A 72,089-nucleotide genomic window follows, 5' to 3' on the forward strand; every position below is an offset into this window, starting at 1 on the left:
TTCCCTATGTAAACACACGTTTGGGAAGATAGTATGGGAGTTTTTTTTTAAACTATTTTAATCACAAAAGACAAAATAAATTATTTTAATCACAACAAATAAAACATCACATCTAATCTATAATTATTACACTCTTCTCTTACAAAAAAAAAAATCAAAAAACTAAAAAATCCGTCACAAACTAATCTTTTTAGCTCAAATTAAAATAGTCAAAAAAACTAACCTACTTCTCAAACAAAACCTTATTTATATATATGTATGTATATATATTCAAATGATAAACAAATTCGAGGGCTACGAATATGTCTTTGATCACAAATGTCGAATATGTCTTTGATCACAAATGTTAAGTCGTACAGGGGTTGTCGAGCGGCCAAAGGTGGAGGCTGAGGGAAAGACAGAAGCTCGAAGCGTTCGATGAACGCACCGAAGTCTTCTCTCTAAGTTCTCTAACTTTCTTGCTCTTAGTCTCCGCTGCCGAGTCTCGGCGAGTATTAGAACTCCGACGACGCCGACGCCGATATTGATCCGCACATTGGGGTTCGAGATATGAAGCTTTAGGCCAAGTTTGGCATAACCTAAATAATACAAAAAGCTAAAAAGTCACTATCCTATTTAAGTCACATCATCTTATTTAAATCGCATCACCTCTCTAACACATCACATCAAACCCAACCCATATAAGCCAATAAGTCAAAAAGTATATTTTTTTAAAACATTCCAAACCAACCCTTACTGTGACTGAATTCCTTTGACATGATCGAGCTGATCAGAGACATATATGAGGCAAGGGGCTATAAAACCCTAACCCTAGCTCAGATCTGAGGTAAGGAGGCCGGAGGTGGCGGAGAAAGCGATGAGGAAGAGAGAGAGATGAGGGGACGATGACGGAAGTGATTGTGAGTGACGCTGACATTGACGACGGCTACAGCTGCGATAATGGAGACAACAGGGACGGCTGAGATTGGCAGAGGAGGGGGAGAGAGAGAGAGAGAGAGAGAGAGAGAGATCTGTTGAGTTATTTTTTAGCAGAGAAAGAGAGATAATAGGAGTGAAATGAGAGATGAATTTAGGTGGTGTTTGGCAAGTTAGGTTGCGGCTAAAATAATCACATCAGACAAAATAAGTTATTTTAGTCATAATAAATAAAATATTATATTCAATTCATAATTATTATACTCTTCTCTCACAAGAAAAGTCAAAAAATTCAAAAAGTCAAAAAAAAATTTTCAAACCAAGCTTTTTAGCCTAAGTTAAAATAGTCAAAAAAGTCAAAAAATTAAAAAATCAACTTACTTTCCAAACGGAGGCTTAGGGTGAGAGAAGAGAGGTGGTAGGGGGTATTTTGGTCATTTTGTGATAATTTGTCCTTATCGACCTAATAAATTAATTAATAGACGTTTGGGTGAGAAAAATTTAAGATTAGATTTTTTACCCAAGCATTCAAAAAAATTATTTTGCTTGGTTTTATTTTTTTAAAAACACTTTTTATAAAATTTTATTTTTTTATTTTTTTTTATTTTTTGTTTTTATTGATTTTTTTTAATATTTTAATTAATTTTTTTTTTATAATTTTTTAGACATACTTAACATAAATATATCTAAAAAGTAAAAAGTTTGTGAAATTTTTTTTTCAAAAATTCACTAAATACAAAAAACACAAAAAAATACCAGAATTCAGTATATTTTTTATATTTTTATGTATTTATTAATTTTTTAAAATATTTTTTCACAAGTTTTTTATTTTTTAGATACATCTAAGTAAGGTGCATCTCAAAAAGTGAAAACAAATGTTTAAAATTTTAAAAATATTCATTCAAAACAAAAAAAAAATACGAAAATCAAAAAACTCAGTTTTCAAAAAATTTAATCCAAAAAACTCAAACGAAACACTATTATTTTCAGCTTTTTGAAAACATTTTTCAAAAGATTTTACTTTCTTATTTTTCGTATTTTTTTATTTTTACTAAATTTTTTAATATTTTAAGCTTTTTATTTTTTATTTTTAGACACACTTAACAAAAATATATTTAAAAAGTATAATTTTTGTGAATTTTTTTTTAAAAATTTACTAAATACCAAAATATAAAAAAAATATAAGAATTCAATATATTTTTCATGTTTTTGTGTATCAATATATTTTTCATGTTTTTGTGTATCTATTAATTCAAATTATCTACACCTCCCTTGAGATTTAACTAAATTATGGATTCTCCACTGAGGTTTCAGAAATTACATCTTGCCCCCGGAGGTTTATATTTCCATAACAATTTAACCTCTGCCATTAACTAAACGTTAAGAATAGTTAGTTGATATCACCAAAACATAAATTGATGAATAATATTGCCATTGCTGAAATCCCTTTGATAAATCAACAAAATGACAAAAGAATTAAGTTAGATGGGGAGAAAAAAAATTAAATTTTTGAAACCATCTTTGATTTTTTATTTAGAAAAAAATTTCAAAATTTAAAATAAAAAATAAAAACTAATTATAATAAAAATAAACATGAAAAAATATATTTAATTTTAAAAATTATTTCTAATCACTCTAAAGATAAAATTATATAAAAATAATAACTATTTTTTATTTCTTAACCAAATTAATTTTTAATTTTTTTAAAAAAATTTAAAATAAATTTTTAAAAATCACACAAAGCAAATTCTAAGATTTTTTTGACAAGTCATTTTTTGTGTTTTTAACTTATTTAATTATTTGTTAAGTTCATAATATTTTCTTCATCTAACACTACAACATATAAGAGTTTTAGAGACCAACTTTTTTAATTTCTAAAAATGAAATTTTTGTTACAAAAGACATTTAAAGACTAATTTCTATCGTCACAAGGATACTAACTAAAAAGTCGCCCTACAAAGTAAAAAATAAAGGTTTTTAGCGATAAAATTTTGAAAATGTCAATAATAAATAGGTTTTTAGGGAAAAAATAATTTGGTTTCAAAATAATTTATTTTTTGAGACAAAAAATTTGATACCAAAAATATAATAATTAATCACTAATTTTCAATTTTCGTTGCTAAAAATATAATAACGACACTTTTCGCAACAAAAATATTTGGTCCCCTAAAAATAATTTTGTTTCTAAATTTTTGTCTCTAAAACTTTAATTTTTTGTAGTGTGATAAATGTTTTTCCATTTTAATTTTGCATTTCATAACTTATTTAAAAATGATAATTTAGCTAAACCTCATGAGGGAATCTGTAATTTAGCTAAACCTCATAGGGGTGTAGGTAATTTGCCTTTATTTGTCAGAATGGTATTTTTGTCAATTTATGATATCTGTTAACGATGTTAATTGCGATGGGGTGGAATGTAATTTTTGAAATCTCAGGGGAGAATCTATAATTTTGTTAAACCTCAAGGGAAGTGTAGGTAATTTGCCCTTAATTTTTTAAAATATTTTTTCACAAATATTTTATTTTTTAGATACATTTAAGTAATGTGAATTTTAAAAAGTAAAAAAATGCATAAAAATTTAAAAATATTTGCTAAAAATAAAAAACTCAGTTTTTAAAAAACTGAATTCAAAAAACTGAAATCAGACATACTGATTGTTTTTTGGATAAATCAAAAAAAAATTATATATAATCAATTTGTTGGTTATTTTTGGGGATTCCAACTTTTTAAGAAGATATACAATTATTATACTAAAATTTAAATTTCAAAATATTTTTTTACTAATGTCTTTATCTTTTCAAAATTTTCATATATTTATAATTACTCAAAAAGAATAGTTTTGAAAAATCAAGGGTTTGTTTTTGTTTGTTTTTGGGAGAGTAGTTTTTTAAAATTGTTTTGGGAGAGAGAGTTTAGAAATTTTTTTGGTTTGTTTGATTGTATATTTTAAAAGTAATTTTGGAGTTTGGGAATTTGTAATGATTTGATGTTTGTTATAATTGAGTAGATATGTGTGGAGAAAAAGTAATTGAAAATGAGAAAGAAGAGAGAAAAAATGATTGATTGATAGGTAAGAGAGAGAAAATGATTTTGAAAATTGTTTTTGAAAATTTACTGACCAAACAAATTTTGTAAAAAAAATTTTCCAAAATTACTATAGAAATTCAAACCAAACATATCCCAAATATTTTTTACCTTGACTTTTCAAATGAGACTATCATTTTGGGGCATCCCAAAATGGGATAAAGGACTAACAAAATAGGACTGATAGAATATTTTTTCGTTAATAAATGTGATAAATCGAATAAATTTTAATTTTTTTAAATGTAAGACACATTAAATATGTAATAAAGTAAATGAATTGGATTATTGAAATATAACTCGTAAATCTCATTCAAATTTTGAACGGAAGGATCCTCCGTCCCCCATTAAAAAACAGGAGATTTACTGGTTAGCGTAGTTTTTAAAAAAAAATTCAAATCAATAATAAAAGTTTATAGATATTAATAATTAAATATATAATTTTTTCACGTAAATATTTTGTCGAAAAAGTCAGTTACGTGTAATTTTCTCTTTAAAAAATTGAGCAATAATGTTGTGAGTAATTATGGCGTGTAATAGCATTTCCCCATCCGCATGGCGACAGATATTTATTTCCGGGTCAAAACCATATACAACACAGAAAACAACTAATAAGAAGAAGAAACTAAACACACAGTCGCAGAGAGAGAGAGAGAGAGAGAGAGAGAGAGTATGTAGAGCGAGAGAAATAGATTAGAGAGAGAGACAGTGAGAGAGGTCGTTGTTCATGGCGAGTGGGTGGGTCAAGTCTTTACAATGCAAATCAAGAGCATTAGATGACGTCGTCCATCACCACCAACACCACCACCACCACCACCACTTCATACCTGCCTCTGCAAGTTGCGGAAAAAGTGTCCAAAATCTCAACGATGTCATTCAAACTGTAAGATTAGTTTGAGAGAGTGAGAGAAGCTATAGAGTGAGAGAGAGACTCTGAAATGTTTGTATTATGTTGTGTAATTTACAAAGGGATGAAGGCTCTCTTTATAGAGAGAGAAAGGGGCATTGGATACCACACTTATCACCACTATACAATTAATAATATAATGAAGTCTGCTATGCTAAAGCTATTCTAACACCGAAAGCAAACACTATATTTATACAATATTCTAACAGCCGAAAGCAAACACTATATGTATACAATATTCTAACAGCCCCCCGCAAACTCAAGGAGGGAAAGCATCAACCAAGTTGAGTTTGGAAACAAGATCATTGAAGCGGCCAGGAGGATGAGCCTTAGTGAAGATATCAGCGGGTTGATCGACTGAAGCAATAGGAAGAAGATGAACAGTTCCACAGGTGACATGCTGGCGAATAAAATGACAATCAATCTCAATATGTTTGGTGCGATCATGAAAAACATCATTGTGAGCAATCTGAATGGCACTCTGATTGTCACAGTAGAGAGGCGTAGGAGCAGATGAAGAAACACCCATATCAGCAAGGAGCCAGCGAAGCCAGAGAAGTTCTTGAGTAGTATCCGCAAGAGCTCGGTATTCAGCTTCGGTGCTAGAGCGGGCAGTGAGGGATTGTTTTTTGCTACGCCAAGCAAGAAGAGAATCCCCTAAGAAGAAACAGAAGCCCGTGGTGGAGCGTCGATCCGTAGGATCCCCAGCCCAATCAGCATCAGAGAAGGCACGTAGGTCAAGAGAGGAAGAAGCCGAGAAGTGAAGACCATGGAACATAGTGCCTTTGAGGTAGCGAAGGATACGGAGTAGAGCAGTATAGTGGGGAGTGCGAGGAGCCGACATGTACTGACTGACAATGTGAACAGCATAGGCAATGTCAGGACGAGTGACTGTGAGATAGACAAGACTGCCGACGAGCTGGCGATAAAGAGTAGCATCAGAGAGAAGAGTCCCATCGAGAGGAGTGAGACGAATCTGGGGATCAACCGGAGTAGAGGCAGTTTTGCAATCAGTAAGACCAGCTCGAGCCAGAAGATCGGATGCATATTTGGCCTGGGACAAATAGGAACCAGTAGAATCATGAGAGACTTCAAGGCCTAAGAAGTAGTTAAGAGTACCAAGGTCCTTCATCTCAAACTGTTGGTGGAGAAATTGTTTGAGGTGGAGAATACCAGCTTGATCATCACCAGTGATAATCATATCATCCACATACAGAAGAAGAAGAGTAGTACCATGAGAAGTAGTCCGTATAAAAAGAGCAGAGTCATAGGAGCTAGAGGTGAATCCGAAGTCATGAATGGTAGAACTGAACTTAGCAAACCAAGCACGAGGCGCTTGCTTGAGACCATAGAGAGCACGCTGTAGTTTGCAAACCTGATGAGGTTGAAAAGTGGACCCAGGTGGGGGTTGCATGTAGACCTCTTCAAGAAGATGACCATTGAGGAAAGCATTTTTGACATCCATCTGAAAGAGCCCCCAGTGGCGAGCAGTAGCAACAGCAAGTAAACTGCGAACAGAGGTAAGCCGAGCAACAGGAGAGAATGTCTCCTCATAATCAATGCCATATTCTTGGTTGAAACCCTTGGCAACAAGACGAGCTTTGTAGCGTTCAATAGAGCCATCAGAATGTGTTTTGATTTTGTAAACCCATTTGCAGCCAATCGCAGTCTTGCCAGGAGGAAGATCAACAAGATCCCAAGTATGAGCTTTGTCCAAGGCATGGAGTTCATCAGTCATAGCTTGCTGCCAAAGAGGATTAGTACAAGCCTCACGATAGGAGGTAGGTTCATAAGTAGAGAAGGCAGCAGATCCAACAATATAATCACGAAGATGAATAGGAGGTTGAGTTACCCGGTGGGGTCGACCCGTAGGAGGATCGGTGGGAGGAAGAGTCGGTGGAGAAGGAGGTGTGGCAACCAGAGGTAGACCTTCAGGTAGAGCAGGCTGGACAGGATCAGGGGTGAGCAAGGGCGTCTCGATGGAGGAGGAACCTGTATCAAATTCAGCAGAGAAAAGATCGATGGAAGGATTAGTAAACAGTGCAGTAGTGGAAAGTCCGGGTAAGTGAAAGGAGGATAGCGAGGAAAACATTTGGTGTTCCCAGAAAACGACATGGCGGGAGATACGAAGACGTTTAGAGAGAGGATCCCAACAGCGAAAACCTTTATGTTCAATTCCATACCCAAGAAAGCAACAAAGACGAGAGCGAGGTTCAAGCTTGGTGTGTTCATGGGATTGAAGTAAAACAAAACAAGCAGAGCCAAAAACCCGGAGATTGGCGTAAGGAGGGGGAGTGCCATGCAGACGTTCAAAGGGAGTTTGATTATGGATGACAGGGGTAGGAGCACAGTTGATAGTGTAAACAGCAGTGAGAGCAGCTTCTCCCCAAAAGTTTTCAGGACAGGAAGAAGAGAGAAGGAGAGCGCGAGTAGTGTCAAGAATATGCCTATGTTTCCTTTCAGCGCGGCCATTTTGCTGGGACGTGCCAGCACAAGAACGATGAGGCAGTGTACCATGATGCTGAAGAAAGGAAAGGAAATCTGAATCCCGATATTCCATAGCATTGTCAGAGCGAAAAATTTTGATGGTTTTGGAGAATTGGGTGTGAACCATTTGTGCAAATTGATAATAAATGTGTTTAAGTTCAGACCTATTTTTCATGAGAAAAAGCCAAGTAAACCGGGAAAAATCATCAATAAAAACAACAAAATAGCGGGATCCCCCCATAGTAGTAGTAGGGGAGGGCCCCCAAATATCCGAATGTATAAGATCAAAAGGGGCAAGAGAAACAGAAGTACTCTTATTAAATGATAAAGCAGGTTGTTTGGCAAGTTGACAGGGTATACAATCGAAATTATCGGGAATTACATGACCCAACTGTCCACTAGAAACCAAAGACCTTAAACGAGTAACAGAAATATGCCCTAAGCGACAATGCCAAAGATGAAAGGGAGATAATAAGGAAGTAGATGTAGGAGCAGCAATCTGAGGAGAGGCAGGAACATGAAGGTGAATGAGTTCATAGAGACGTCCACGCTTACGGCCGATCCCAATAGTCTGCCCTGTCTGAGGGTCCTGTACCAAACAATCAGTAGCAGAAAAGGTGACAGTTAGACCAAGTTCACATAATTGACCAATGGAAATAAGGTTTAAGGTAAGAGCAGGGATATGATAAACGTGAGGTAGAGATAAAGAAGAGGTGGAAACAGTACCAACATGACGAACAGACATGAGGGAACCATCAGCAGTATGTATTGAGGGAATATGAGGAGATGAAGATAAGGAAGAAAAGATAGTAGAACTGGAGGTCATATGATTACAACAGGCAGAGTCAAAATACCAAGAAGAGTTACCTGGGATGACAGACAAAGCAGTAGGAGGAGGTGTACCAGATGAGGAGAGAAGTTGTTTGAGCATGGCCTCTACATCCGTTGGAGAAAAGTGAGGGGTAGATGGAGCAGGTGACTCAGAGAACCCTACAGAGGGGGCAGTGTCAGGGTGATGAGACTGATTCCCGGAAGCAGCAGCAGCAGTGTGATAAGACTGATTCCCGGAAGCAGAAGTAGCAGTGTGATGAGACTGGTTGCCGGAACGATGAAAACTTCCCCGGGAAGAGCCACCGCGAGAGGAGTGGCTATTGGAGGATGAGCGAGACGGATTGCGAAAACAATCCTGTTGCAGATGACCAGGACCAAGTTTGTTGCAGTAGCGGCAGGATCTGACGGGGCAATTGACCAGGAGATGGGTTGAAGGAAGGCCCCGATTCTGACAATAGAGGCAAGCAGTTGTCCGCTGGGTAAATGATGGCCGGGACGGAGGAGTGGCAAGAACAGAGTCCACATGATGAGTTTGAAGAGTACCTAGACGAGTCTCCTCTGATAGCAACTCAGAAATGGCTTGTTCAAGAGTGGGCAAGGGATGGCGATGAAGCAGAGAGGCACGTACGGGCTCAAAAGAGGGGGTAAGAGCCATGAGAAATTGCACCAACCTCTGCTGGTTGCGATGGTTAGTAAATAAAACTGCATCTTCGGGGTCATGCCAGGTTGGTTCTGAAAGAGCAAGCTGATCCCAAACAGAGTATATTTGAGAAAGGAAGTCATTAATGGACTGAGTGGATTCTTGACGCATGCGGTGAAGTTGGTTCTGAAGTTGATATTGATGGGCAAGACCAGTAGTCTGGTATCGTTCTTTCAAAAAATCCCAGATGTCTTTCGCAGGAGTAGTTACAGAGTCAAGCTGAAACCGGCCAAATTGAAGACTGATAGAGGTAACAGAGGTATTACGAAACCAGGTAATGATTTGGTAATTCTTACTGTCCCATTCCTCAAGTCGGTCTTCATATGTAGCAGTAAGAACAGGAGTTTCAGTAGTGGCACTGTCTTTGACTGGTTTAGTCACATCCCCGGTGACAATTCGCCAGAGCTTCTTGCCTTTAAGAAAGGAAGACATGGCTTGGGCCCACAGAACATAGTTTGAACCATTCAGAATAACGGAAATGGGATGGGAGGTGTCAAGACGATCCATAATACTAGTTAAGTAGGATTAAAGCAACAGGAAGAGACCTGTAGGAGCAAAATTTGGTAAAACAGAGTGTACCAGTGAGTCCGGAAGGTCGAAAATAGCCAGAAAAGGCTGCTGGACAGAGATGATGTCAGCGATGATGTCAGCGGCGCACGTTAGAGGAGTGCAGGGAGGAGCACGTTAGCAGAAAGGCGGCGGCGCACGGTAGCGAAACAGGCGCAGGCGCGGCGCACAATAGCCGTTTTGGCGCACGCGGGTGCAATGTAGTGAAGCGGCGCACGAAAGGCGCACGATAGCAGGCGCGGCGTACGGGAGTGGCAGGGCTGACGTCAGCCGCGGTTGTGTGGGCGCGTGGAGGCGCGTGGCGGAGGTGAGTGGCAACAGATGGCGCGTGCGGGCGCGTGTGAGAGTGGTGGCGGAGCTGGTGACGCGCCGAAGGTAAAGGCGGCGCGTGTGGGCGCGTGGAGGGTGTTCTGAGAACGGGCTAGGTGCCGTTGGAATCGTGAGAAAATTCCGAGCGTTTTGATGTATGCCACTGTGTACGGGACTAAACACAAAAATTGAAAATTGCCAGAAATGTAACACTGGGCTCTGATACCATGTAAGATTAGTTTGAGAGAGTGAGAGAAGCTATAGAGTGAGAGAGAGACTCTGAAATGTTTGTATTATGTTGTGTAATTTACAAAGGGATGAAGGCTCTCTTTATAGAGAGAGAAAGGGGCATTGGATACCACACTTATCACCACTATACAATTAATAATATAATGAAGTCTGCTATGCTAAAGCTATTCTAACACCGAAAGCAAACACTATATTTATACAATATTCTAACAGCCGAAAGCAAACACTATATGTATACAATATTCTAACACAAACCACCAAACACAAGCCTAGGAACAATCCCAAACCACCACCACCGGCGACACCACCCAGTTCAAAGAAACCTGAATCCGGTTCAAACCGTATTCGACCCAGCACGTCCACCCGCCATTCACGTGCCCCGGACCCATTATTCCCGTCTCTCACCAAGCTCCCGGAGGGCCACCCTTCTCGCAACGTCGTCGAGATAATCTTCCACACCAGCTGGTCCCCCAAATCCTTCTCGGGTCGGATCGAGATGGTCTTCAAGGTCCAGAACAAACCCAGAACCGTGACCCGATTCGAGGAATACAGAGAGACGGTGAAGTCCAGGGCTGCTTCCTCCGGCGGCGGCTGCGAAAGCCACAATCGGTGTGTTGCGGATGGGAATGAGGTGATGAGGTTCCACTGCCTGGGTCCCACCTCCGGATCTCCGGGATACGAGTGCGGCGGCGCGTGGGCTTTCCACGGCGCAAAGGCGGCGATATGTACGTTCTCCGGGAGCGGCGGAGCCCACGAGAGAGCCGGCGGCGGTTCGGGGCGGAGGGCCATGTTGGTATGCCGGGTCATCGCAGGTCGGGTGTGTAAGCAGAGCGGGTTTAACTCGGTGTTGGAGGGCCGAGTGGGGTTTAATTCAGTGAGTGGGGAGAATGACGAGTTGCTAGTGTTTGATTCACGTGCGGTATTGCCTTGCTTTCTTATCATCTATAAATTGTAGAAATTCATTGACAATAGTAAGAACCTTCTTGCATTTATCATGTCCAATTTTATTTTATTTTTTATTTTGAATGTGTGTGATTACAGAAAACTTGGGATGATGAATGTTACTGTACATTTTTTAAAAATAAATATTTTGATATTATTTATTTATATAAATATGGTTTTTTACACTGTAATATTACCATTTACCACTACATATGAGATTCCTAAGTTCAAATTCAATAAAATTTCAACCTAATTTTACAATATCATCGGCCAAACTCCAATGAAAAGTGTCTGTTTAGTTGAGTTTTTGTTTTCAATTTTTATTTCTTGATAAGCATGCAAAAATTATTGACGAATCTCCGTTTTATGAAATATTTTCTTTTTAAAACTCACCTTTTAGTTGTTTTCGAATTTTTAAATATTAATTTCGCACAACATGAAAATGATGAATATTTTTGAACTATCCATCTTTTTTTTTTTCTTTTTTTTTTTTTTTGGTAAAATTCAAAGAAAAAGACTGTTCCAATTTGATCACAAGTTTGTGGATTAAAAATTCATGGCATTTTTATAATGAACAATGCAAGACCATCTAAACATAAAAAAATAATATGTTGAAATTAATTGTCTTTAATAAGAACAGCTGTAAAAATCAAGAGGCAAAGATGTTCTGATTAAAACATCAAATCTTAATTGATAATGTTTTATTTTATGTTATTGCAATTTGAAAAGTTTGTGTGCAGATTTCAGATTAGATTAGATTGGTTTATATTTAATTTTGTAATTTGGAGTGTTTTATTTAATTAAGGTTCAGTGCTAACATAAATTTTTTTTTACAGAATCGCGAAAAGTTTAACATTTTAACTTTGAAAGTTTATTAGAGTTTTTAGTTTAAAGTCCCTGATATTAAGATTTTATAAAGTAAAAAGACATGCATTTTTCATAATCGTTGAGGTCTCTCAATATTTTCACAGAGACAGAGAAATTTCTCTGCTAAAATTTCTCTAATAATATCATTGAGAGATCTTAATTAATAAGAAAAAAATATAATAGACTTCTCCTATTACCCAAAGTTGCTGAGAGATATTTCAAGTTTATAAACTTCATCACTGATCAATAATATTTTTTTTTCTTCTAAACCTACAGAGCATGTTTGTTTTGAGGGATAAGAGGGTGGGATTGGACTATTAGTCCCACCGGACTAATAGTCCATTGTTTGTTTGAAAATTTTTGCTCTAGACTAATAGTCCCCCGGACTATTAGTCCCACAAACATGGGACTATTCTATCCCATGGGGGGGTGTGGGATAGAAACCATGGGATTGGTATCCCACGGGATTATTTTGTGAAATATCTATTTTACCCTCCATGCTATTACTTAGTGAACAATTAGAAAATGGTAAAATAGTCTTTTGAATATTTATAAATTATTTTTTTAGTGTTGTTAATTTAAAACTATATATTAAATAAAAAATTTAAATTATAAATTATAAATTAAATTTAATTAAAAATAATAAATTATAAATTATGGCCTTATAAATTAAATTTTTTTAGTGTTGTTAAAAAATTAAATTTACATATTAAATAATTTTTTTTAGTATTGTTAATTTAAAATTATATATTAAATAAAAAATATAAATTATAAATTAAATTTATTTAAAAATAATAAATAATAAATTATAAATTATGGCCTTATAAATTAAATTTTTTTAGTGTTGTTGAAAATTTAATTTATATATTAAATAAAATTATTTTTTTATTGTCGTTATTTAAAATTATATATTAAATAAAAATATAAAATATAAAATATAAATTTAATTTAATTGAAAATAATAAATTAAAAATTGTGGCCTTATAAATTAAATTTTTTTAGTGTTGTTAAATTATAAATTATAGATTATAAGGGTAAAATAGTCTTTTGAACATTTATCCTTATCCAGTCCGTCTAACCAAACATTGGATTTACTAAAAATAGTCCAATCCAGACATCTAATCCCATGACTAAACAAACATAGGATACAAATCTAATCCAACCAAATAGTCCCGGGACAATGTATCCCGGGACTAACAGTCCGATGGATTACAATCCCCCCTTATCCAGTCCATCCAAACAAACACACCCATGTATTGTTATTTTTGAAGAAAAAAAATTTTCTTCTATTTTTGTTTATCTTAATAAGTATAAGGTGTTTGAAGTTGGCCAGGTCTTAGGGTGATTACAGAAAAAGGGAGTTGATAAATGTTATATACATTTTTTTTAATAAATATTTTGATATTGTTTTATTATATAAATATAAATATGAATTTTCAAATTGTAGGATTACCATTACATATGGGATTTCATAGTTTAAATAATAAAATTTCAACCAAATTTAAAATATTATGATTGGCCGAAGTCCAAGTATCTGTTTAGTAGAGTTTTTTTATTTTTATTTTTTGAAAACATATAAAAATTATTGATCATATTTTGAAATATTTTTAAAAAAATTTAATTTATTAATTCTGCTCAAAATGAGAATGATGAATATTTTTGAACTTTCCTATTATTTTTTTGTAAAATTCAAAGCAAGACTGTTCCAATTTGAGCACAAGCATGTGGACTAAAAACTCATGGCCTTTTTATCATGAACAAATGACCATCTAAACATAAAAGGATAATATGTGAAATTAATTCTTTTTAATAAGAACAGTTGTAAAAATCAAGAGGCAATGCTGTCTTGATTAAAACAGAATTTTTTTAATTGATAATGTCTTATTTTATGTTATTGCAATTTGAAAAAAAATGGTGTGCCATTTTCGGATTTGGTTAGATTAGCTAATATTTAATTTTGTGATTTGGAATGTTTAATTTAATTAAAGTTCAAAAGAACCCCCCCCCCCCAAAAAAAAAAAAAAAAACTTCTTATATTTTTGCTAATCTTAATTATACTGTGTTTTAAGTTGGCCAAACGATTCGGATCGCAATAGAATTTAAAATTTTGTAAGATTTTAGAGTAATTATGATTCTAATCACAAAATCGTGTAGAATCACAATATGATCTCGATATTTTATGACCATTTTAATGATAATATTAAAATCAATTTTATCAATTAATATTTATGACCATTTTAAAATCAATATTTGTGACAATTATAATCTTACTAGTGAGTACTATATAATAATTTATGTTCATATAAAAGATGCATTATATTAAATTTATTATTACTTTTTAAGAATTTTAAAATTATTTAACATATGTTATCATTATTGATAATTTTACACTATACATATTATATAGAAAGTAGAATATTACGGTTCTCGATCCATTTTCACAATATGATCTACGAGACCCTTCCGACAATGTTAACAACCTTGTCAAAACAAAAATTGGCTGCTTCCATATTTTTTTTTTCCTTTTTTTTGAACAGACTTCCATATGTTTGTTAATGGCACCAAACTTACAGCTAGTTGAACTTGACCTGTCTTTATCATTCACATGGACCTCTTTTTTCCTCACAAATTATTTTCTTTATTAAAAAATAAAATAAAATAATTTTATTAACTCAAAGATAGAGATATGATATAAAATTCAAAATCCAAATTATGCAACACATCTCATATGTTACTATGAATGCGTTGTACCTTGTTGGTAGTTTGTGAATTTTGTAAATACTTTTTGTGAATACCTTGATAACTCACAACCCAACAAAAAGTGGGCCAAAAATGGACAAATCAACCACTCCTAGGGCCCTAAATCAGGGGGAAAGAGCTCCACGGCCATAGCTAGGAGCTTGGGTAGGGTTGGTGTGTTGCCAACCTTCCTCTCTCTTTTTTGTTTAATTTTTTTAATATTTTAATTCAAGATATCTCTTGCCCCAGTCCTATTCAATTGGACCTGAGTTACCTCGTATCTAAACACACGAGAACTAATTCTTGAAAGCCCTGAAGTTAATGACTGAACAAACTTTCAGTAATTCTTGAGAGACTCAAATTTGAGACTTTGAATTTTATTCAACCTTTGAAGGTTGCGAAACTTATGATTGTAAAATGAAAGAAATTACTCGAAATTAATTTAAGATCTATTGGTTAAAAATTTTTATTCAAGTTTAGTTAGTTATGTAAACAAGTCAAATTTAAAAATAATTTAAAACTTGGCTCAAATTTGATCAGATAAACTTGTATGCACTATTAAAAATATATATATATTCAAACTTTCTTAGCTGAAAATCATTTGAAATTGGCTAAAAAAATAAGCAAATAAACTTTAGATATATTCCCAAAATCTATACATTTCTCAAGATAAGCTTGAACCACACCCTTGGTAGTACTCATCTTGTTTACAGCTCAACAACTTTTTATACATTTTTTTCCACCCTTTTGTGCATTTTTCTTTAAACCAACATCATTTTCTACTCTTATAGGCTTCTGATCTTAAAAAACTGATTCTAGAAAAATTGTTTAAATAAAAAAAGGATAAAAAATAAAAAATAAAAAAAAATTGGACTTGAAAAGTTGTTCACAAATCATGCCACGTTAATAACATTTTTTTTTTTTTTTTGGAGTGGGTGGGGGGGAGGGGTTTCAATAAATTGGAGATTTATTTATTTATTTATTTATTTTGGGTATATATATCAAGAAAATTATATTAAATTGAACATGTAAGCTCTTTAAGAAAATCTAACAGCACATACCATTGGCAATCTTAACATCAAGAATATCAATACAAGAAATAACTCCATAACAAGAAATAAATAAATAACTTAAAAAAGCTTTATATGGGAGAAATATCATTTATTATTTTTAGAAAAAAAATGATCCATTGCCCTCTTAGTTTAGAGTGTACAAGAATGATCAATTGACTGAAAATGAACTTTCAAAAAACTTAGAAAATTATTTGAGACCACTAAAACAATGAGCTCTAATAGCTCTAAAAACACTATGCCCCTAATTGATTTGATGTTTTGCTCTTTGTTTTTTTTTATTTTCTGGACTGCCAGCTCATTAGAGCTGGCTTAGTGGTCCATTTTTAGTGGGATCTGTCACCACTGAAAAACTTATTCAAAGATCTGTGTGCACGTAGTCAGATGTATAAATAAACAAATAGATCATATGTATAAATAGATGAAATTAAAAAAATAAAAATACAAAGGACCTGGGATTTTTTTCCTCGTCAAATGGTAGAAAATTATTTATAAATATTAAATGAATTGATATACTAATTAGTACACTAGTTAATACATATAGCATTATTCGAATTTGATAGTGCTACATGCACCAATTAGTATACTAACTAGTGTACCAACACTAGTTGTTACATTATTATTAACCCCATTCATTATACGAATTACAAATATCAAAAATATCTTAAATTATGTCACATCATCAATTGATATGCTAATTAGTACACTAATTGATACATATAACATTATTCTTATGAATTATGAATTTATGAATCATAGTCCAACAATATACTCTCACAAGTGTAACACCAACATCAATATAAGAAATAATTATTTAATTTTTTTCATAAAAATTAACACGCGAAATTCTCAATTTTTTTTTTCTTTTTTTAGAAAACAAAGTTCTTAATTAAAAATGTAGGAGAATATATGATGAACTGATGAACGCTAATTAGTACACTAATTGATACATATAACATTATTCTTATGAATTACGAATTTATGAATCATAGTCCAACAATATATTCTCACAAGTGTAACACCAACATCAATATACGAAATAATTATTTAATTTTTTTCATAAAAATTAACACGCGAAATTCTCAATTTTTTTGTTCTTTTTTTAGAAAACAAAGTTCTCAATTAAAAATGTAGGAGAATGAATGATGAACTGAATTGTATTTGAACTAATTAATTAAATAAAGTAGTTATTGGAAACAGCGTAAGCGTAGAGCAAGAACCCAACCAATGTCAAGTTTTTTAATGGGGTAAGTAGGGCTCAAGCAAGTCATCTGCATTAGATTTTTGTTCTGATCTTCTGTCCTCTTCATAACTCGTCCCCAGCCAACTCTTGTTGCTCAGAAAAATAAAATGGGTAGGTAGAGATGGTGGTGGGAAAATTATAGAATGATGGATCGATGTGTTGCTCTAACTTGTATGTTATTGGTTGAAATAGTAAGATTTATTATTTTTATGTCGGCTTTTAAGTGATAAGAGGACTAATGTCATACATTGGGTATGCTTGATATAACTTATTATAAGTTAAAAATTGATAATCAATAAATAGAAATCAAAAGTACCTCTCTTCTAAAATCTAGAAAATTAATTTTTTAAATTTAATTCTACCTAGTAAATTGTAATGAAAAGTTACATCAAATAGTTTAGTGTAAACACGCGAGAAAAAATAAATAAATAAATAAAAGTTATAAACAGTTTAGACAAGTAGTATCAAACAATTTTATTAAGTGGTGTGAAGCACTTAGGGGTGGTAGATGAGTAATTCAGTAGTCCTGAGATATGACTAGGTAGTGTCCTAAAAATTGGAAGGAATAAGATTTACGATTTTATATTGAGATATAAAAAAATAACCACAAAATAGTATTTGATGAGTGATAAATGGTATTGCCGCGTAATACTTCAAGAACGCCGATTTATTTTTAGTGATTGTGCTGGTGGCGATTTTTGTCTCTAAATCTAAGATAAGACACTTCACAACCTAAAAATGTTCCACTTGATCTCCTGTCCTACTCAACTTGACTACCTTCCCAAATAACTGACTCAATCAACCCACATGCAAGAGCCATTCGCGGCAGTTTATGTGGAAATTTTATCTGATAAATTATTTTCATAATTTTTGAAAAGAAAGTGGTTGTAACCCTTAAAAAAATTCTTTAATATACCAACAATGACTTGACAAATTATGAGTCAATTTTAAATTTATTACAAATCTACTTTTATGATGATGTTAGAGGGGTTCATACCCCCATACATTTTGTAATCTGTTATTTAATTTTAATCTAAGTCTCTATTTTTTTTTTTTTCTTGAGATAGCGTTAGTATGTTAGTATAGTTAGATTATAACTGAAAGACCGTTATTGCTCCATCAACTCGAACGCTTGACATCTCACTCACTACACCTTAAGGTGTAACTATTAGACCATTAGACTACACCCCAATGTCTTTAATCGAAGTTCCTGTATTACCATAACCAAAAAAAATAAAATTCCCACCCATTAGTCCTTTCACACTTCTACAATATCTTCCAAAATTAGGCACAAAACCTTTCCTGATTAACTTCCAACTATTGTTTTTGTTCTCTTCAATTTTATTTTTTTAGTTTCAGTATTCTTGTTTTAGAAAATAAAAATAACAAAAAAAAAAATTATAAAACACCCATAATTTTGATATTACTTTTATTACATTTTTTTCAAAAACAATTTTTTAAAACTCAAAAAAAAAGAAAAAAGAGAAAAAGGGGTATATCCTAAAAGGTTAATTGTTTTTAAATTACAAATATACTTCTTCAGATTTGCTTAAAATACAATTTTTCCCTATAATTCTAGAAATTACAAGTACTCTCTTATCAGATTTTTTTATTTAACAAAATTAATAGAAAATTTTTTTTCTAACTACTCTCCTCTATAACAATAAAATTATTTGAATTGTTAATTAAAATATATTTCTAACATCATTAAAAAAATATTAATTAGCTTTATAATTTATTAATAAAAAAAGTATTTATTATGTGATTGAAAACTTAAAAAGGCGGGTTATAATTTACAAAATTATAAAGAATAATTTATATTTTAAACAAATATCAGAAGGTGTGTTTGTAATGTCACACCCAACCTTGAGATAGTTGACAAATTTTCCCTGGATAGGATGAAACATATACACTTGCCACATATACATTAAGGTCATGTTTGTTTGGGTAGACATGAGCTTGGGATTGGACTAATAGTCCAATAAAATTATTAATCCGATGTTTGGTTAAACAATTGAAGTACGGACTAATTATTTTAAACTTGACTATTAGTTAAGATAGGATATATAATCCAACGGATTCGTAGTCCTAGGACTATTAGTCATGGGAATATTAATCTAATCCGCCCAAACAAACATGGCCTAAGGACAATAATAAGAGATAAACAAAAAACACCGGCCAAGTGTAAAGGAAATTCAGCTTCATCCTACTACATATATACAAAATTTAGTGCGAAAGACATTTACTCAAAAACATTCGCAAACTAGGGTGTAACTCCCACCTATGTACATATATAATATGTAAACACATCTTTTCTCAAAACTGACTTCTCAACATAAAACCTAGGCTTAGCAGTGAACCCATATATCTCTTGCACACCTGAAAAAGAAAATAGGAGTGTGACCTATCAACAAGCTCAGTGAATGTACTAACTCATGATAATAATAATTGAAAAGAAAAATAAATAGCTCAGCAATTAGTAGCTCATATGTTGCGTTCTTGTGTTTTGGACTTCAAGGATAGTTGAGGTAAGTATTTATCATTAATAGAATTTGCTTATAATAACAGCTATCAAAAAGGTATTGGTAGGGTTTCGTACGAGGCTTTATATGGTCGAAAGTGTAGAAGTCTAGCATGTTGGAGTGATGTGGGGGGAAGAAGTTATTGGGACTTGAAATGGTGCAGGCAACTGTTCATAAAGTGAAAGTGATACAAGGTCACTTGAAAGTTGCACAAAAGAGGATAATCGAAGAAGAGATCTAGAGTTTGCTATTAGTGAAAAAGTATTCTTACGGGTGTCACTGTGGAAAGGAGTAACGTGTTTTGAAAAAAAAAAAAAAAAGTAAGATAAGTCTGCGGTATATTGGCCCTTATGAGATTATTGAACGGATTGGAACTACAACTTATCGATTGGCATTGCCATCTGAGTTGTCTCAGTTATATGATGTATTCCATGTCTCAATGTTGCGAAAGTGTACATTCCAGATCTGTCACGTTTATTGACTTATCAACTTACTGAATTAAAAGAAGACTTGTCATATGTTGAGGAGCCAATACAGATCGTCGGCATCTAGTTTTACGTAACAAAATGAGAGGGTAATTTATATGAATAAATTGGGCCGAGATTAGGTAATGGGCCGCTTTGGGCCGTAGTAAGAAAGGCGGAGTAAAATGGCTTTTTTCATTAGCTCGGTCCAAGAAGGCCTTGTTGTTATCTCTGTCGCCACGGCCAAATTGGTTGGCCCGGTCGTAATCTTTAACCGAGGTATACCTAGCCTTCTTCGGGACTTTTGTTCTTGGTTAGCTCAGTCCAACTCTTCTACGGATAGCTCGGTCTTAGTATCCAAAGCCGAGGTAGAAGTAAGGAAGTAAAGAGCCGATCTGACAGTTATCTCGGTCGTATGGTCATCCTGCCAAGGTAAAATCATCTCACTTGGTTTAAGCAGTGAGGGGGTGTTGAAGGATAAGCATTATCTTTCAGGAGTGTGAATTCTAGGAGGACTCTACATGGAGGAGTAAGAGTCCTATTAGGATTGTGCCACACGGAACTTATAAAAGCTCATAACATCACCTATGGAGAGGTAACACAACTTTGATTCCTGAATACACAGAGCTTTTGTCTATTTGTCTGTTTACTGACTTAGGCATCGAAGAGGTATCCGGCACACACCCGCCGGCTAGCTCACATTTGTGTTTTCAGGGAATAAAGCGACGACGTTCGGAGGAGCGCAGACTTGATCAACAGGATTATACGAGAAGGTTTATTTCTTTCCCATACAATTGGTGCCGTCTGTGGGAATTCAGACAAGAACAAAACCTCTTGATCAAGCTTTTCCTCTTTAGAAGCAATGGCGCACAACGAAGATTTGCCGCAGTCCGCCATCGTCGGACAAACACCAGAAGGGGGGGCAAGACGCGAAGGCCTACCTTCTATCCCTCCCATGGCGGACTTAGAGCCACAGCGACAAAATCCCAGGAGGGATACAAGGGGGAGGAGGCGGACTAACAGCCCCCGTCACTCTCGTTCACAAAGTCCTGACAGACAAAGGCGGAGGATTGATCCTCAAGTTCTGGAGGACCGCGTGAAGGAGCAAGATGAATTAATAAGGAAGATGGCGGCGGACATGGAGGCCATGAAGCGCCAGATGAATGGAAAAGGAATGGCGACAGGAGAGGGGCGCAAAAACAAGACGCCCCATCGCCGTTCAGAAGACCGTAGAAGGCATTCCACACCATCACAAGCAGAGAGTAGAAGCCTTAGGACAAGCGATACTCAATCCAGAACCTCCAGAACTCATTTTTTCCAGGTCTGAGAGAACGAGATCATTAAGGTCTTACACAGAGGGAAGTACCTATCGACCCTCGCGCTCGCACCAGACATCATTCAGGCAGACAGAGTTACCAAGATCATTCGATTTGCGGAACATGTTGGAAGAAAAGGCACGATGGAAGGAGGATACTAGGGCACGCAACCCTCACAGGGTATCTGCCCTTCAGCGGTTGGCTCCTCGGACGCGTGGAAGCGTCGAGGTCGGCATGCCGTTGCCTCGCCCTGCATACGAACCAACGGACAAAGCATTAGCAAGGCTGCAGACATCGCCGTTCGTTCCGACAACTGAAAACGTGCCCCTTCCTTCAGGTTTCCTTCAACCTAAATTCACCACGTACGAAGGGAAGACGGACCCTTACATACACCTAAGCCACTTCTGCCAGGTTATGGCGGTATATCGGCGAAACGAGGCTTTGATGTGCATCCTCTTCCCATCAAGCCTTGGAGACCTAGGCTTGACTTGGTTCGAAAAACTTCCAGAAGGCAGCATAGCCTCCTGGGCACAATTGGCGGAGGCGTTCGTCACAAGGTTCAGAACGAACACCAAAACCCCGCTAGAGATTGACCAGTTACTCTCCATCGATATGGGCGAAAAGGAAACACTAAGATCCTACAATAGTCGCTACTGGGAGACATTCAACCAGATTGGGGACTGCCCTACCAATCTCACCATTGCACAGTATAAAAGAGGCCTTCCAGTTGGAAATAGACTAAGGGACTCAATCATTATGACACCGCCTCTCACCATGGAAGCCTTGATGGAAAGAGTGCATCAGCACATCAGGGTGGAAGAGGATGGCGCCCGCGCCAAAACAAAATCTGGCACGACCGCAGTACCAGATAAGAAGACCACAGCAAAGATCAACGCGGTAGAACGTCCGAACAAAAACGGATGAGGCAGGCTAGACAACGGAGAGGACCAGGATAAAAGATGGTTGAGAGTCCGCACTGCCATCACCACGGTATTCAAGAAACCGATCTATTGGATTCTGAGTGAAATACGCGATGAACCTTTCGTCAGATGGCCAGCTAAGCTTGGAGAAGCACAGAAAGACCACGACAAAAGGTCACGATGTACCTTCCACAAAGAAAAGGGGCACCGCACTGAAAATTGTATGCCATTGAGACAGCATCTGGAGGAGTTGGTGGCAGCCGATCACTTGGATAAATACATTGAACGAGGGACGCAACCAGCCCCCCAGGACCACAATAACCCCAATGGAATGCCAATTGACGCCCCACCTCAAGGTGTGATCAATGTGATACATGGGGTATTCGAACCTGAGCGTGTATGCGAGCTCAGAGGATCGATCAAGAAGGCTGAGCACTTAAGGGAGGTACTAAGTGCCTAACCTACCATCAAAAATGGGAGAACAGAAGCCACAAACGTTATGTCTTTTTCAGACAAGGACTTGGAAAGAATATATTGCCCCCACAACGATGCACTGGTCGTCACCCTCCGCATCAAGGACTATGACGTCAAGCGAATTCTGATAGACCAAGGTAGCTCGTGTGAGATAATGTACTACGACACCTTCAAACAACTGAAATTGGAGGACAAAGACCTGGCACCGGCTGTATCCCCCCTGATCGGATTCAACTCAATGCCAGAATGGCCAGTCAGCAAAATCATTCTTCCAGTCAGGGCAGGAAGCGTGACAAAACAAGTGGAGTTTTGGGTGTTAAAAGTCCCTTCAACTTACAACATAATCTTGGGAAGAACATGGCTGCATGCCATGCGATCTGTAGCGTCATCCTACCACCAAGTAATGCGGTTCCCCAACGAAGTCGGTGTAATTGAAGAGGTCTTTGGAGACCAAATTATGTCCAAACAGTGCTTCGTCACGGTTAATGACACCCGCACTGCCAAGGGATATGTTCAATCGGTGGAAGAACCTAAGAGCAATGAACTGTTCGCAGATGTCGGCAAAGCAGCTGACCAAAAAGTGGTGGAAGACTTGGTAAAGGTAGAGATAGATGAAAAGAACCCGGATAAGTTCTTTCTGCTCGGTTCGTCGTTGTCCAGCACTGAGAGATTAGAGGTCTTGGAATTCTTGACCTCTAACATCGAAGTGTTTGCATGGACACCCTACGACATGCCAAGCATTGATCCAAACTTCATCTGCCACCAACTCAATGTCCACCCATCCGCCAGACCAGTCATTCAGTGCACTCGCAGATCGGCACTCCACCACGCCGAGATAGTGGCGGAAGAAGTGGGAAATCTGCTAGAGGCAGGAGCTATCAGGGAGGTGCATTACCCCAGATGGATTTCCAACACAGTCGTGGTACCAAAGAAGAATGGCAAATGGCGTGTCTGAGTCGACTATAAGACAGTCAACAGAGCATGCCCAAAAGACAGCTTCCCCCTACCACGGATAGATCAATTAATAGACCTGACGGCGGGGCACAACCAGCTTAGCTTTCTGGATGCATACATAGGCTACCATCAGATCGCCATGTATGAACCAGACCAGGAGGTCATGTCCTTTACTACTCCAAGAGGACTATATTGCTATAAGGTCATGCCCTTTGGCCTAAAGAACGCGGGGGCAACATTCCAGAGAATGGTCGCCAAAATGTTTGAGCCGTTGTTAGGCAGAACAATAGAAGCTTACATCGACGATATGGTGGTCAAAAGCAAGGACGAGAACGACCATCTAAGGGACCTAGGTGAGATGTTCCAGATTCTGAAGAAACACAAGTTGCGCCTTAATGCATCTAAGTGCGTGTTCGGTGTAGGATCTGGCAAATTCCTGGGCTTCTTGGTGACCAACCGAGGTATAGAGGCAGACCCCTCTCAGATCAAAGCTATTCAGGATCTGAAGAGGCCTAACTCAGTAAAAGAAGTACAGCATCTCACCGGCATGTTTGCTGCACTCAACCGATTCATTAGCCGGTCGTTAGACAGACTACGACCATTTTTTCAAGCATTGAAAGCCAAGTTCGAGTGGGACGAAGAATGCGACCAAGCTCTGGAAAGTTTGAAAGAATACATGTCTTCTCCACCACTACTAGTAACCCCAATACCTGGAGAAGCACTCTTCCTGTACCTGGCAGTCTCTCAGCACGCAATTAGCGCAGTATTGGTCCGCGCGGAAGGAATCCAACATCTGCCCATCCATTATGTCAGCAAAACATTGCTGGGTGCCGAAACAAGGTACTTGCCACTGGAAAAACTGGCATTAGCCTTGATGATGGCCTCAAGAAAGTTATCACACTACTTTCACGCCCACACTATAGTCGTCCTCACAGCTTTAAAAGCTTTGTTTGAGAGGGCAAACTTTTCTGGGCGAATCTTGAAATAGGCGGCAGAGTTGGGACAATTCGACATCAAGTTCCAACCCAGAACCGCGATAAAGGCCCAAGCTTTGGCGGACTTTGTCGCAGAATTCACCCCAGGAAGTCATCATATCTGCCCAGTCGACTTGATTGATACAACCAAACCAGGGATAGAAGTTGACGCCGGAATAGCGCAACCCCTGGTGCAGGATATTCAGTCAGACCCCAAGGCAGACCAGAATAAAGACAGCAAGGAAGAAGCGAACCAAGTTACACCGAGCCAAGACTCACCAACAAATAAAGACTTGGTACAATCAGATAGCGAGGGGCAAACAGCAAACATGGACCTTGAAGAGAACACCAGCAACATTCTTGACCCCACGACATCATCTGACCCCTCCACTTGCTGGAAGTTGTTCGTTGGTGAGATGTGGAAGCTCTTTGTGGATGGAGCATCCAACCGGCATGGTGCAGGACTTGGCATAGTCTTCATCTCACCAGACGGCCTGGTTGTGGAGCAAGCAATCAACCTTGGCTTCCCAGCATCAAACAACGAAGCGGAGTATGAAGCACTTCTCGCAGGACTCAAATCAGCATTCTACATGAAGGCCACCGAATTAATGGTCTACAGCGACTCACAACTGGTGGTAAACCAAATTTCTGGCGACTATGAAGCAAAGGATGACAGGATGGCCAAGTACCAAGAACTGGTCAGAACAGAGATCAAGAAATTTGAAATAGTAAGGATAGAACAGATTGGCAGGGAGGAAAACAGCAGAGCAGACAAACTAGCAGGCTTTGCGTCAATGGCAGATACATCCGTCCCTCACCCACTACTAATTGACTACCTACCAAGACCAAGCATTGAGGACCCCAAAGTAGAATAGGCATGTTGCATCGAATTAGGCCCCTCATGGATGGATCCCATCATATTGTTCTTAAAAGATGGCATCTTACCGGAAGACAAGAAAGAAGCCAACAAAATTAGAGTAAAGTCATAGCGATTTTGGCTCTCCCCATCTATGGCATTGTACAAAAAGTCATTCTCAGGACCTTATCTAAAGTGTGTCCACCCCAGTAAAGTCGAAGCATTCTTGTTCGAAATACATGAAGGGGTGTGCGGAAGCCACCAATGAGGAAGATCGTTAGCTTACAGAGCCATTTCGCAAGGATACTGGTGGCCATACATGCAAGCTGACTCAGAGAAGTATGTGAAGAAGTGCGAGAAATGTCAGAAGTTCGCACATCAAATACATCAGCCGGCCAGAGAACTCCTACCATTGACCAGCCCATGGCCCTTTGCAATGTGGGGCTTGGACATAGTAGGACCACTTCCAACAACGCCCGGAAACAGGAAGTTCTTTCTCGCAGCAACAGACTACTTCACAAAGTGGGTGGAAGCAGAAGCATTGGCATCAATCAAAGAAAAAGATGTGAAGAAGTTCGTCTGGCGGAATATCATTATTCGATTCGACATACCTAAAGCCCTAATATCAGACAACGGCACCCAGTTTGATGGCAGAATCTTTAGAGGCTTTTGTGAAGAATACAAGATAGAATTCTACAATTCTACACCAGCATATCCTCAAGCAAATGGCCAAGCAGAAGCATCAAACAAGGTTGTCTTGGATGGACTGAAGAAAAGGTTAGAGAAGGCAAAAGGCAAATGGGCGGAGGAACTTCCTCATGTTTTATGGGCTTACCGCACCACACCTTGACGATCGACAAGAGAAACACCATTCTCCTTAGCCTACGGCATGGAAGCAGTAATCTCACTGGAAATTGGCCTTCCCACAATTAGAAGCGAAAATTTTGATCCTGACTTGAATGGAGAAGCCATAGCATTGGAACTCGACCTTGCCGAAAAAAGAAGAGAAAGAGCACTGGTTCACATTGTCTCATACCAACAAGAGTTATCTAGGAAATATAACAAAACAGTGCATCCAAGGTAATTCAAGATCGGAGATTGGGTGCTACGCAGAGTGATGGGTAACACCTTGGTACCAGGAGATGGCAAGTTAGGGCCTAATTGGGAAGGACCTTACAAAGTGGTCAGATTAGCTGGCAAAGGGACATACCACCTGGAAGATGAGGACGGCAAAGCCATTCCTAGGCCATGGAATACTGTCAATCTCAAACTATTTTATTTTTAGTTTTTTTTTACAAGTATGTGTAATTTTCCTTTTTCTCAATAAAACAAAGTCGATTCTTTTCAGCATAGTTGTTTTTTGTAAGAGATTGTATTAGTAAGTTAAGGACATCAAAAGCAAGGTTGGCTGGAAAAACCAACACCCCTCCTAAGCCCAGGATAAGGATCCAAGCTGCAGGACGTTTGGTCGGAATAAGCAAACACTTTACTTTAGGTTGGCTGGAAAAACCAATTTAAAAGTTGGCTGAAAAAACCAACACCCCTTCTGAGCCTAGGATAAGGATCCAGGCTGCAGGACGTTTGGTCGAAATAAACTAAACACTTTACTTTAGGTTGGCTGGAAAAACCAATCTAAAGGTTGGCTGAAAAAAACCAACACCCCTCCTAAGCCCAAGATAAGGATCCAGGCTGCAGGACGTTTGGTCGGAATAACCAAACATTTTATTCTAACTTGGCAGGAATAACCAATTTAGAGGTTGGCTGGATTAAACTAACTCTTAATACTTTTTAGCCAAAGAAAGGACATCAGCTAAAGAGTGGTTGGCTGGATTAAACCAACTCCTAGTACTCTTTCGCTAAAGTAAGGACATCGGCCAAAGAGTGGTTGGCCGGACTAAACCAACTCTTGTACTCTTTAGCTGAAGTAAGGACATCGGCTAAAGAGTGATTGGCTGGATTAAACCAACTCTTAGTACTCTTTAGCCGAAGTAAGGACATCGGCTAAAGAGTGGTTGGCTGGATTAAACCAACTCCTAGTACTCTTTCGCCAAAGTAAGAACATCGGCTAAAGAGTGGTTGGTTGTACTAAACCAACTCTTGTACTCTTTAGCCGAAGTAAGGACATCGGCTAAAGAGTGGTTGGCTGGATTAAACCAACTCTTAGTACTCTTTAGCCGAAGTAAGGACATTGGCTAAGGAGTGGTTGGCTGGATTAAACCAACTCTTAGTACTCTTTAGCCGAAGTAAGAACATCGGCTAAAGAGTGGTTGGCTGGACTAAACCAACGCTTAGTACTCTTTAGCCGAACTAAGGACATCGACTAAAGAGTGGTTGGCTGGAAAAAATCAACTTAGATGTTGGCTGGATTAAACCAACTCTTGGTACTCTTCAGCCGAGGTAAGTATATCGGCTAAAGAGTGGTTGGCTAGTAAGCAGTCAGATGGCACAGCTAAGACCGACATAAAGTATCTCGGCCGAAAAATAGTATATTTCAAGTTGCAGTTAGAAAGAATGCTCAAACAGGAAAGTAAACCAAGATAACAGTTGGAGCAATAGAAGTCATTGAAAAGTCATTACAGGTACAAGCATACAGATCAAACCGAAATAAGTGTTAAGCAGAAAAGATGATTTTCATTGATCAAATTCAAAACAAGTACAAAGGAGGGGCCACAGCCCGGTTACAAGAGCAAAAAGAAAAAAGAAGATACAAAATCAGTTAAAGAGATCGTCCAGATCAGCATCCAGCTCAACTCTGAGTCCGGTCTCAGCAGGAAGTTCGGTCGTAGCCAGAACTCGGTTGGGCTCAGTTGAAACAAGCTCCTCTGGGTTCGGCTCAGCTAGAGACACGACTATAGCATCAGGTGCTGGGGGATTGGAGATCACTGGAATTGGAGGAGTAGACTGGGGACCGGGTTGGGAGTCATCTTCAGAAGAAGAGCCTTCATCTCCACCTTCTTCAAGAAATTGCTTCTGAAGGTCGACAGCATACTCCGCCAGTGAGGCCGAAATGAAATACTAAGGAGCATTGTAAACCTCAGTTTCGGGCCCACAACTGAGCTGCTCCACAGCACCTCTCCCGCCGCACTTAAAGGATAAATTTTTTACTGCTTCACATTGTTTGATATAAAGGGCTTCGCTCTCCTTGAAACCCCAGAGCTCGGCGTCTTCTACCTTCTTCTTCAGCTCCGCTATCTCGGCGTCGTTCTTACCTTCGAGCTTGACCAGCTCATGAAGGTACTTATCCTTCATCACAGTTAGGGCCTTCTATTTGTCTGCATTGGCCGAGGTAACTAGTCCGGTCAGACGAGCTACCTCGGCTTCTAGCTCGGTTGTTTTCTGGTAGGACTCCCGCAGTTCGGTTATTTTTGCTTCAACCTCTGCCATGGCTTGCCTTGCTGTGTTCCTGAGCTCCAACACCTTTTTATGCGCAATTTGGCTCTTTTGCACGGCCTGAAAAAGAAACTAATGACAAAACCTAACAGAAAGTTAGTAATATTTAGAGAGACAAGAAGAACAACTTACCAGGATCATTGATTTCGTGGCCGAGCGGATGGCCCTTAGCTCGGTCAAGTTCTTGTGATGCTCCATGTCAGCTGGGAGGCACACACTCTTGGCAAGGTTGAAAGCCATCAGATGGTCTTTTTCAGCGACAACTAAATCAGTGTCCTGAATATCACGGTTCTGGAAAGTCAGTTTGGGTGCCCATTTGGAAGAGCTGGCTCGGTCGGCATGTTCCGGTTGCGAGCTCGGTAGAGGGCTTGGCGGCAGAGTGGTTTCGTCTTCATCAACTAAGCGTTGTTCGGTCTGGATAGTACGGGCGCGCTTAGTTCGACGTGATGAAAAAGGTTGTTGAGATGGAAGGGCCACCACTGTTTCCTGAGTTTGGTTGGATGGTGGTATTTCGGCTTGGTTGGTCTCGGTTAAGAGGGCCTTCACTCTATTCCGCTTCGCCATTTCTTCTTCTTCGGTAGTGCGAACCAAGTTAATTTGTGGCAAGTTGGGGTCCAGTTCGGGAGAGGCTTCCAGTAAGAAGTCTGTTACTCTGGCTTTACGTCGGCCGCTGTATCTGTACGTCGGCTTAAAATTCAGTAGCTTGGCCCAACTTCTTTCGGAATACCGAAGTGCAGCATGAAGTGTGTGTAGGTTGGGGTAACTGTACAATGACTTGAGGTGGGCTAAATCTGCATAAAGAAAACAACTATCAGTTCGGTTAAGGAATAGAATACCAAAACAAAACAGAAGCATGCAAAAAAATCGAGGTAATTATACCGGGGGTCCCTTTATTCCAGTTTATTCGGTCACCGGGAATCTGGGCGTCTTGGTCTTCAAAGTTCTCAAAAACCCAGAAGAAATCATCGTCGTTCAAGTCTTTGTCCGGTGTGTCTTTTATTATTTTTTCTCGGCGGCAGCGTATTCTAAGATAGTAAACCCAGCCGTCTTCTTTTGACCCTATGGAGTACTGGTGGAAGATTTCGGCTAAACCAATGTTAATTCCAGCTCGGCGGTTTAGCTCGGCTATGCCCATTATTATGCGGTATGAGTTGGTGGAAAGCTGGGTTGGGCATATTCTCGTTTGCCTAAGGAATTCACAAATTAAAGGTTGGACTGGAAATCTTAGTCCGATTTCTATTATTGATAAAAGGGTAAAGGGTACAAAGCCCTGTTTTCCCCAAGGTATAGCATATTTTTTGGCTAAGGTTAGGTGGACTTCGTCAGGGATGTTATAATCCCTTCGGAATTCGGCCAAGCCACCTGGTGTTTCTACTAAAAACCTATATTTACCCATTTATTCCTAAGTTATGTATAAATTATGCTTGGGGCTAGCTCGGTCGGAAAATGTTGCTGTGTAGCTCGGTTGAGCAATCAAAAGGAGTGCCTGGGCAACCTAAGTCTGCAAAGTGAAAAACAGAAGTGTTAAGCACAGATCTTTAGACCGTGCTACAAAGTAAAAACAAGTTAAGTCCTACTTCGGCTTTGTGAAATGTTGCAGGTCCTATCTCGGTTTCAGCAAGGTGCTTGGTAGCTCGGTTGGGGCAAGTGATTTGTTAGACCGGTTGAAATTCTAGGGGCAGCTTTCTTAGTTTGGTCTGAACTAAGAGTGCTGGTTTAGCCCCAAGATAGTTCGGTCGGAATTGAGGCCTTCAAACACACTAAGTACAGACCTAGTTCGGTTTGTTATCTCGGCTAAGATAAATAAAAAAGATGATTTTTTGACTTGTTAAAACTACTGGTACAAGTGTTGGTTCGGTTGAAAGGTCTGGCTAGACTTACACATAGCATAAACAGTATCCTAGTTCGGTTGAGACATGTTTATGGATCAAACAGAGTGTTCTACAGATTGCTTCGTAAAGTTCACGGGGTTCTCATGAAGTTTTTTCCCAGAAAATAAGGCAAAAGAAAAGCAAAAACAGTGTTTTGTAAAAACACATGAACAAATTGTTGTGGATTGTATAAAGCAAATACGAAAACAACAAAAGCAAGAAAGATGGATTTGAGTGACTTACCAGATGAAGGGGTAGAAGCACTGAAGATGAAGCAATGGTAGTGAAGAACACGAGCTCCTTAGTTACAAGAAGGAATGCGAGAAAGAGAGAGAGAAGAGATGAATAGTGGTGTGAGTGATTCAAAAAGAGAAACAAAAAGAGTTTGTTTTGATGCGAGACCCAAAATTTGGGCGGGACTGTTCAAAAAACACGAGGTACGATGACGACGTGACAGCTACCTTCAGCCAATAAGAGTATGCCACATGTCCTTGGGATAAGAAGCGATTCAGTTGCTGTGATTGAAAAGACGTTTGAACCGGACAGGTACAGACCGGTGTGAGCCTAGCTCGGCTGGAAAGGCTAAAAGAGTTTTAGCTCGGCTGGAAAAGCTTAAAGGCTTAGCTCGGTAGTAATATTAAAATTTTTTAGCTCGACTGGAAGACAAGGTAATCCCATCATGCTGCGCAGATGGAATTAAGGGGCAATTGAGAGGGTAATTTATATGAATAAATTGGGCCGAGATTGGGTAATGGGCCGCTTTGGGCCGTAGTAAGAAAGGCGGAGTAAAATGGCTTTTTTCATTAGCTCGGTCCAAGAAGGCCATGTTGTTATCTCGGTCGCCACGGCCAAATTGGTTGGCCCGGTCGTAATCTTTAACCGAGGTATACCTAGCCTTCTTCGGGACTTTTGTTCTTGGTCAGTTCGGTCCAACTCTTCTACGGATAGCTCGGTCCTAGTATGCAAAGCCGAGGTAGAAGTGAGGAAGTAAAGAGCCGATCTGACAGTTATCTCGGTCGTATGGTCATCCTGCCAAGGTAAAACCATCTCACTTGGTTTAAGCAGTGAGGAGGGTGTTGAAGGATAAGCATTATCTTTCAGGAGTGTGAATCTTAGGAGAACTCTACATGGAGGAGTAAGAGTCCTATTAGGATTGTGCCACACGGAACCTATAAAAGCTCATAACATCACCTATAGAGAGGTAACACAACTTTGATTCCTGAATACACAGAGCTTTTGTCTATTTGTCTGTTTGCTAACTTAGGCATCGGAGAGGTATCCGACACACATCCGCCGGCTAGCTCACGTTTGTATTTTCAAGGAATAAAGCGACGACGTTCGGAGGAGTGCAAACTTGATCAACAGGATTATATGAGAAGGTTTATTTCTTTCCCGTACACAAAACAATACCACCAGTAAAAGTCTTATGGACGAGTCACACAACAGAAGAGGCAACTTGGAAAGCGAAGAAAATGTGAAGATTCAATACCCTTATTTGTTTTAGCAAGTAAATTTCGAGACAAAATTTTAAGTAGGAGCAAAGAATTGTAATATTTACACTCTAAATATCGAGGTTTGTAATTTAAAATGACTGCTATTAACATCTACCTAATTTCTTTGTACCCTCAATTTCTTTGAACCCCTACCCTAAATTCTAAATTCTAATAAGATTTTTCTGAACATTTCACCTAATACCAATTTTACCCATATTCATAATATCATCAAACCCAAGTGCACATCCTCTCTTCTTCTTCTTTCAGTAAACGATGAATGATGGAAAACAACAAATGATTGAAAGACGAATCGACTGTCCCTCTTTTCTTCTTCTCTCATAAACAATGGTCTTTTTCTTATTGTTACCGTGAACAACGGTATCTCAATTGAAAATCTTGTTGAAAATCTCTTTGACGGTCTCTTTCTTCTTCTCACAGGTAACCTCTAATTCCCCATCACATATTATTTTTTTGTTTATTTCAGGGTAAAACTCTTGATGCAGGGGGTTTTAGAGGGAAAAACCCTTAGAAAAAATAGAAATAGGAAAAAATCTTACAAAATGAAACCATTCGACATTCTAGTACTAAACAAAATGTTTATGTTCAGCACTGTATTATTGAACAGATCCTTAACAGTCGACAAACTAGTACCGAACAAAAAACGACCTAGAATCGTAAATGCAAGATAAATAAACTTACTAATGCAATGCCAAATTCATCAGAGTTATTGTCATCGTCCTCCATTGCTCTATAAGTATCAACGAATGGTGAAAACGACCACAAATGTAGAAACTCAGAGTCTGTAATAGAATTGTTTTCAACATTAACTGATTTGAAATACTAAACACATTTGAAACTACCGGACAAAATATTAACTGATTGGGTGGTTTCAAATTTTTTCGTTGAAGATGAATAAGTGGGTTTAGCATGGTGATAAAGAAGAATACGGTTTAGGGTTTAGGTTGGTTAGGAATACATATAGATGGGGATAGAGATGGATGTACAATATTGTAGAGTGCCATTATAATTGTTTTTATTTGGTGGGTGAGTGTTCCATTAAAAGTTATCCTTTAATATAATTTTATTTCAAGATATAATTATAATAATAAATAAATAAAAGTAAGAATTGAGGGTTCCAAAAAAATTAGATACGTGCCAATAGCAACACTCTAATTTAATTCAATCTATTAGTTATGACTATAAAATGTTAAAGAGGGGTTAGTACAGTTGTTATGATAAACTGTGGTTGGTTTAAGTATAATTTACGAAGTCGCAGGGCGGAGAATGCAAATAAATAAAAAGACTTGGGATTGATTTCAAATCCTTGCATGTCTCCCACCTAGCAACCCTCTGTTTTCTTATTACTTTGGCTGAACTACTCTTCAAAAAAAAAAAACACCGGTGAAGAGGGCTGGAACGAAGAGAAAAGGAAAAGAGAAAGAAAGGAAAAGAAGAAGAGGTAACTTTAGAATTTGTAAGTAATTCCCATTATTTATCCATTAAATATATTAACCATTTTTGTGTAGAAATTGTAATTCAATGAACGGAATTGCTTTATGCTGTGTTTGGTTGGGGGATTTGATGAGGGATTTGGAAATGGAAATGAAAAAGTTAAGTGAAATGTGAATAAAACATACTTACATTTCACCTAGTTTCACACACATTTTCCTTTTTCATTTTTAAATCCCTCTCCAAATCTCTCAACCAAACACAACATTAGGGTTTTGAATCTTGTGATTATATATATATATATATACATGTGTGTATATATATACCTGATTATAAAGAATAGTTCTTGTATGATTATGGTTCAATCCAATTAAATGTTTGGCTGGGTTGGGATTATATTATGAAATGGAATCACATCGGTAAAAATTCATTCTTGTTCTTTAGTAGTTATATTAAATCAAATTTTAAATTCCAATTGAATGAGTATTTGTTTATGGTGTGAGTATATAAATTCATAATTAGTACCAATTGAATTATTTACATGATGCTTGTTAATGAATGTTACAAATTTATTGGCTTGGAGCCGATTCGTTGTATTGTTTTGGAGACGTTGTGTCTTGTTATCCAGGAGATGTTATTGCATTGTTTTAGAGACGTTTAATATTTTGTCCTCGGAACAATGCCTTGAGGCTAATTATTTATGATAGGTGACTTGGGGCCAACAGTAACTTGCATGAGATGTACTTATGTGAATGTTAATTGCTTTTGAGCTATTTATTTCTCTTTTTAGTTATTATTATTATGAGTTAGTACATTCACTAAGCTTATTGATAGTTCACACTCCTACTGTATTTTTTTTTTTCTTTTTTTTATTTCAAGTGTGCAAGAGATCTATGGGTTCACTGTCAAGTCTAGGTTTCATGTTGAGAAGTCTTTTTTGAGAAAAGATGTGTGTAAATATTATACATGTACATAGGTGAGAGTTACACCCTAGTTTGCAACTGTTTTTGAATAAATGTTTTCTGCACTAAATTTTGTATGTATGTAGTAGGATTAAGTTAAATTTCCTTTACATCTGTCTGATGTTTTTTTGTTTATCTGTTATTATTGTCCTTAATGTGAATGTAACAAGTGTATAAATTTCACTCTATCCAGGAGAGATTTGTCAGCTATATTCGTAGGGGTGAGTATGGTCCGGATTGAACCGGATTGGAGTAAAACCAGGACCAATCCGTTATCTAGGGATCCTGAAAAATTAGAACCAATCCAATCCGTTTAAATCGTGGAACCAATCCGAACCAATCCTTTTAAATACGGATTGGATCGGTTTAGGACCACGGATTTATATAATTAAATAACAAAAATATATATATATAACACTTTATTTTCATAAAAATATAAATATAACACCATATTAGTTTCACAATAGCAACATGTCTTTTCATAATAGTGACAAACTGTTCTAGAATTTAAACAAGCATAAAGAAACTAGTTTCACCATAAGTATTTAGGCCATTATAAATTAACACTAAAAACTAGCAAACAAAAGTAATAAAAGAAGATACTATATAAGTTCAGGTTTGGATTTAAGTTTTATATGAAATAAAATAAGATACTATGCAGGAGGGTGTCTAATAAAAATATAGACTATTTGTATACGGTCCGGATCGGTTCTAATCCGGAACCGTGGGATTCATTCCGGAACCAATCCGTGAACTACGGATTTTTAATTTTTCAATCCGGAACCGAACCACGGATTCAAAAAATCAATCCAAACCTACTGGATTGGACTGGACTGGATTGGATTACGGATTTCACGGATTCCTTGCTCAGCCCTATATATTCGGGATAAGATGTGACATATAATCTAATCCAAACATATATAAGCGGAAAATTTTATAAATATTAATAATTAAAACTATAAACTTTTTCATGAATGTGTGATAAGTTTATTAGATTAGAACTGAATGATAATTTTCTCATGGAGGGAAAATTTCAATTCAGTCCATATTTTGAAAAATTATTACAAATAAATAGTAAACTTTATAAACATTAATAATTAAAACTATAAACTTTTTCATGGATCTGTAATAAGTTTCAGAGATTACCATTGATTGGTATTTCTCAAGGGTAATGTTATGGTATACACAAATGGCATTTGTAAATTTGATCATAATAAATAACATAATTTAATATTATGAGAGCATGCAGTGTAATTTTTCAATAATAATTGAACTAGTTTCCAGACACATATGAAGGATGGGTTGTACTTGGTACTCAAGCGTGCCCTGGGCAGAATACAGTGGTCCAAGGAACACCGGCATCACATAGACCACAAGTTTAGCACCAAAAAGCAATAGTACAGACTATTCACAGAATGATTCAGAAACAAAACAGAAGCCCTTGTGTGTGCCTGTGATGCCTGAATTCGAATACAATTTCTGCTTCCCCATTCGCTTTCTAATGATTGTGAAATAATAATAATTAAATTAAATAAATAAATAACACTCACAATCCATATGCAACAAAGGCTCCTTGAGCAGCCCACTCAATAACAAACTTAAAATAGGTAATACAATTCCGTTGTTTCACGAAATGAGTTACTCCTACGAGCATTGCTCAACAACCCCTTTCGCATGTATTTGGTGTTCCTATACTAGAAAGGAAAAAGGCACCACCAAGGTTACTCAAAATTCAATACTCGAAGAAATGGGGAAAATAATGAAGACGAGATAAAAGCCAACAAACAATAGCCCCTCTAATGTACATTTTATCATGCTGCAGCACGGCGACAGAATAATAGTATCGTCTGAAGGTGTATGTACTAGTGAGACTCCACAAGTACATATAATGGTTTTCCGTTCAATCTCTCACGGCCCTGCAATGTCCAAGATTACCACCCGACAGTATATCAAAGGGTGGCAGTTCATTCGGATAGTCAAATGCAAAGTAAAAACAGAAGCGAGAGCACACAATCAATTGATTAATTTGATATTTAAGCACTGAAGCCACATTAAGTACAACCAATATTTAACGAAGCGAAAGTAGCCAAGGGTGCATAATGTACACACCTTTAAATCTGGTAACTCAATTACACATGCGCATTCAACAACTTCAGCCCCAGCACGTTCTGAGAAATGACATATTCAAGTAAATAGATCCTAATTTGCACCCAAAAATATATAATTCCAGCAAGGACAGTAATCAGTAATCACTCAGACACATACAGGGTTCTCATTAATATTTATTAATCGAAAGGATATGTTCAACGCCTAAAGTAAATAACGCAAGAGGTCTAAATTTAATTAAAGTCCCCAGAAATAGAAAAATATTATTTTCTAAACAAAGACAGTGATTGTCATTTAGTTATGTCAATGAAAGACACTAGAACAAAAATGAAATAAACAATGTGCTATAAAGCACTAACACTTTAAAATGGGTGTCGCATCCAATATGTCAGGGACACGTGTGCCCACATGTCAAACACATCACATGGTGTGTTAATTTTTTTAATTATGTTTTTTGCAAGATACTTTGGGAACACTTCACGGACATGCATGTCCTACTTTTGGGTGTGTCTTAGAACACCTTCATGAGTTTCATTTTTATAATTTTAGAAAGATAATTTGGGATCGAAGTAACTTACATGAAAACAAAGGAGGAAAGTGAAAAGAAAAAAAAAATTAAATTAAATGCACCTAGATATACATTGATGTCTCTTATATCTCCATGCCCTAAATTATAGGTTTCGTTTGGGATGTGAATTGACTTTTTAACTATTTTAGCCTGGGTTTAAAAAATCTCATTTCAGATAGGCTATTTGACTTTTTTAACTTTTGTGAGAGAAAAAATGAAATTATTATAGTTTGGATGTGATATTTTGTCTTGACTTTTTACCCTATTTCGTCTTTTTTTTTACTACTTTAACCTTTTAGCTCCAAAATTTGCTATGCCAAACGAGGGCTCATAGTCATAGCAAATAGAAATAAAAATAAAGTTGCCGTATCTCCACTCTGTATCCTAAATTTTTCAAAATATTTGTGGTCCGTAGCCATGTCCATGTTCATGCTACTTAGGTGATATGTCATGGCATAAATTGCATGCCTTCTCTCGGCCTATGAAGCACGGAAACGGGTACGTCAATACGATAAAATTCAAAAAAAAAAGTAGGGTACAAATACGGGTACAGCTTGTTACGTTCATAAAAAAATATTTATTTTAATTTGGAATAATACAAAAAATGATTAAATGGTTTAATTTGTTAAGATCTAACCTACAATTAACATTTAATGCCAAAAATAAAAATATAAATCAAAATTAAATGTCATTATATTAATTACCTTACAAACCATAGTTTAATTTTAAAATCATGCTAAGCATAAAACTATAAATAAAAATAAAAAATCCAATGAAAGAAATTTTATCTCTATAGTAGAAAAAAATATAATTTCAACTGAGGCACGATACGGTTTGGGTAAGTATGTCTGGATACATCAAAAATTAAGAAGAAAAAATTTAGATACGGTACGTATGCAAAAGTACTATACGAAGTACCATACACTGATAAGTACCCGATACGATACAGCATATTTGTCGAAGTACCCATGCTTCATAGCTCTGGGATATTTTGATTCATGAATATTTCTCAACATAATTAAACACTTTGGAGGCTAGGCCTCGTTTGGGAACAGACTATTTTAGTAACTTTTTAACTTTTTACGAAAAGATGTGCAGAAAAATAGAGAGGTGATGTGACTAGTTTTAGTTGGCTTTTTGACTAAAATAGCCACTCCCCAAACGATAATAATATAGCCTTGGCAGTGAAATTAATTTTAAGAGTACATATTTAAGAACAAACCACATTAAGTGATTACAATGAAAACATACACTAGAAGCAATATGATAAAACTCCAGATAACATGTGATATAATTTTGAAATTCTTGCACGCAAACAATGGACTAGTTTACAGATCAGTATAGCTCACGCACTATCCTTACTCATCCAAAATACATAGTGCCACATTCTTTTGGAAGACATCAACCTCTTTGAATGTAACAAGAATAAATAATTTATGCCAAAAAATCACTTAGCTTAACTTCTATTCCTATTTTTTCCATCTAAGTTCAACTCTTGTCATGAGCATGCCTAAGCTAGAGCTACGATCCCAAGCAGATCAAACTGCAGTCCAATCCAACCACTAACCACACTAGGATTGAATTGAGACTTTTGAGCAGGATAGAGCATGAGTTGAGGCCTAGTGCCCAGGCCCAACTTGAACCTACAAGGACCTTTAAGCAGTATCAATTTACATAGAAGTAAGAGGGATTTTCATTCTACATTTGAACTACTGATAAACCTATATGAGATGTCCTCTGTCCTATCTCAAAATGATCTTCACTTTAAACAATTAGTCACTATTATCACTTGGTCATTGGAATGCATGCTGTTTTGACTCTCCATCCAATGATGTAAGAGATTTATGGTTACAATACTTGTGGCGTTAAGAAAGAGCAATTGTATAATAGGCATATGTTAAATTTAGTTTATTTATTTTGCTAACCAAACAACCTCGCTAACATGACTGAACCAATTCCTTGGTTCAAGGTTGAATTGGGTAACAGCCTCTTCAATACTTATTTCCAAGTGTTGGCACAACATTTGGCCTTCACCAAAACTAACCTGCTCAACTAGGAGCCCTTATCAAGGTAACTTCATCGGTCCACAAGATATCAGTGTCTAATAAACAGGAGGTTTTTGTTTTCTGAATATGTATAAAATTGTTTATATCAGCCAAATTCATATTATTGTGAATATGCATGTCTTCCAATCAAGATCTTATCCCTCTTAAGCCAAATCATTTTCCACATGAAGAATGTAGTTATATTTTTAAATTGAAATTTAAAAAGAAGAAGAAGAGGACATATCTTTTACGGGACCTCATAAGCTAAGACTAATGGTTTACAAGAGAGTACCCAATAAATTCATTGCTGCACAAAGGGTTCCACCAGTAGCAATTAAATCATCGACCACCAAAGCTCGTTCATCAGGTTCAACAGCTCCAACATGCATCTCTAGACAGTCCGTTCCATATTCCAAGATATATTTTTCTGAAATAACTTTGGCTGCCCCAAAAATAAATAAAACAACATCACCACAAGATTTCAAAACTGTGGTTCCACAAGACTCATAAGATACTTATACCAACCATCAAAAGGAACATCATCAGTGCACAAATACACATGACAGTTACTCGAATCTCAAGTCAGACTACAAGGACAGTTTCAAGGCTGTAGAGTTAAAAGCAAAAAGTTAAAGCAAGTTATCTCAATTGCCTGATTCTTTGTAGCATGTAATACAAAGCCCTGAAATATCTAGATAAACTTCAACTACATAGAACAGTAAATGAGCTAGCAATAAACTAGACAGGCAAAACGCATTCTGTGATATAAGCAAGAATCAGAAACAAACTTATTGGGAAAACAAAAAATAAAATGAGCACAGTTTGTTGGTTCATGTTGGGTTGAGCCAACTCCAAGAAATCTTGTTGAGGCAAGGCTCTAACCTAAAGTGACCAACATCATATACTTGGGCAGTCATAATATAATCGTAGTGTGCCATTACACAGATTAAACAGAGATATTCAACCAAAATATGAAATCCACAGCAATGTTTGGAAAGGCAGCACTCAAATATATTATTTTAAGCATACAATCCACATAAGCAAGAACACCTAAGAAGAGGGATGCCCTAATCAAGTTAAAACTATATACATTTCTGAAGTTTCTATTAAAAAAAATAATAAAAAAAAAAAAGCATCAGAGTCGATTAGTATATAATGACTGCTAATTTGAATAAAGAGGGCATATGAAAAATATGGTGATGAATCAAAGATAGATATGTTTTTAGAAGAAAGACATAAAAGGATGCAATAGATCATAATAGCATCACCAAGAGCCAACAGTGTATAAAAAAGAAGAAAAAAAAAATGCTACTTAGATACCACAAAAGTAGCAAATAAATAGGAAATTCGCATTTAACAACACACTACTAAAGATCATATAAAAAAATGGATGAAATATACCAGGCAGCTTCCTTGGTTTTCTCAAAGGGACAAATTTTGCTCCTATAGCCAATGCAATGGGAGGGCCAAATATAAATCCCCGAGCCTCTATACCTAGCAAAACAAAAACAGGCCTCATATTGAGCAAAGAATGCACGAGATAACTATTTCAATCATAGTTCAATCAGATTTTTTTTTTCCAGAGAAGTTTAACCAGATACAGCATATGCTAACATGCCAAAATTGGAAAACAGAAAGGAAAAAAGTACTATTTGTGACTTAAACAAGTCCAGTGACAAGCATGGTGTTAAAAACAAGCTGGTTTGTCATGTATCTACCAGTTCGAACCATATTTTGGCACTCTGATTTGGATACACACCGGTTTACTGATGTGAATAAATTTCGCAAGCAAACCAGCCGGTTCACAATACGAACTGGTCCATAACAGATACATACACCAATTCTAAAGAATATTGGTCCGGCTCCCAATACAGTTACACCGCTATTGTTACCGTTACATGTCCCGACCGATCCTACGATTTAGAACTATGGTAGCAAGACAGGCAAAAAGACACCTCAGATAATTAAAACCACCAATTTATGTTCACACTTGAAAGTAAACTTCAAAGTATTAACAAACAAAAGACAAGTGAGTCTAACAAAAACAAAAGATAAGTCAGCAAAAATATTACCAACAAGAAAGAGAAAAATAAAAAAAGACTACTAAACTTTTCCGAAGGGGAAAAGGGCCAGAGAGTTAGTACAGGCTAGCATAAGCATGCCTACATCAAGAATAAAATTTTGAAAGAGATACTACATTTGACTTTAGACTGTATGAACATATGAAAAGATGTTGATACATCATTATCCATTCAACAGTTATGCTTGTATAATCAACTTTGGAGATAATGAACTCTCTATTGCATAAGAATCACAGACTTGTCCATAATCTAATCCAAAGAAGTACATAAAGCATCATGCAGACTTGTAGACTACATATAAATCAAAGCCCTCCCTTTGCCACCATCAAGACACCAACTTTATCAATATTGCATGGTAAAGTGCAATAACTTGTGGACATTGTGTCTCCTCATGTAATAGAGAAATTCAGGCACCATAGTTTTGATATAGAACTATGGTTGAGATACAATATATAGAAATATCAAATCCATTACAGAAAATTAGAACTAGAATTGAATTTATGATCCACCAATACAAAATAATCAGTGACTTGTTTAAAAACTTTGTAGGAAAATTTCATAAACCCAAACTACATCTTAAATAAACTCTAAATGACCACATGACTGTGTGCATCGGAAGGTTAGAAAGGACAGGGAACCTCCCTTCCCTTTGCTTTCAATCTGTCTTGTGCCACTTCATGGTACAGATAGTGGGCTGACATTGAGTACTTTGACCTATTTTAGCGTCCAAGAAATTGAAATCACATAACTGTGTACACCAACTTTTCATAGCCACTGCTAAAAGATCTGGTTGTGTTCCAAGGCGATTATCCCCCAACACTTTCCAAATATCACCTTTAAATTCATTGAAAGGTTATGTACACCCCATATGCAACCATGCAACGCTGAATGGAGAAAATAACAAAACAACTCTAAATTTTTAATCAAAGGGAAGGGATGTGACATAAAATCACTTACTTTGATATATGTCTACATATATGTAGGGACACACTAATTTCCTACAATAGAAATGAAAGATGCAATTTCCCTTATTTTCTAGTGGTCTAGTTTTTTTACACCAAATTCAGTTCTTTTAATTAAGCAAAGGGTTCATGTGTACTTTTAACATTAACTTCTCCATTCTCATATTTCCTTGGAGGAAGGATCAATCTGGCTACCTTATCCTGAAAGAGTAACCATCAGAAACCATAAAATGGCTGTTTTAGAATTTATAGGAAGTAAGCGGTCAAAAATCATGAAGTGTTCTTGGAACACTCCATAGCTATGAAGCACGGATACTTCAAATAGGAAGACGTATCCGTATCGGATACCGATACTCATTGGATACTTACAGATACGTATCATATACTTATTAAAAGTATCAGATACTTCTTAATTAATTTTGAAGTATCGGATACTTAGTTTTGAAGTATCGGATGCTCCAACTCACATATTATCAGATATTTCTTAATTAATTCTAAAGTATCAAATGCTCCAAGTCACATATTAGTCCTTTTACGAAATTAGAATTGCATCATTTCTTACATAACATCATAATACAATATAATTGCGACGATAAATAAAATATTTTTACAATACTTTGCTTAGTTTTTTTTATAAAAATAACATAGTAAGCTAAAGTAATAGAATTCATCAAATTGACATCTCTTTATTGTATCATGCATGTCCCCTATAACTATATAGCAGTAATGATTAATAAGATAATATAATAGTAAAACTAAATATCAATAAATAAATAAGCAAATAAACTTGCATATAATATTTTTGACTAGTGCAAAAGGAAAAAGTATATGGTCAAGTTGTGAATTGTTTTGATATTATAATATCAACATATTAGACTTAATATTGAAATGAAATATTTGTAAGACTAAGTTGTGGATTGTTTTGATATTATAATATCAACATATTAAACTTGATATGGAAATGAAATATTTGTAAGACTATTGAAAATTTAAAAACTAAATTAACTATTGCCTTAAATTAATACTTAATTCTTAAAAATTAGTATTTTGCATCATAAAGTTACTGTGGTTTCTCAACATTCTTGAGCTTAAGTGTAACTCACTGTTAATAATTTATTTATTTTTTATTTTTTACAAACGTATCCTAGCCGTACCCGTATCCTACTTTTTAAGGTTTTGTTGTATCACCGTATCCGTATCGTATCCGTATCTCGTATCCATATCCGTGCTTTCTAGCTCCATAGACGGCAAGTCTAAAGGCTTTGCTGAAATTTGATGGTGTATATTGGTGTTAGTTGAGGTATTGTGCAGCAAGGACATTATTGTGTCTCAACAGTGGTGGTTGCAGTGACAAAAATGGAGAAGCATTCCCACAGAATGATACATCATAGGTCTTGCTACCCACCAGCTACACTACAATTGCCTAAATCATTTGTAAACTGGGATCTGGATGGAAATAGTAGCAACCCAGCCATCATAAAGAGATGGAAGGGGAGACGACAAAGTGCTAAAAGGATACCCCTCCAATAACCTCACAAATTCAACTATAATGAATTATCTTATGGCTTTTAAAAATAGGGGAGCTCACTCTGCTATAGAGGACAGTAGCAATCCCCACATATATATTTAGATAAGTGGCAGGAACGTCATGCAGTGGGCTGCCCCATATGTGTGCGTATATACATGCAAAGTCTGCCATATTTGATCATCACCATAGTGACATCAAAATGAGAAATTTCTCCCAAGGACAGCAGTCTCTTTCAATTGTGTTTGCTTGGTTGCACTCAAACCTCTAACACAACTAAAGCCAGAGCAAAAACTTTCCCACCCAAATCAAAATATAAAATAGAAAACTGAAGCCATGTTTTTAACACTTACTTCAAAATATAGAGAGTACATGCTGCATTGAAAAGGTTCACTGAAATTGACATTAAAAGCTTTAAGTACGCATTGAAACAGGCTTCGAAACTGGTTTCAAGGCTACTGGTTAAAAATTGAATAACCAACCACTTGAATATCATGGTTTCAAGGCTAGTGGTTAAAAATTTTAATATGCCCTAAACCCCTTGATGGACAAACCAAGAATCTCTTTTGAACCATATGGTCCATACTATATTTTTTAATCAAATTTTATGAAAATGGAAGCTGAGAGCCCTATAGCAATGAAGAGTTCATGGAAAATTATTCAAGTTCCTATGAATTTCTAGGAGTGTGAGTAATTTAAAGCACTGCAACAACCAAAAATACCATGTTGATATTGTCAACATACAAATCAATTATGACAAGATTCATTGAGATTTAGGGGTTGTATGGTTTTTTAGTTGGGTTAAAAAATCACAAAAAGGCAAAAAAAAATCCATCATTCCAAAGTTAAAAAGTCAAAAAAAATCAATCAAGAATACCAAACGAATAAAAAAGTCCAAGCTAAAAAAGTCAAAAAAGCCAAAAAGCCAACTAAAAAAGACATTGTCAAACGAAGGCTTATAATAATTTCCAAAATAACATTTGCTTTCATTAAAGAACCAAATTTTTAGTAAAAAGCGCTCAATGAAAATAGAAGAATGAGACAAAAGATAAAATGCAATAGCTCCATAACAAGAATTCAGCGGAAGTTCCAAGAAATTGAACAAAAAGCATTATACAATTCACCAAACGACAGAGGACAAGAAAACCCATTGATAAAAGTGAACTCTGGACCTCAAGGGAGGGTTCCAACAATAATTGATCCGAACACCAAATGTGAAATGGCACCCAGATACAAACACAAATTAAAAGACAAAGCATACGGAAAAAAAAATATATATATATATACATGTAGATAAATTAAATTGAGGATTATTAGAATCAATTCATCCGACGGTGGTGTTGAAATCATAGAATGAAGGTGTGCAAAACAAGGGTGGGTCCGCAGGTGGGTATTCATCATCACCAACCACCATCCACCCAAATTAAATCAAAGCAGATGCCACAGAGAGACTGCCCTCTGAGCCCCTCATAATCTTCACAGAAAAGTAATCAATAACACACTACACTCAACAAACAACCTCTATTGTCAACCTAAAAATCACTCCCAACCCACTGTCACTTCCACAATGTCCCTCAAAAGCATTAAAAAAGTCCCTCAGAATTTTATGCAATTATACCATTATTGTTTTGAAAGAAGCTTAAAAGTTAATTTTTTTGCTTTTTTAAAAAAAATATGTAAATAAATAAAAAGATAATGTGATTAATAGAGGTTAAAAGTTAATTTTTTTAATTTTTTAAAAATATAAATAAATAAATAAATAATGTGATCCAAAAAGATTAAAAATGCTAAAAAAACTGTTTTTAACCTCAGGTCATATACTATTGATATATGAGTCACACTTTTAAATGGGGATACGGCCTCATATCATTCAGTGTCAATTAAATCAAAAGTGAATACCTACTGTATCATCATTGTCCGTTAAATGTATATGGAGTATATTTAAGGGGAAATTAAAATTCAAATTCAGGGGTAACTATAAATATATATATATATATTGCTTGGGAAGTTGGCTATTTAGTTTTTTTTTTTTTTTTTTTTTTGGTTATTTTAACTTGATTAAAATAGTTATTTTTAAAAAGATAATTGATTTTTTTATAATTGATATGATAGTTGCACCCCATAATCTTTCATTTGTACCTCACTACACAGGCTTGCACCCCCACGTGCAGGTAATTTTTTTTCGTTCTCCAAAGTTTGTACCTCACTACACAGGCTTGCACCCCCATGTGCAGGTAATTTTTTTTCGTTCTCCTATCTTTGGGTGTGTTTGTTTTGAAGGATTTAGGTGTGGGATTGGACTATTAATCCCACCGGATTAAAAGTCCACTGTTTGTTTCAAAAGTTTTGCTCCAGACTATTAGTCCCATATTTGTGGGACTATCCTATTGTGGGACTATCCTATCCCGAGGGAGAGAGGTGAGATAGAAACCATGGAATAACTCATCTCATAGGATTAAACAATGAAATTACACTTTTGTCCTTAGTATTTAATTATGTATTATATTTAGTAAAATTTAAAAAAAATTTAAATGTCTCAATTTAAAAATAAAATAATTTTATTTAATTTTTATTTTTGTTTTATTTATTTAATTTTTTAAAATATTTTTTTTATAGATATTTTATTGATGTTTTATTTTAAAATTTTGTTTATATTTTATTTAATTTCATTTTTTAAATTTTAATAGATGTTTTATTTTATTTCATTACTTAATTATTATTATTATTATTTAAAATAAATTTAATTAAAAAATAACATATATTTATATTTATATTTAATTTTTAAAAAATAAATTTATTTAATCTAACTAAAAATAATTAAAATATTAAAGTTATATTTAATATTACTATTACTTAGTAAATAATTAAAAATGATAAAATAGTCATTTGAGCATTTATCATTTTTCATAATATTCCAAATAAATATTGGATTTGGAATATTGGATTCACTAAAAATAGTCCAATCCAGACATCTAATCTCATGACTAAACAAATATAAGATACAAATCTAATCCAACCAAATAGTCCGGGGACAATGTATCACAGGACTAATAGTCCGATGGATTACAATTCTCTCTTATCCAGTCTATCCAAACAAACACACCATAAGGTGTGGGATTGGACTATTAGTCCGGTCCATTGTTTGTTTGAAATATTTTGCTCTGGACTAATAGTCCGACAAATATGGGATTATCCTATCTCATGGGAGAGTGGGATAGAAACCATAGGATTGGTATCCCATGGAATTATTTTGAGAAATGTCCATTTTACCCTCCATGCTATTACTTAGTAAACAATTAGAAAATGGTAAAATAGTCTTTTGAACATTTATAAATTATTTTTTTAGTGTTGTTAATTTAAAATTATATATTAAATAAAAAATTTAAATTATAAATTATAAATTAAATTTAATTATAAATTATAAATTATGACCTTATAAATTAAATTTTTTTTGTGTTGTTAAAAAATTAAATTTACATATTAAATAAAAAAAAAAATTTAGTGTTGTTAATTTAAAATTATATATTTAATAAAAAACATAAATTATAAATTATGGTCTTATAAATTAAAATTATTTTAGTGTTGTTGAAAATTTAATTTATATATTAAATAAAATTATTTTTTATTGTCGTTAATTTAAAATTATATATTAAATAAAAAATATAAATTATAAATTTAATTTAATTTAATTGAAAATGATAAATTAAAAATTATGGACTTATAAATTAAATTTTATTAGTGTTGTTAAATTATAAATTATAGATTACAAATTTAAAATTATATATTAAATAAAAATTATAAATTACAAGGGTAAAATAGTCTTTTAAACATTTATTTTTATCCAGTCCGTCTAACCAAACATTTGATTCATTATAAATAATTCAATCCAAACATATAATCCCGTGATTAAACAAACAGATGATACAAATCCCATCCAACCAAATAGTCCGAAAACAATGTATCCCGAGACTAATAGTCCGATAGATTACAATCTCCCCTTATCCAGTCTGTCCAAACAAACACACCCTTAGTGAATTATTTTAGTCCAACCTTCTTCCCAAACAAGGTCAAAATCATAAAAAATATAGCATTTTTTAATTATTAAAATTTATAAATTTTATCACTAATTTATAAATTTTTTTTTCTAAGCATACTATAGTGTAGTTTCAATTTTCTAAAATCAGTTTTTTAAAAATTAAGTTTTTTATTTTTGGTGAATATTTTTAAAAGTTCGAACAATTTTTTTACTGTATTAAACATACCTTACTTAGATATATCTAAATAATAAAATATTTACGAAAAATATTTTAAAAGTTTAATAAATACACAAATATACTGAATTTTCTTATTTTTTTTCATTTTTGATATTTAGTCAATTTTTTCAAAAAAAAAATTAATAAATATTATATATTTTAAGCGTATTTATATTAGGTGAATCTAAAACTTAAAAAAAAAATTTGTTTAAATTATTAAAAAAATTCAATAAAAATGAAAAAATAAAATATAAAAAATGAAAAAATAAATTTTTTAAAAAAATAAATTTTGAAAACTAAAACTAAACAGAATGATTATTCCCCCTATATTTTATTGCTCCTACCAACTTAAACACAGACCCCATCACAGCTATAAAAAAAAATTAAATTAAAATTAATTAATAAAAAACTGTTCAAAACATCATGGTGAATCGGTGATCAAATCTATGAACGAGTGAATATTATATATATATATATATATATACCTGCAACTACTGAAATATTTTTGGCTTTGTAGCGCTCGACGAATAAATCGATTGTGTCCTTGAAGGCTTTTGGATCGAGCAACAATGTAGTGATGTCTTGAAACATAATCCCTGTGTTTTCAGCCATTGATAAGCATATCAAAACTATTTACTCAAAACTCACCAAAAATTATTTTTTTGTGGGTTATAACACAACAAAATATATATAAAAGAGGAATGCTAATAGCTCTAATGTTGGTATCTTGTTATGGTTCCACGTGATGGGATGTTTTGCAGTTGTGTTTTTTTTTTTTTTTTTTTTTTTTGATTTTCCACCTCGGGTGGTTTAGTGGTAACAATCACCGCTGTATATATGTGTATATATATATATATATATGAGCTTTATCCACGCAAAGATGTGTGTGTGTGGGAGGGGGAGAGGGAGAGAGAGAGAGAGAGAGAGAGAGCGTGGAAGTGTGAGTGTACCTGGCTTGGGGAAATTAGGGACAACACGGATTTTAGATTTGATGCCATGGATGCGAGGATCATCGTCTCCGCAAGCCGACATTGTGGATGGAATATATATATATATATAGAGAGAGAGAGAGAGAGAGAGAGAGAAAGAGAGAAAACAAGAACTTTCTCTCTCTAGAAATGTGTAATTTCTGAGCTCTGAAACAGTTTGCTGGAACAGAGAAAGAAGAAGCTCTGGAGATAAGGGAGAAGGTGGGGAAGTGTTGTGAGGAGGAGACAGGAGGAAGTTTTGAGGGGTATTTATACAGGAAGAGGGGAGGCTGGGATGATTTAAAAAAATAAGAATATTAAGCCTCCGTTTGACAAGTTAGATTAGGGGTTTTTTTTTTATTATTTTAGTTACAAAAGATAAAATAGGTTTTTTAGTTATAAAAAATAAAATATCGCATATAATTCATAATTATTACACTATTTTCTTACAAAAAAAGTCAAAAAAATCAAAAAGTCAAAAAGTCCTTCCCAGCTTTTTAGCTCAGGCTAAAATAGCTAAAAAAGTGAAAAAGTCTACCCACTTCCCAAACTAACCCTAAATTTTATCAAAATTTTTATCAAAAGTCTTATATGGGTGTATGACCCATATTGTGCGGGTCTTACACCCATATGAGATATTTGATAGGAATAAAAATTTGGGTGAATTACATTAACAGTCCTTATAGTTTAGGATTTGTGTCATTTTGATCCCTGACCTTTCAATTGTGACATATTTGACCATGAATTTTGAATCTTGTTTCAAATAAGGACAATTGAAGATACTATTAGATTTTTTAAGGGTAAAATCGTCAATTTGATAAAATATAAATTAATTTGACAAAAATAAAAGTCAAAATTTTTTTTTTGAATTTTTAAAAATTATTCCTACCTACTGAAGATAAAAATTATATAAAATTAATAAATATTTTGGACATTTATTATTTTTTTACCAAATTAATTTTTATTATGTACTTGGATGATGATTATGTAAAATTAATTTTAAAAAATGAATCATGTAATTTTTATCAATTTTACATAATTTTATTTTTGGTGATAGAAATAATTTTTAAAAATTTTAAAATATTTTTTTGACATTTATTTTTATCAAATTAGTTTATATTTTATCAAATTGATAATTTTGCCCTTGAAATTAAGTAATGGTATGTTCAATTGTCCTTATTTGGAACAAGATTCAAAATTCAAAGTCAAATGTGTCACAATTAAAAAGTTAGGAACTAAAGTGACACAAGCCCCAAACTATAGGGACTGTTAGTGCAATTTGCACTAAAAATTTTAATAAAATTAAAATTTCTGGCATTACTCTTAAATAAGTATATTTTTTAATTTTTTATTAAATGATGTGTAAAAAAATAAAAGGTAATTTGACATATGTATATGTACCTAGTTAAATAAATACATTTATTTAATTTATAAAAAATAATGTGGGTGTTTGGAAAGTTGCTATTTTACTAGTTATTTTAGTTTTTGGTTATTTTACGTTGTTAAAATTTTTATGTTTTGAAAGATAACTAGATTTTTTTTGTAGTTAGATGTAATATTTATAAAAAAAAAAGTAAAATGATTATGAATTTAATATGACCTTTTACCTTATTAATTATTTTAATCTATTTTATTTTTTAGTACTATTTTAACCCAAAAAAACTATAAAAAAAACTCTTCTCAACCACCCCGATGCCTAAACTCAAATGAGAAAAAAGATTATGCAACTTCTAAAAAAACACGGCATAAGGGAAAAAATTATAATACACACTATCCATCCAATGTTATAACTATGGAAAAAAAATATAAATTTATATTTTTTTAAATTATAATTAAACATAAAAAAAATTATAATTAAATATCTTAAAATAATATTTTAATTAAAAATATATATAATATAAAGAGTAATGTTGTATAATTTTTATCAAATATCTCACATAAATACATAAATATAAAATTCAAATCTATATAAAATATTTAGGAGTTGTCTGGGGTGTTCTAAATAAGTGCATTTTTTAAATTTTTTGACTAAAAAATTGAGGAAAAAAATATGATTGTTTGGGATAACTTTTTGACTTTTTATAAAAAAATGTGTATTAAAAAATTGTATAAATTAGTATATAAAAGAAGCTTGGGTAAAGTAGCAAAGTAATGTATAGGAGAAGCTTGCCTCCTTTTCGGTCATTAAATTGGTCAGCGTTGTTCGGCTCGTAAGGGCTCACCACAGGTCCCGTTTTGCTAATCGGAACCGCTGTGTAGAACTCGTTAAATATTATATGTTTGTAAAAAATTATGTTGATTGGATATCGATAGTTATCTGATCGGATTAGTTTTTTGTCAATCATTAACTATAACACCATTTATTTTTTATACAAAACTAATTTGATCATGTAGTTAGCGATATCTGATCAACATGATTTTTTACAAATATATATTACTCGACGAGTTCTACACATTGAACGGTTCAAATTATCAAAACGAGACTTGTGATGAGCCCCCACGAGCCAAACAGCACTGTCTTGTTTGCTTCTCTGCCTATTCTTTTTGTACAAACGGTAGGCAGCTAAAGTACAACTCACGTGACATGTGAGTTGTACTTTTTTTTATACAATTAATTTTTTTTTATATTTTTTTTATGAATAGTGATAATTTTTAAATTTTTTTAATAATTTTTAAATTTTTTAAAAAATATGTCAAACCAATCCTTAATAAAATATTTTTTTTAAAAAAATTAAAATATCCAACATTTTTCTAATATAAAAGGTGTATAATAGAATTCTCCTTCAAATGAGAGACAGAAGATTTTGCGCATGCTTTTGAGAGAGAGAGAGAGAGAGACAGAGGAGTTTTGGTTTGGTGGGGAAATAGGAGGGCGCTCTGCACAAGAATGAGGGAGAGAGACCGAAAGGCCAAAAAATCTCCTCGATATGTAAGAGGATCGTTATATATGTCCAAAATGCAAAAATGTTCTCCGTTCGGATGTTTGATTTCGAATCTAATCCGATAGTGACATATTTATTTACGTATTTATTTTGTATGTATAAATAAAAACATAAAAATGGTATGAAATCATCCTCATTAATTTATAATTGAGTGTTCGTGTGATAAATATTAAATTGATGAAATATAAATTTTATAAACAAAATAAATTTAAATTATTAATTTTTTTAAAATAAATTTTGAGTTCATAAGTTTGAGATCTCGTTTGGCATGTGCTTGTTTTAAACTAAAAGTCAAAAAATTATTAAAAAAATTAAAAAGTTTATAACTTGTACTAAAAAATCAAAGATTTCATTTTTGCTCTACTTTTTACATATCTTTTCGAAAAAAAATTAAAAAATCATTTAAACATAAGTTTTTTTGTACCTCATATTTTAGTACAAAAATCAAAAAGTTACTAAAATAGTCTATTCCCAAATGAGACCTAAATTTATAGTATTATTAATAAAAATAATCAGTGTGTTTGGTTTGAGTTTTTTGAATTAAGTTTTCCGCAGTCCGTAATTATATGTTATTCTGTTAAGAGGCCTTTGGTAATCCAATGATTACTGGCCAGTTACGACACTAAACATATAGGGGCGGGTTTGAGTCGCGACAGCAACTCAGCCCGTAAGACTCAGGTGTTGGAAGTTCTTTCAGAGCTTAAGGGTTTAGCACCAGTAGTTCACTCTCACTCTCATTTCATTACCAAGCTAGAGGCTCAATTATGTCAAATGGCTAATAACATGAATAGGAGAGAAGAGGGAAAATTACCAAGTCAAACTGTGGCCAACCCTAAGGGTCAATGTGGGCTAGAGGGGTCAAGTGGGAATGGAAAGCACCATGAATAGGTGCAAGCGGTTATTACTTTGAGAAGTGGAAGGGAGTTAGAGCTTCGGTCAGTTGCGTCTGATGTAACTAGGGCTAAGAAGAGTGACCACGGTGGTAAACCCAATGAGAGCAAGGGTGAAGGAGAAACGCATAAGGGAATGACTTAGTCCCTAGTACTTCACATGAGTCTAAAGCACCATATATGCCTAAGGCACCATTTCCCTGACGCCTTAATACATCGTCTCCTTTTAAAAAGAAGGCAACATTCATGGAAGTGATGATGGAGGTCTTTAAACAAGTTAAAATCAATCTTCTTCTATTCGAGGCGATTGGTACCATCCTATGCAAAAATTTTGAAGGACCTATGTACGCAAAAGCGTAAATCTAGGACACACGTGTCCTAAAAAATCGTACTCACAGAGCAAGTAAGCTCCATTTTGTTGAGTGACAGGCCCTCTAAGCTAAAAGACTCGGGTGCCCCAACCATTGCATGCATTATAAGGGATTATTTCATTGATAGGGCCTTGTTAGATTTAGAGGCTAGTGTCAATTTGTTGCCGTACTCTGTGTACAAGGAATTCGGCTTGGCAATTTGAAGCCCACTACTGTCACACTCCAATTGATTGATCGGTCCCTCAAAGTGCCACGTGGCATGATTGAGGATGTGCTAATAAAGGTTAATAGGTATTATTTTCCTGTTAATTTGGTGGTTTTAGATATGGAACCGGTAGCTAGCTCTAGGAAACAAATCCCGGTGATCTTAGGTCGACCTTTCTTGGCTACGGCTAATGCATGTATAAATTGTCATACCGGGGCTATGGATGTTTCATTTGAGAATATGCAAGTGAAACTCAATATTTTCCAAGCATCCCAACAACCCCCTGAAAGAGAGGAGTGTTTTTTTGTTGTATCGGGGTTAGTTAAGGAAGTGGATGATTTACTTGATTCTTCTTCTACACCGAATTTTCCTCCTTGAAAAGCCCGATTTGAGTCCCTTTCCTCTTGGGTCTAGAGAGCCCACCATACCATCCTTAGTCACACCATCTATACTTGAGTTGAAGCCACTCCCAGCTAGGGGTGTGCGCAATGCGGATCAGTGCAGTTTAGGGAAAAAATAGAAACCGTACGGCGGGTGATGGATTGATAAAAGTGTCATTAGAAATTGCCATTAGAAATCACCATTTTTCTTACCAAAAATCGATGGTTCGGTTAGCAAATAATGGCGAATTTTCCTTGGCGGATTGGCAGTTTATAAAAAAAATTAATTCAAATTATAGAAATTGAATCAAATAGTAAAAAGATCTAATTTATAAATTAACTAAAATAGTCAAAATTAAAATATCTATCTAATATAACATTAAACATTAAACAAAATGAAAAATTTACAATGATGATGAGAGTAACACAAATAAAAAAATTACAATGATGATGAGAGTAGATTGTGTTTTTGCTCTTTAAGTAGTTGATTTAATTATTTGTCTAACAGTAACTAAGATGAGAGTAACATAAATTCTAAAGCTAATCCACATTGAAAATTCTAGAAATCCCTTAGATGTTGATTTGTGATTATGTATCAATTTTAAGCAGTAAATAACAATTCCAATCAAACAATCAAGACAAATCGACACAACGATTTTACGTGAAAAATCCACAATTGAACACCTTCAATTGTGATAAAAAAAACCACAGGCAAAAGCCACAAAACAATCCACTAAAAAGATATAAAGGAATTACACAGGTATACTCTCAATTACCTAGCGAATCCACGCCTGAATTGAACCAACCTCTATGTGTCTCTTCCAACCCTGTCTTCACCTCGGAATTGTCTTGACGATGAGTCACTCCAGAATCCACCAAAGCTTCGGGCTCGTATTCTTCAGAATCCATCGAAGAACAACTCTCTCTTTTGTATAGAATTAAACAAACAATCCTTTGATGTAAACTTCTAAAACCATGAGTTGAATACTCAATCAAAACATCAAAGAAAACTAGCATAATATCTCTAGAGATAAACCTTAATATCCAAAAAGAAGATCTGGAGAAGTAATCCTAAAATCTGACAGAAACACGTACTTATAGAAATCTGAATTGCGATGCTCGCTCGAGTGAAGACTCTCTCGCTCGAGCGAGGAACCAAAAACGCCTGTTTTCTATAAGTGGCTTCGCTCGAGCCACGCACCCTTCGCTCGAGCGTACATTCATCTCTTTCAGGTTTTTACACAGACACAACCTTCGTTCGAGCGAGAACTCCTTCGCTCAAGCGAGCAAGAGCGGACATGCAACTTCGAATGCAATTTTACATTTTACTTCGGGGGTGCTGCCCCTCGACCCCGCCTGGGCGCTGCCCCAGACCCACCAAAGGGCGCTGTCCCCTGGACCCCCGCGAGCTGACCAGGCAGCTCGATCCCCATCATAATCAGCGAAGTGGCAATCTTGAAAGTATTAACATCACAAACTTCTCTGGAAGGCACAAATCGGGTTGGATTCGTATCTAGAAACTCATAGCCTCACTGAAATAAAAAGTGCGAAAATAAGTACAAATGAAAGGAGTTTTGTCAAACGGGATTGCCAAGAATAAAAACCTAACACACATAAATTCATATAAATTTATGAGAGTAGCACATCTACCTTTGAATCCCAAATAAAAATAAATAAATAAAAATTATCAGTATGGGTTTGAAATAAAAAAAAATTACACAAAAAAATTAAACAAAAAGGCATGGAGAGATAGAGAGCATTAAAGATATATTGTTTATTTAAGAGAGAGAGATAAAGTGCACATCAACATTTGTTGATTAATAGAGAGAGAGAAAGAAGATTAGCAGTGTAGTGCAGAAGAGAGTGAGAGAGAGAGAAAGCAACCAGAGAGATAGAGAGAAAACAAAAAGGCATGTACCGATCGGCGAGGAGAAAGCAGTGACAATGAGCAAAGAGCATCAGCGGTGCGTGGAGAGTAGCGACGGCGAGCGAAAAGCAACGACGGTGAGTGAAGCAGTGGTGACAGCAAGGCTATAGCAACGTCGATCGCAAGATAAGGAAGAGGAACAAGACTAGAGCCCTTAGACCAGCGACAATGATGAATGAGATGAGATGTTTGGTTGTCAATTAGGTTTAATTAAGAAATTATTGTGTGTGTGTGAGTATATCTACATTTGGTATGATAGATGTAATCTAATGGTTATGATGTAACTTACTGGATCATGTGTATATAGCAGAATTTGTAAAAATTATGTAAGGACGGGGCAGGGTGGTTACATAAGTGGGTTAGCATTTTCTAACCACCACCCGCCCACTGCTATGGCTCTCACCCACTCAACCCACTCGTCAGAGTTGGAAAAATGCACGATTTAAAGCGGTTCGGAGCGATTTGGTACGGTTTTGGCGGTATTGTGCACAGCCCCACTCTTATACTCAAGTATGCATTTTTAGGGCCTCAGGATACTTTACCAGTCATCATTGCATCTGACTTAACTGCAGAGCAGGAGAGTCAATTAATGAGTGTTCTCGTGGCACATCGGAGTGCTATAGGGTGGTCGGTGGCCAATTTGAAAGGGATAGATCCCTCTGTGTGCATGCATCATATACATTTAGAGAAGGATGCCAAACTTTCTCGTGAAATGCAATGGAGGCTCAATCCTAACATGAAAGAGGTAGTAAAAAAAGAGGTGTTGAAGTTGTTGGATGTGGGTATTATATACCGCATCTTGGATAGCAAGTGGATGACCCACACAAGTGGTGCCTAAGAAATCGGGCATCACTGTTGTTGAAAATGAGTAGGGAGAGTTAGTTCCCACGCAAACCACCACCGGGTGGCGAGTGTGCATTGATTATAGGAGACTGAATTCCATGACTGGAAAGGACCATTTTTCATTGTCATTTATTGATCAAATTCTTGAGAGGTTAGCGGGGCAAGGTTTTTATTGTTTCCTTGATGGTTATTTGGGATATAATCAAGTTCCAGTGTACCTCGTTGACCAAGAAAATACCATATTCACTTGCCCATTTTGGCACTTTTGCTTATAGGTGTATGCCCTTTTTGGCTATGCAATGCACCAACGACTTTTCAACGGTGTATGATGGGTATTTTCTCTAATATGGTGGAGGAATTTTTAGAGGTTTTCATGGATGATTTCTCAGTGTTTGGACCATCTTTTGAGGAATGCCTTCAAAATCTAACTAAAGTGTTGGAGCGATATACTGCGGTAAACTTGATCTTGAGTTGGGAGAAGAGCCATTTTATGATTCGTGAGGGTATAGTATTGGAACACATTGTGTCCCCTCGAGGTATAGAGGTAGACAAAGCTAAGGTTGACCTCAATTCAAGCCTTCATCCACCCACTTCTATGCGTCAAGTCCGTTCTTTCCCAGGGCATGTGGGTTTTTATTGTTGATTTATCAAAGTTTTTAGCAAAATATCCCGTCCTTTGTGTAGTTTACTTACTAATGATGCACTTTTTATCTTTGATGATGCATGTTTGAAAGCTTTTGAAAAACTTTGAATGGCCCTTACTTCTGTCCTAATCATGAAATTACCAGATTGATCGCTCATTTTTGAAATCATGTGTGATGTCTCGGACTATACTGTCCGGGCAGTTTTGGGCCAACGGGTAAATAAAGAACCTATTCTATTTATTATGCTAGTCACACTCTCTTAGATGCATAATTGAATTACACTACCACCAAGAAAGAGTTACTAGCCATGGTGTTTGCCTTAGATAAATTCTGATCCTATCTCCTAGTTTCCAAGGTCATAGTCTTCACCGATCACGCCGCTTTGCGGTATTTATTATCAAAGAAAGAGACCAAATCTAGGTTGATTAGATAGATTTTATTGCTTCAAGAATTTGGCCTAGAGATCCGAGACAAGAAAGGATCTGAGAATGTGGTGACAAATCACCTCTCTCGAGTCCTTGTTGAGCAAACCAGTGACCCTTTAACTTTGTATGATTCGTTCCTAGCCGAATAACTTCTTGTGGTGTCACAAGCGAATCCCTCGTGGTTTGCTCATATTGTGAATTACTTGGCCATTGGGCAAATTCCTAAAAAATTGTCTAAGCAAGACAAAAATCGATTCTTTTCAGAAGTTAAGTATTATTTTTGGGAATATCTGGAATTGTTTAAATATTGTCCCGATCAAGTGATCCGACGGTGTGTGTCGGAGAGTGAGGTGCATAGCATTCTTACATTTTGTCATTCTTCTGCATGTGGTGGTCATTTTGGTGGGCATAAAACAGTTGCCAAGGTTTTGCTGGTTTAATTGGCCCACCATTTTTAAATATGCTCATCAATTACGTAAAACTTGTTTGCACTGTCAACAAATGGGTTCAATGTCTAGTTGTGATATCATGCCAATGTCTCCTATTCTAGTGGTAGAGATTTTTGATGTATAGGGTATTGATTTCATGGGCCCTTTCTCGTTATCGTTCAGGTTTGAGTACATTCTCCTGGTAGTAGATTATGTTTCTAAATGGGTGGAGGTTATAGCTACTTGAACAAACGACCATAAAGTAGTGATAATGTTTTTGCATGAAAACATATTTAGTTGTTTTGGGTTTCCTAAGGCCATAATAAGTGATCATGGTACACACTTTTGGAATCAATTCTTTGAGTTGGTAGTCAAAAAATACTTCATCACTCATAAAGTTGGCACTCTATACCACCCTCAAACTAGTGGCCAAGTAGAGGTATCCAATAGGGAGGTAAAGCACATTATAGAGAAAACGATTAGGCTAGATAGAAGAGATTGGTCAAAACGTTTGATTGATCCTTTATGGGCCTACCACACTGCTTATAAGACGCTTATTGGGATGTCACCAAATAGGGTGGTGTTTGGCAAAGTTTATCACTTCTCAGTTGAACTTGAGCACCTAGCGTTGTGGGCCATAAAGAAGTTTAACTTCGATATGGCAGCAGCTAGACTTAACCGAAAATTGCAACTCAATGAGTTGGAGGAGATTAAGAATTATACATATGAGAGTTCGAAAATTTTTATGACTTGGACTAAGGAATTTCATGATGAGCACATCCATCGAAAATCATTTTAGCCTAGCCAAAAGGTTTGGCTCTTTAATTCAAAATTGAGACTCTTTCCGGGTAATCTTAAATCAAGATGGGATGGCCACTTTATGGTCGTCAAGGCACTAATTCATGGCGCCGTTGAGGTGCAAGATCCACGGAATGGCCACACCTTCAAAGTGAATGGCCAAAGATTGAAACCTTATATAGAGGAGATTGGGAATGGTGATTTGATTGAATCCATTACTTTGATGGACCCATTTTATTTTGATTGAGACTTGGAATTCTTATTTTCTTTTTTTTCCTTTCTATTCTGATTTTTTTTTTTTACTCTTGCTATGCTACACTTGATGTCTAGGAGACTTTGAATCCTCTAAAAGTGTAATTCCTTTGGTGTTAGACGTGCTCGAACAACATCTGACGGTCTGGTATAGCCACCTGACTGTGTTTGTAATGAAGTCCTAGGAGACCAACTGAGACGATGGGTAGCAAAGTTTGAATGGCAAAGCCTAGAACGCAAAGGTTTGGAATTTCCATGACAAAAGTCTGGTTTAAATACCCAAGAATATGGAGATTGTTTCAGAACCACCTTGGCTTGAACTTTGTATGACAGCCCCATAGGTCAAGTTAGCTTTGGGCCTCGATTCTGGATACCAAATCAACTTAGTCTATCACCCTATTGGATAATAGGGAAAGTTACAAACATGGTTAGGGAGAAAAGTAGTACCCATGGTTTCGCGTGAAGATTATACTTTTGTTGAGCATTTAGATGTTTTCGAAGTGCTGTACTTATTTCAGATGTGAAATGAAGGTGGAAATGGTTTGAAATGTTTTTAGGTTGTACTTGGGTTAAGAAATGGTATAATCTCTTCAAATATATATATATATATATATATATTCTCGCACGTGCAACACAACCCACCATATGTGCAGCACAAATTTAGGTCCCTTATTTAGCTACTACTTTTATTACAAGTACGAGAAATGGTGCGGTACAGCAGCCGAACGTGTGGCCTAGATCCTGCACGTGCTTTAGAATTTTCTAAAATAAATTTTGTTTATTGCTTTATATGCACAAGCGGGGGCTGGTGCGCGCGTGTTACCGCACGTGCAGTGTGTTCTCCTGCACCTAGTGGCACGTCGGAATTTCCAAAAAAATATATATATATTTGATTTCTTTATTGCAAATTTTTAATGAATGCTATTTATTTTTTTATTTTTTTATTTCTCTTCCTTCAAAAAAATATTTTGATTTCTTTATCTACAACCCTAGACCCACTTTGACCATCACTTTCACATATTCTCTCTCTCTCTCTCTGATCATCTTCTTTCTCATTTTCTCTCTCACTCAAACCCCACCATCACCAACCCTTCTTCCTTCAACCCTCAACCTTCAACCTTCAACCTTCAACCAACCCCTCCTCACTACCACCTTACCACCGGAGTCTTACCGTCGGTGCCCTACCTTCTCTCCGTCTAGCAAATCTCCAGTGACCACCAATTTTTTTTTTTTTTTTTCCAGTAGATCTCCATTTTTTCTCTCTTTGTATTCATACTTTTTCAAGGTCACCACCTTCTTTTTGTTTAGATTTTTTTTTTCCATCCTCACTTGTAGTATAGTTCCTTGGTAGGATAATAGTAATTTTGATCATCGTTCAAAGAAAAAAAAAAGAAAAAAAGAAAAGCTACTAGGTTGCAAGAATCGACCACTGCACGTGCGGCCATCTCCGGCGCAGTGCAGCCCACCCAAAAAAAAATAATGTTTATTGTTTAGCATATCTAATTCTTTATTTTATTATTTATTAGGTTGTTTCTTTTATTTTATTTTATTATTTGATTGATTAAAATATTTTAATTCATTACTTGTTTAGTTCAGTTAGTTTTTATTTATTTAGTCATTAGTTATTTAAATAAAATATTAATGTGTTTAATTACACCATAGCTAGCTAGTTAGTTTAATTTACATGCATTTGTGTAGTTGTGGTATACTAATTTAGTTCTATATTTATTACTGTTGTTTATTTATTTTATTTGTTTATTTATTTATTTATTTGTTTGTTTGTTCAACATATTGAAAAAAAAATGATGAGAATTGCATGTGGTGAAATAAGTGGGCAGACTTGTGCTTTGATATTCTATTTTATTCTCACTCTGGTTCCACGGGTATGTACGTATATGTTTTTGGTGTGTGAAGGACATTAGTAGACGGATATCCACCTAGGCCTCCAAAAAAGGCTAGAGGTTCATCCTCTTCGGCACGACTATCGCCGTCGTCACCACCATCCTCGCCACCACCATCGGTTACGTTGCCAAGACCAGAGTGGGCTTCTCACCCGCTTCACAAGCTCACTCAGTTCAATATCCAGTATTTTTAGAATGGCCCAGCCACCTCTTGGGCCATTCAGCAGGCTAAACTCCGACAACGGTTAGGCATTTGCACTGTTCTTGTGCCAACCTATCCTCATCTAGTCCGGCTGTCTCAACCCAACCCCTGCCCCAAGGGATTAGTGAAGTGACCGGGCAATAATCCGGAGATTACCGAAGGCCTCTTAACAGTAATACAATAACTGGGGCTGGCGGAAGCCTTAAATAATAAAATATATCGTCTAATGAGCTGTGAGGACTTAAATGAAGTATCATCACACATTCACACAAGTCCATGCCAAACTTACGTACAAAAACATAAACATGACTTAGGAAAATAAATCCCATTATCAAAACCACTATTAACAAAAGTTATACAACATTCATATCACTTGAACTTAATTCCAAAAGGGTGAATCCTGAACCACCCAAAAAGCCTTGACACTTTGACAATTTGGAACCTCACTGTGAGGCATAGTAGTTGGCTTGACAAAATAGAGTTTGGGTCAACGCCGCTAAGTTCGATCCTGAGCTTGGTTGCTTACATACATAAATAAGCTAGAGCCTAGTAAATAACAACTGTGTAAAGGGGTTATAAATAATGTCCGTACAATAATAAAAACAGTCAATATCATCAGTGGGTCACTTTCTCAGTCAATATTTCATAACTTGTTATTCACATTGAAATCATAGCAGTCATAGGTAGTACATCCAATAGCAAAATAGTATAGTAGGTCATAAAGACCGAACAATCTTAAGTGATGGCCCTTAATATAGTAATCAGTAGTTCCAAAGATTGGAACTGACAAAGATCTCTATAACAGTAGCAGTAAACAGTAGCAGTAACAGATGCTATGGATGCCATGAATACAATTCATAAAATAAGGCAATCATTCATTCAGTAAACAGTGCCGATTTAGAACAGAGCTTAATATCATTCAGAAAATAATTATAATTTATACATAGCTTTATAATGTTGTTACTCACAGTTGGCTCCTTGAAACACATGGTCACAGTACGACATCTGACCTACCAACCATGTTCAAATGAAGCAAGAAGAGAAGAATCATGTTGAATTTTCAAAATCATGCAAGTATATGTCCATTCTTGGAAAATAACTCAAATTATGATGATAGGAGCATGCAAGCATGGATTACCTTCAAATTCATCTATCTAAGCTTAATTCTAACACACTCTCCCCAAATTCATGCAATTGAGTTCATGAACCTAATGAATTCAACTCTAACTTGGATTATTTATGCAAAAATCAAGGTTGAGAAGTATACCTAAGGTTGAATTTGTGTGTAATCCTAGCTTAAACTTCCAAATTGCCTTCAACCTCACCAATTCTTCCTTTCACTCTCTTCTCTAGCTTTGATCTTACTTTCTTTCTTTGGTCTCTCTCTCTCTCACACACTCTCACTCTCACGTTTGTACCATTCAAAAATGATGAATGAGTGGCTTCTAGAGTCATCTAAGGCTTAATTGACTTAATTTTAGTTAAGTTTGATTAGGCCCCATCAATTCCACCTTATTTTATTCTAATTATTTGATTCTGAGTCGAAATCCAATTAAAATTACCATAAAATTCTAAAAATCCCAAATAACACATGAACATAGTCAATTTCATTTTCGGAAGCCGATAAGATCTTCAATGAACAGAACAAAGCAGAATTCTAAACAGATATTCCCACGGCTAACAAAGACTAATGCAAAACACATACAAAATGCACAATTAACACATTATTTCTTCTAGTCACTTGATTAGCATTCTTAATTATGGATTAGTAGCTAATCACATAGTGGGGTTGTTATATCAGTTTTTCGACCAGAACATGTACGAGGAGCCCATGGTGTCATCTTCTCACCTTTTGTCCACTATAGATGGCTACATCGTCAGCATCACGCAACCCATGATTGCTAGGGTGTTAGGTCTCTATAACGAGTGTAAAGGCCATCCATTCCCTGAAGTTACAGATAATCAACTCGTACCCCGTATCATCTAATAATTCTTTTTGGGGCACATGGTGATCCTAACTTCACATGCCTGCGCCGGAACAAGTTGTATGTTCGCTTATTATTCCTCGACTCGGTGTTGTATAAGAATGCCCTTCCACTTAGACACAAAGCTGAACACTGAAAGGAGTTTATGCAGGTCCTACATTGTTACTAGCATGGTTACCAGGTAGACCTTCAGCACGTGATTTGGGTGTACATGGAAAATTTATGCAGGAAATCATTCAACCTTAAACCTTACAGAACACAATTTGGCCCCTGCCCTTTGCCAACCTGCTCACACTCCTCTTCTAGCTGAACGACCTTTTGATTGATCCGGTTGAGGAGACCGATCCTACCTACCCAACTTTCGACCAGCGAAAATGGCAGCATAGCTTATCCTCGGATACCACTACAGGGTGGTGTCCCAATTACTGAGGCAGATGATCCCATGCATGGCCCACATTTTCTTGCCCCTCCCGTTCCTCCCCAAGGGGAGCCCATGTACATGACTCGAGAGGAGTACGTATATCTTCAGCACTCTATGGATCAGGTCCACAGTACTTTTCAGAATCACCACTAGCTTCTGATGGGCTTGCGCATGGATTATCAGGTGTATTGGGATCATTCACATGTGACATTTGACCAAATCAACGCTCGACAACTCGCCTATCATTAGTCGGTTACATCCATGCAAACTGACTTTTATGTATATCGGGAATCGAGCTAGCAACGTTTTGACCAGCTCGGCGCTCAGGTTCATGATGAAGCGTTCGACATTGTTGTAAGCCTTGTTTGAGCAATATTTTCCACCACCACCACCGCCACAGCCACCGTCACCGTTACCGTCAGATTCTCACTAGTAACAGACTATCTTTTCTTTGTTTTCTTTATTTATTTATTTTTATTTCTCTTTCTCTAAAAAAAATTTAAAAAAAAAATGGGAGGACATGTGTGTGTGTGTTGTGTTCGTATCTACCTAGATGGATGTGCACCTACAATGTCTGGTAATATTCTTTCTCTTTATTATTTACTTCACATTTGTTTCCATTGAGGACAATGTCATATTCAAGTTGGGAGATAAGAGTATTTTCTTTTGTGTACTTCTACTTGGCTCATAATTCATAATTCATGTTTATACTTGCTTCACTTGGTGTTGACTTGTTGCTAGTAAGGTGGTGATATAAGCATATGTTAATTGGAGAACATAGAAGACTTGTATGAAAAGGGTTTATTGGGTAAATACTCGTATGTGATGTTTGCACTGGGATAGTTGTTTATGTTTGTGGTATTAGTAGACTTATCATGAGTATGCCTTGATTCACATGAACACACTATCATAACGGTAACCTCTCTATTATAATTCTTGGTGTACATCATTAATAATTGCTAGTGTTGTAGAAAAAGAATAAATGAGTAGCCTTGATTCTCACAAAAAAAAAAGAAAAAAAAAAGAAAAGCTTGACTTGTTTGGGTTCGTAACCTTTTTAACTCGAGTTATTAAGCCTGTTAAGGTGTCTCCACACCTAGTGCCCTAAAACCGTCTAGTTTGGAACTCATTTGCCCAATACTTGATACATGGGTTAATTAGAAAGCTCAAGGGCCCTAAACATTGCACAATTAAGGAAAAATAATGAAAATGACTTGTTCAGATTTGTAGCCTTAAAGGTTTCTTCACACCTAGTGCCCTAAAATCGTCTGGTTTGGGAGTCATTGGCCCAATGCTTGTTACATGGGTGATTAGAAAGCTTAATAGGTCAGGACATTGCATAGTCTTTCCAAAAAAAAAAATAATAATAAGAATTTTGGTTGCAAAAGTTTAGTTTTTCTGTATATGTTGGATATTATTGTGAGTTACACTTGGTTATTATAGTAAACAATTAACTAGTTATAAGGATTGCACTTTATATCGAGGATACTGATGATGTGTTTTCCTAGCATTCACAAGTACAGGGAACTTAACTTTTGTAATACTGAATTGTGATTTTTGCTCAATAGATTTCTTCATGCTTGTCCATTGTGCCTTCAATGACTCTTCATGTCTTAATATTGCACTGTACTAGCATATAAGTTAATTCTTGAGTACAGTAGTGTGGTTAATTGTTGTTGGGTAGATATGATTATGTTAATGTTTGTGGGTATCATTTTAGGAAACCCTCACGAAATTATACTTATCCACTTGGGGTAACTTTGTGGTTTAAAGGCTTGTTGCATACACTGAATGCAATCGTTCTTCCCATGAAAGAGGAGGTAGCTAGATTTTGTTTAATTTTTTTTTCTTTCGTTATTTGTTGTTTGAAGACTAGCAAGTTGTAAGTTGGGGAACGTGATTGACGCCAAATTGTACAACATTGAGGCCAGTAACTAGAATCTCTTAACCTTACTTGCTAGTCAAGTTGTATATTTTATATATGTTTAATGACAATTGAGTTAGATGCAATAGGAGCATAAAATGAGCAAAACTCAGTATTTTTAGCAAAAAGTGCTTCCCACATGTGTGGAGGGCCATTCCCGCACTTACGGCCCATCCATCGTAACCAAACAATGCAAAGGCCATTCCCGCATGTGCGGAACCTTGCCGCACGTGTGGTGGCATTTCCCTCATGTGCGGTCATACCTTGAAAAATATGCCCGTTGTTTGGAATTGTTGGAAATAGCTGGAGGTATAAAAAGACATAAAGAGATTGGATTAGGGTTCCGAAATATTTCAAAAGAGAGAAGGGTTTAGGGTTTGAAAATGAGGGTTTCAACCTCCAAGAACATCTTTTATGGAGGTTTCTTCTTCTTCTACCTCTTCTCACTCCTCCATGAGTGGCTAAGCTTGTATTTCTAGGGTTTTCATGAAACCCTAGTCAAGTAAATAAGGTTTTCTTTTTTATTTTTGATTATGTAATGGTTTGAACAAGTTATATGGTATTCAAGAAGTTTTTAAATATATTCTCTATTATTTCTTCAAGTATTCTCCTTTTTGTAATTGTTGAATGCTTTACATGCAATGATTTTCTATTCTTTCATATTTAAGATATGAAACGAGCCATACTACGAGGGACGAGTCGTTTTGTTACCCTAGTTTAGAGCGAACGACTCGTGCTACTTGAGATAATTCGTGCCTATACATTGAACGTAATAATTCTCTTAATTAATGCTTCGAACTTGTAGTTGCGAAGTATTATTTGGTTCGAACCGTAACATAATTGGTTTTCAAATTGAGACATTATTTATGTAACTAGTGGTAAATTCTTTACCCTAGGTTTTTTCCAAAATTAGTAACTTGTAACTTCATCTTTACTTTTAATTGCTAGTTTAATCTCTTAATTATTTTCATTATTATTAGTTTATGAACAATCATCTCTTTGATCAAAATTAATTTAGGAATTTAACAATTAAATTAGTTTAATTTTACATTTGTCCCTGTGGATCGATACCTAAACTTACCATTATTCTAAGGAATTTGATATAGTTTAGTGTTTATTTTTGGTGTGTAAAATGACCCACCAATATTGATAATAAAAATTATAATTTTTTTATGTGTAATAATTTTTAAAAATTACCACTAACTCATAATTTTTTCTGATTAATATGATATTTGATTGTGAGATAAGGGAGATGAGATTGAAGAGGGGGATAAATAGTTTCCACAAGATAATCCAATTCGGTATTTATTTTTGCATGGTACTAAATTTTGGATAATTTTAGTAATAGTATGGAGAATTCAATAGGAAAAAAATATGGGGAGTAAATAATACCATATGTAGTGTCCATATAAAATTTTTTATCGAATAGTAAAAAAATAATTATATCTTTTTATTTCATCCTAATCAAATATAATAACTCACTCATTCTATATTCAATTATTTATTATTCTTCATAGCCCTATATGTGATCTCATCATATATTTAATCTCATAGTATAACTTTATCCTAACAATCTTATCAATAATCTCATCGTATCTTATCTCATAAATAAAAAATAATACTACAATCAAACGGATTTATATATATTGATAGATATTTATGATATTTTAATTTGGAAATTTATAGTATAAATAATATTGAATCAATTTTAACAATTTTTGTCAACATATGTGATAAGTTGTGGTCCCCTATGGTACCATATACACCTTATGATATATTTTTATGATAAATATTATGTATTTTTGTAATAAATATTACGTATTTTTTTGGTAAGAGTTACAACAATTTGTAGTTAAAAAATGAAGGAACTCATTTTGTGATAGTGTTACATATTTTTTTGTAAGGTTTCATATTTTTTTAATCTAAACATTTTCTAATCACAAAATGTGTAACAATGCCATAAAATACATAATATTAGTATAAAGATACATAACTTCGTTTATGAATCACAAATTGTCATAACTCATGCAAAAAAAAAAATATAACATTGATCACAAAAATACATAACATACACTACAAAAATATATATATATATATGTGTGTGTGTGTGTGTGTACACACCCTTAGAAGGATATATATCATAAAAATTTTCATCAAAATAACACTACATAATAGTAACAACATAAGGGCTAAACCGAAAAAAGAAAAAGAAAAAGAAGGCAAATAAGGGCAAAAAAAAAAAAAAAACCAGAAAAAGGTAAACGGTCATTTTAGAGAGATGAACAAAAAGAGGTGCATCGCCTCTTTATTAATACTAGTGATTGGGCACACATGAGACGTGATTTTTCATCAACTGTTAATACTATAATTATGTGTGTCTCTTAAATTGGTATGTAATATGTATACAAAGTATGAAGATTTGTATGGGTAAATTAATCTGTATCCAAAATATGACTAAGTAAAAAATAAATACATACTCGGCTGAACAATTTAAATGATAAATGAGAAATTTTATAAGCATAAATATTAATTTATAGTTAGATTGTTGAAACCACAATTTTATCTTAAACAATAAACATAAAACAGGTCCTTTAAATATATAATATTACACATATATTTTTCTATCAACTTCCGACTTCAATTTTTCATAAGCTATATATGTAATACAATTAAAGATATGAAATTAATTGTACAATTATACAATTTTGTTTAATAATTCATCTCATAATACAAATTCATTGAACCTACTATTGTATATTATTTGCATACTATTGGTGTAAGAATGCATTAATATCAATATGTAATATATTTTTATATATCAAGAGTTGTTGAGTCTCGTTTCCTGTACCACAAATATCTTGCATGATGAAAAATATAACATTAGTCATCAGTATATTTTCATTTATATAGAAAATGTGGAATAGTTTGTTTAAGAAAATGAAATTATATTGTAACTTAATATTTCGATTGACAAAGGAATTTCATAATTATTTTCACGATATTTATAGATCCATACTTATAAGTGTTTGCAGGGTCACTTTTATGAAATTGTCAAGTTACATAGTTTATTATGGCATCTATAAGTAATCAACATATAATAAAAATTGATCAAAACTTTTTATTTGATGTATTTACTTTCTGTATTATTGAGTTATTGCAACAATATTTGGGCATCATTTGATTTTTTTTCCTTGTAATTTGACTAAAATGTGTGCATAAGGTATTTATTTTTCTTGAACCTCACAACAGATAGGACAATTCCTATTTCAGCTCGTCTAACTTTGCTTAGAGAGCATGTTGCAATAAATTTTCTGTAGTTTTTGTTTCACCATCTTCTTACTCACCATTATAACTCATTGTAATAAAAATATTTTGATGAGTAAGAGTTTAAGGGGATATCATATTATTATGAATTTCAAAATCCATTTTTCCTCAACAATGTGATTTTTTCTATGAGGGAAAAAAAATACAATTATTGTCGTGATGGAGATGTTTTGCAAAGTCTTAATTTGTTATTGAAAGTGTTTGTTGTGGACACTGATTTGTATGACATGTATGTATATATCTATTGAACATAAATTGATAGGAGAACAATACACAATTCCGTAATTTTTTCCTAACAAATATAACCATATTACTAAATCGATACATGTTAGAAAATTAAAGTATCCGATGGTAATATAACATTATAGATTGACAATGTATGAATATAGTAACATATATAAATTTACATTTATATATATATTTATATATGTAGACATTGACATATATAAGATATCACAAAAGTAATATGTGAAATATTTTGTAATAATAAAATACAAGTAATAATGAGAAGTTAATTATTCATAATTAAATAAGTTGTCATAATATAGATATAATTAAATAATTTGGTAAAAAAATTATTAATATTAAATAATAATAATAATAATAATAATAATAATAATAATAACAATATATATAATAAAAAATAGTATATGTTTGAATTTATAAATTTTTTTACTAATATCTTACATTTTAATTCTCTTTAGATTATTAGATATTAGATTTTCATATAAAAGTATAATTTAAATATAAAATATGAAAAAAAATTCAGTATTTTAATCACTAAAATTGAGAAAATATAAAAAAAAATAAAAAAATAAAACATATTTAAAAAATAAAACCAACGAAAGTGGTTATTGTTAAGAATTTTGACATCATACATTGGTTATTAAAGTATCAAGTGAAATATTACAATTCATAAAATATAATTTAAACAAAAGAAAGTGTATGAAAATAACTTACGAAATTTTGAGATGCCGCACAAATCTCTGTAAAAATGCATGCATTTTTCTCTGTCTAGATTCAAACGAATACATACAACTTTAAGATTCAACCAAAATTATTCACATGAAATAAAAAAGAGTAATTATTTATTGTTCTTTAACTATCATCAATGTAAAAAATAGGGAGACGATTTTTTTTTTAGGGAAATTCGGCTATATACCCCTTACCTTCCTTTTATTGTTAAAAGGATTAAGAAAAAAATTATACTTTCAAAACCCCCTTATAATTATAAAGTCTTGTATAAAGGACAAAATTTATTATTTAAATATTTTATCAGACTACTATACCATCAACTAAATCTTCCTATCCCTCTGTCATGACCGCTCCACCATCATCTTTGTCGCTCGTCTCCCCTCCTTCCTCTCTCACTGCTGTTCGTCTCCCCTTCTTCTCTCACGGCTAATCCACCACCACTTCCGCCGCTAGCCTCTCTTCTCCCACTTTTGTCGTTGCTCACCTCCTCACTGTCCTAAAGAAGATCCGATTCCAGTGTCACTACCGCCACCGCCCTTTCTCTCTCTTCTTCATTTCGACGCCATTAATTATCAGAGAGGTAGTTTTTTGGCTCTCTTAGAACTTGAGCGACACCGTCTCAATAGTGCCGAAGTAGAGAGATGACAGATTGCTGATGAAGATCTAGAACCGTGGAACAGAGGCGCATAAGTCTTTGACGAAGTCAGAACTATCTCTGATTCAATGAGATCTGAACCATATCCAATTGGATGAGAACTCTGGAGAATAAGAACACCATCGCTCTGTACAAAGTGTGGAGAAATAAAGAACGTAACACATTGAATTTCATTACCGAAGTGTGTACTTCTGGTAATCTGAGGGAGTACCAAAAGAAACACAAACATTGATTTTTGAATTTGTAACAATAAAAACAAGAACAATGAATCAAAGAAGAGCTTGGAGTTGATTAAAGTCCTGTTCAAAGAGAGACGGAGAGATTAATTATTGTTTCTAATTGTTTTTTTTATTATTATTTGTTAATAGATCTAAGAGTAAAATTTGACTCTGATTCATTCATTTAGTATGTATTTTATTTTTTGTAATAGTAAAATTTTGAGATTATTTCATTTTTACATCTATACTTTGTCACGATTTTCAATGACCCCCCCAGAAAACTCTTATTTTCATGCATACCCCTATACTATTTAAGTTACTATCAATTTTGCCCCTGCCGTCAAATTTGAAATGGAAAACATTAAAAAAATTACATTTTGGCCCCAAATTTCAAAATAAAGATACAAACCCATCCCTTCCTACCAGCAAACCACCATCGGCAACCACCACTTCAAGCCCTTCTATCTCCTTCATCATAACTCTGTTTCATCTCATTTTTACGTCGTTGGATTCAACTCAAAATCTAATTTTCGTATCACATCTCATACGTCTCGTTCTTCCTCTTTTTTTATGCTATCAAAACTCTGAAAGTTGGTAAAAAAATAAGATTTTTCTTCTCATTTTTTACTTTTCTTGGAGCCATCTTTCGGACTTCATATCTTTCTCGATTCTTGATGATTCTACTCCATTCTTTCACTATTCTCTTCACCTCACTTCCTACTTCGCCCTACACTACCTCGCTTTCTCACTTTTTCATGTAATGGATGGTTTTGGTATGCCAAAAGTTGTCCGAAAACTAATTTCAAAAATTTCAAAACATTCATCATTTGCTTTCTTCTCATTCCTCATTCCTCATTCTTCTTCTTTTTCTTATTCTTCTTCTTCTTCACTTATAGCATGATATGGAACATGGTTCTCGGTGGTAACGGAACTGGTAATGGTAGCGGTGGTGGTGAAGTTGGTGGTTCAGATAATGATTGGTCATTACCCACACATCAACCCGGACTTGGTCATAATTGCAGAATATGCATAGACACCCATCCAACTCTCTTACACAAATATAAAAATCCTCATTAGAAAACTTCAGCTGTGGTACTAGTCGATACTCTTCATTAGTAAGATCAAATGCAGCCACTAAAAAATTAACACTATCTAACTCGTAGTTTCAACTCACAACCCAATGTAAAGCACTATCAACATACACGCCATGCCAAAAACTATCCCTTAGATAATAAGGGAAATCTTGAATTCTTCGCCATGAATTCTACTTCAAACTGTAAACCCAAACTTCAGATTCAAATAAGTCCCAATTTTTACC

General features: G+C 35.1%; 3 protein-coding genes across 4 annotated transcripts; 1 reads left to right on the forward strand and 2 right to left on the reverse strand.

The window, feature by feature from the left end:
* Nucleotides 1–7,804: 7,804 nt before the first annotated feature.
* On the reverse strand, nt 7,805–9,555 carry LOC145806174 (uncharacterized). Its single transcript, XM_082902344.1, has 2 exons — nt 8,259–9,555; nt 7,805–7,980 (listed from the first exon to the last, which is right to left on the reverse strand). Exons 1-2 carry the CDS (start codon nt 9,427–9,429, stop codon nt 7,943–7,945), a joined length of 1,209 nt encoding a protein of 402 aa, XP_082758470.1. The 5' UTR covers nt 9,430–9,555; the 3' UTR covers nt 7,805–7,942.
* A 255-nt stretch (nt 9,556–9,810) lies between these two features.
* LOC114282415 (uncharacterized) lies at nt 9,811–11,066 on the forward strand. The gene is made up of 2 exons (XM_082900567.1): nt 9,811–9,850; nt 10,197–11,066. The coding sequence occupies exons 1-2, from the start codon at nt 9,811–9,813 to the stop codon at nt 11,000–11,002; spliced, it is 846 nt and encodes a 281-aa protein (XP_082756693.1). The 3' UTR covers nt 11,003–11,066.
* Nucleotides 11,067–36,058: 24,992 nt separating this feature from the next.
* Nucleotides 36,059–49,298, reverse strand: LOC114282441 (adenine phosphoribosyltransferase 3). Of its 2 annotated transcripts, none has more exons than XM_028225119.2 (6): nt 49,044–49,298; nt 48,579–48,689; nt 40,674–40,766; nt 39,565–39,714; nt 36,663–36,721; nt 36,059–36,469 (listed from the first exon to the last, which is right to left on the reverse strand). In XM_028225119.2, exons 1-6 carry the CDS (start codon nt 49,123–49,125, stop codon nt 36,416–36,418), a joined length of 549 nt encoding a protein of 182 aa, XP_028080920.2. In that variant the 5' UTR covers nt 49,126–49,298; the 3' UTR covers nt 36,059–36,415. The 2 variants fall into 2 exon arrangements, with proteins under 2 accessions (XP_028080920.2, XP_028080921.2); XM_028225120.2 differs by having other exon boundaries at nt 36,663–36,752; nt 49,044–49,295.
* Nucleotides 49,299–72,089: the final 22,791 nt, after the last annotated feature.

The sequence above is a fragment of the Camellia sinensis genome, chromosome 13 (genome assembly GCF_055761805.1).
Source record: "Camellia sinensis isolate YWXY chromosome 13, ASM5576180v1, whole genome shotgun sequence".
NCBI lineage: Eukaryota > Viridiplantae > Streptophyta > Magnoliopsida > Ericales > Theaceae > Camellia > Camellia sinensis.

What these genes read in the sequence shown, in the direction of transcription:
- LOC145806174 (XM_082902344.1), bottom strand. Translation starts at nt 9,429, where the DNA reads ATGGATCGTCTTGACACCTCCCATCCCATTTCCGTTATTCTGAATGGT. An exon ending in TGCTTTGTCTGTCATCCCAG is followed by an intron (nt 7,981 to 8,258) that starts GTAACTCTTCTT and finishes TGTTTGGTACAG; the next exon opens with GACCCTCAGACAGGGCAGAC.
- LOC114282415 (XM_082900567.1), top strand. Translation starts at nt 9,811, where the DNA reads ATGGCGCGTGCGGGCGCGTGTGAGAGTGGTGGCGGAGCTG. An exon ending in TGAGAGTGGTGGCGGAGCTG is followed by an intron (nt 9,851 to 10,196) that starts GTGACGCGCCGA and finishes AATATAATGAAG; the next exon opens with TCTGCTATGCTAAAGCTATT.
- LOC114282441 (XM_028225119.2), bottom strand. Translation starts at nt 49,125, where the DNA reads ATGTCGGCTTGCGGAGACGATGATCCTCGCATCCATGGCATCAAATCT. An exon ending in AAATATTTCAGTAGTTGCAG is followed by an intron (nt 40,767 to 48,578) that starts GTATATATATAT and finishes TTGTTTTGCTAG; the next exon opens with GTATAGAGGCTCGGGGATTT. An exon ending in TTGAGTTACCAGATTTAAAG is followed by an intron (nt 36,470 to 36,662) that starts GTGTGTACATTA and finishes TGGACATTGCAG; the next exon opens with GGCCGTGAGAGATTGAACGG.